This window comes from Dermacentor andersoni, chromosome 11 (genome assembly GCF_023375885.2).
Source record: "Dermacentor andersoni chromosome 11, qqDerAnde1_hic_scaffold, whole genome shotgun sequence".
Taxonomy (NCBI): domain Eukaryota; kingdom Metazoa; phylum Arthropoda; class Arachnida; order Ixodida; family Ixodidae; genus Dermacentor; species Dermacentor andersoni.
The window spans coordinates 18,557,763-18,629,851 of NC_092824.1; the positions used below are offsets into that span (position 1 = coordinate 18,557,763).

The window sequence follows — 72,089 nt, forward strand, 5'->3', positions numbered from 1 at the left end:
AAATACACGGGACCGGACTTGGCAACCACTGTGCCAAATTTGATGGTTTATTGCACTGAAAAGAAGTTAAAGTTTAGTGACTGTTGAAAGCAAACGTTTGATTTCAGCCATTGATTTCTTTAATAAAGATTGTTGAAAATCGGAAAATTTCTAGGGGTGGGCAAATACCGTATTTACCCGCGTATAACCCGCCCCTGCGTATAACCCGCACCCCTAATTTTGAACTCGGCGGAAAAAAAAAAAAAAAAACTCGCGTATAACCCGCACGTTTACCTGAAAAAAAAAATGAGCGCTAGAAAGATGCAACTGAAAGATGCAACTCACACTCAGTGATCATTTCGTTTTCAGAACATTTATTCAAACGACCGCCACCACGTCACTGGTTATCCGATTCTTAATCGTCGCCGCTCTCACTACTGCCATCCGAGGCTTCATCGCCACTCTCAAAGACGTAGTCGTCCTCGGAACCATCCAAACTATTACTGATCGCACATTTTTTAAAGCTTTTGCGCACCAAATCGGCCGGTATCGCTTTCCACGCATCCACGATCCACTGGCACAGCAATGGAATATCAGGCCTTCGCACGCGTCCCGTCGGTGTGAGGGTGTAAATGCCGTCGGCCATCCACTGGGCATACAGCCGCTTCACGTGTGCCTTGAACGGCTTGTTCAGGCACACGTCGAGTGGCTGTAGCATGGACGTCATGCCGCCAGGTATTATGACGAGGTCGGTGCTGGTCTCGGCAAGGCGAGCCTTCACCGCATCAGTGCAGTGGCCTCTGAAGGAATCTAGTACGAGCATCGACCGGCGTGCCAGCAAGGCACCTGGTCTTCGCTCCCGGATTACTCGAAGCCAGTCACCGACTAGGCCACTGTTCATCCACGAATTTTCTTCCGCACGCACAACGATTCCTGGGGGCAGTGGAATGCTAGGTAGCGTCTTGCGTTTGAAAATGACATACGGGCGCAGTTTCGTGCCGTCAGCCAAAGCGCATAGCATGACTGTGCAGCGCAGCTTGGCATTTCCGCCGGTCAGCACGCTGACTGATTTGGAGCCCTTTTTTTCCATGGTCGTGTCCATCGGCATCTCAAAGTACACAGGTGTTTGGTCAGCATTTCCCACCTGAGACAGCAAATAGCTGTGCTCCTTCCGAAGTGCGATCACATATCGTTGAAAGTTCAACAACTTTTCCTCGTAGGCTTCAGGAAGCCGCTGGCACATGGTTGTTCGCCGCCGCATAGAAAATCCATGTCTTCGCATGAAGCGCTGAAGCCATCCACGGCTTGCACGAAACTCACGTGGAATGTTCAATTCCCGGGCCAACTTCAGGGCTTCCATTTGCGCCATCTCAGTCGAAACAGCGTGGCCACGACTTCTCTGCTCCTCAATGAACTTCGCAAGCTGCGTCTCGAGGTGGGGGTACGCGCCAGTCTTCGGACCCCGAAACGCTCGCCTGTCCCGGTTCGTTGCTTCGAGACTCTCTTTTTTCTTCCTCCAGTCGCGAATGCACGACTCGTCGACGTCATGCTGTCTTGCAGCAGCTCTGTTGCCGATTTCTTCGGCAGCGGCTATAATCTTTAGCTTCTCTTTCGCTGTGAAACACTGCCGTCGAGTCGCACTCATGATGCCAAAACAAAGCAGGCAAACAGTGCAAACTGGGGTAAGTACACTAAACAGCGCCTAACGCGAGGCTCAACAATGCTGGCCTTTCGTTGGCCCTTCATAGGCTTGACAAGCGTCGATGACGATGGGGATGGCGGACTACACGGGGAGGCCGCCGCACATTGCGGTGAAGCCGACCCCCCCCCCCCCCCCCCCCCCCTCCCAAGGAAAAAATTCGCAGATAACCCGCACCCCCACTTTTTAAACGCGTTTTTTCACATTTTGGTGCGGGTTATACGCGAATAAATACGGTATGCATACGAATCGAGTATAGCATCCTAACTACACGTATTCATATTTTAAAATAGACTATTCAATATTTTTAAATATTGAAATTAACCAAATAGTTCGCAACAGGTGACTATCAAAGTCTGGTTACTGTTTTCTGTCAGATAAACAAAGTATCACATGTTATCAGAAGTGAGACAACGACAGAAGTTTTTCGAAGCAATGTAGAAACAAAATCAGTGATGCAAGCTTTGTTTTCAATATCACAGTGGAAGCCTACGTGAAAACCTATGACCTTTGCATGTAGCCTCTAATTACGTGTTCCTTGCAGTCTAGTCATGTATCAGTTTAATCTTTAACACTAAAAACAGGAGTGTTTTCTTTGTAACGGGCCCTTTTACATGTTTCGACAGCACACAAGTCCTTCAGCAGCTTTATTTTTCCTTTTCTTTTCATTTATCACATATATTTCTTTTTCAAAACCATTTATTTAGAGTTTTTGGCAAGCTAGTGATGCAGCAGCCATTCAATCTTGGAAAGCTTGTTTGCAACGAATCTTTAAAGATGTTGAGAGGCTATTCGTTCAGTTCTTTTAAAGACAAGTAATGATATTGCATATAAAACTGATTCTTATTGTGCATAGTTTGCAGTCTTGTCTTTTGCTAGCCCATACACGCGTGGTACCTAATAATGCAGAAATAAATATTTCTGCTGTAAATATATGCGTCTGTATTTCACTATTTGATTTGATATTCAATACTTACTAGTTGCATTCGATTTGTATTCAAAAAAGCCTATTTTCGTCTACCTCTGAAAATATCAGGAAATAAAACTATAAAGTTTACAGCTTTTGTAACTCGACTATAAAAAATTATGTTGCAATTCTGTAAACTGCATCTGACAGTACATATAAAGTGGACAAAATTGATGTGCTATACACTGCTCTGAAAAATGCCACTGATTATGCGAGTAGGACTTCCGCAAAACCTTTGTAAACATTGTAACAAGTTCATGTAGCATATAAAGTAATATATCAAATTTGTCAGACCTAGATGGGCTAAAACACGTAGTTTACAGAACTGCAACATTTGTTTTTGATGCAAAATTATGATTTCATAAGTTTCATGCTTCTATTTCTTGAAAGTTTACTGATCTTTGCCAGTTTTTGTAAAAACATTCAGGGTCTAAATAAAAATTCTGCTTCCTACAGTCACTGGAATTTAACTGTATTTAACAAGTACTTGAATAGGTGGCGTTGGCATTTGCCTCATGCTAAAGCTTCCTTACTTCAGACAAGGAAAAGCCTTTTTAGTGCGCAAAATGTTAAAGAAAAAATTCGCTGATGACTACAATGCTCTCTAATGCAAAATTTTAGTGCGGCTATATACGTATTTTCATTTTGTGATTATTGGCTGGCACAGACAATCTTGACTCATGCGGCATGCTGCAAATAGAGCAGAGTGCGCTGCAACTGCCTCGCTAATCTGGAGATCGCGAGAGCCAGCGCATGGGTGACGCACGGGCACGACGGCACAGACAATGCGCACTACTCTGGCGCCATCTCGTAGCCGTCGTTGCCGCACAACGCTTTTCTTCTCACACTTTTGCCATACTATTAGGCATACCCTCCTCCGCTTTCTGCCTCATGGATCCTCTGCACCCTCCTCTCCACTTTCCTTCTCGTGTATTTCATACCCCACTGCGATCCGCATTCTATTTCATCTTTTGCTGTGCTCGTTCGCTTGGCTACGCCGACACTTGCTGCAGGAACAGGCGCTTACATGATGTGCTCTAAAAAAAAAGAAGGCAATAGGACAGAGCGCACAACTGCGCCAATTCAGTTAAAGTTAAAGCTTCAGCTAAGGCTGCCATGCTATTGTCCTAAATTTTGACCAAAGATGGCCAAATATTTTTACTACGAAATTCCTCGAAAAAACTTTTGACAATAAGCTGCAGGGGTTAAACGGTTGACTGATGAAGGCCAGTGAAGTGTATGAGCGAGGCATCAACACACAGACACATTTAATCTCACCGTTTTTAATTCGTTACTGAACCTAACTTGCACAACAAATTCGCGAACACAACCTTTTCACATTCACGCTCTCACATACCTCTGACACACCCACTCAACACCAAGAGTCCACCACGCATTACCACATATATGTACAAAAGCACGCACGCACACTGTTGCTAGAAAGCCCCTCGGCTGCATGGGTCTGTTCACGTCACAAGCAGTCTTAAAGTTCTCGTGTACCACCAGAGGGTCATTCCAGCGCCCTGTTGACCACAGCTTCTGAAGCCTCTTTGGAAATCTGAAACATATGGGGAAAAAAATGGAAAAAGAAGTTATGGCAGAACTCGTCTCACGATTACTATCAACAGTAATGCAATCAGCATTCAAGCTATCTAGCAATACATCATATATTTGAAGTCATGTTTATTTCACATCTGTAGTGGTCATTCTGGGACTTCCATTGCTTCGGCTAAATGCGACATACTCTGTTATCGTCTCACTATGGTACTCACTTGCCAAGGTCGCCGCCCATGAGAAAGGCGGGATGAGACTCTATGACGCCGATGCAGTGACGACGATAGAATGATGAAGAAAGAATGATGTCGATGGAACGACAAAGGTGGTATAAGGATGACGGCATGATGACAATGAGATGAGTATTCATAAATGACGACGATGGTATAATGATGACAGCTTGACGACAACATTAGGACAATGGGACGACAAGTGTATGATGACGATTACGTGAAGATGATGGTATGACAACAAATGGATGATGACGATGGCAAACCACGACGGCATGACGACGACGATATGAAAACAGGTGCATGATAATGACTGCATTACACAGCTATGACAACATGAGGATGACAATATGACAATGGGTGCATGGTACTGATTGTCTTATGACAATAGCCCAACAATGGCGGCATTATCTTGAATGAGTGATGACAGCTTGGTTACAAAAGAATGGCAAAGAAGAATTGATGTCGGTGGAACTAAGAAGATGGTGTGACGACAATGGTATGATAATGACTGTCACAATGATGGCGTGATGATGGCGACATGATGAGAATCTGATGCCGATGTTAGAATTACAGTCGAGTGTGTTACAAGAAGGCTCAAGAGATGGCACCACCATCCTGCACGTGCTGGCCGTGCGCCCCTTCTGAAACCTCCGCTCCCACCGTTGCAGCAGCCCTCCTCCTCTATGAACTCTGAGCAGACATATCAAGTTGCGTCTGGCTCTCCTGCTCCTCTCCTGCTGGTCGGCCCGCCGCGCCCCGTCTCAAGGCACTCTACTCTCTGTACCTCCATGTAACCACACCCATTCCTGTGTGCTCCATGTTTAATAAACCCAGTTAACCTCCATTAACAAAAGTCCAGTGTTCCATCGTCCACTATACGAGACATAACAAAACACGGTGTCAGAAGTGAACTAGTTCTAACGTCAGCCCATCAGCAATGGAGAAGATTCCTGCACCTGCGAAATTCGACTCCAGAGGAAACGCTGCGGAACAATGGCGAGCCTTCAAGCAGAGCTTCACGCTGTACCTCAAAGCAACTAACACAGCGAGAGCACCATCTGACCGGCAAGTAGCACTTCTTTTGACCGTCGGTGGTTCTTCACTGCTTGATATCTACAACACTTTGGACTTCGGGGAACCGACTGAGGAAAGACCAAACCCAGAATTTAACTACGCATATGTCATCAGCCTCCTCGACGCGCATTTCTTACCGAAGCACAACGAGCTGTACTCGCGATATGTCTTCCAAACTCGCATGCAACGGGAGGAAGAGCAGTTCAACAGCTTCGTAACAGATTTGAAGCTCAAGGCACGCGATTGTGGATTCGGAAACGAAAAAGAAAAAATGATCCGCGACCAGATTGTCTGTGGTATCTATGACGAAAAAGCCCGTGCAGACATTCTCAAGTTAGACGATCCGACCCTAGAGAAGGTTGAAAAGGTGTGTCGAGCACACGAAGCAATGAAAATTCAAATGAAGGCATTTAAAGAGGGTACTCCATCAAGCAGCGAGACAGTGCACGCAGTGAAGAAATTCGTCCATCGCACCAATGCCAACTCAAAAAGCGTGAAAGGAAAACCACAAAACGCTAACGTACCAAAATGCACGTATTGCGGTGGTAGCCACGAACGCAAAAGAGAAACATGCCCAGCTTGGAAGCAAACATGCAGCAAGTGCAAAAAACGAAATCACTTCGCGGCAGTTTGTAAAAGCAGCAATAGATAGCGAGGATGAAAACATACAGCGAGGATGAAAACATAGTTGAAAGCCACAAACTAAGCTCAGTTCACACATTTCTGAGAGTGAATGGAACACAAGTAAAGTTTTAAGTGGACAGCGGCGCAGCTGTTGACGTCATCCCGGCTAGACACGTCAAGCAACAGCAAATACAACCGTGCACAACAACACTGCGAACATGGAATGGAAGCAAAGTTCACTGTTCAGGCAAGGCGCAACTAGATGTTACAACCGCAAACGGACAGAGACATTCTGTGGAATTCATAGTGGTTAAAGATGACTTCACTCCTCTCATCGGAAGATTGAAAGCTGAGAAAATGGGTCTGATAACCATAGACTATAACCTTGTGGCTAGAATCGACGAAATTCCATAACAAAATTTCACTCATCACATAGTGGAAAAATACCCAGATGTTTTTGGTGACACTCTAGGAACACTCCCGGGGAAAGTACACTTGGTGACCAAGCCAGATACGCTTCCGAAAGCGATAACAAGTTGCAGAGTGCCTGTCAGCATTAAACCGCAATTAGAACAAACATTGGCAAGTCTGGAAAAAAGAGGTGTCATTAAAAGTGTAGCAGAGCCAACGCAGTGGGTGAGCAGATTGGTTGTGGCAACCAAGAAAAATGGTGAAATGCGAATATGCATTGACCCACAAGCACTGAACGAGGCTCTCGAACGAGAACGTCACACATTGCCCATCCTCGATGATGTGCTACCCGATCTTGCCAAAGCAAAAATCTTCTCAAAACTAGATGTGCGAGAAGGCTACTGGCAATGTTCTCTCGATAATGAGTCAAGCTTTATGACCACATTTCAAACACCAAAAGGTCGTTATCGATGGCTCCGCCTGCCGTTTGGACTTACGGTAAGCAGCAAAATTTTTCAGAAATGACTTCAAGTGGCACTTGAAAGACTTAGTGGAGTTCTCTGCGTTGCAGATGACATTCTTGTTTATGGAGTGGGCGAAAATGAAAAAGATGCTGTCAAAGATCATGACAAGAAATTAGAGAGTCTACTCCAGAGATGCCGACAAATCCGAATTCGTCTCAACAAAGAAAAAACTCAGCTCAGAGCCTCATCAACTGTCTTCCTGGGTCACCTGCTGACAAAAGAAGGACTAAAAGTTGATCCAAATAAAGTCAAGGCAATTGACCAAATGCCAAAGCCAGTCAACGTCCAAGGAATACAATGCTTCTGCGGAATGATCAACTAACTCTCCAGATTCTTGCCGAAAATTTCGCGTGTATTAGAGCCATTGAGAAAGCTCACTGTCAAGGATACACCATGGCACTGGGGAGAACCGCAAGAAGAAGCATTTCAAAAGGCAAAAGACGCTGTGACAAGAGCTCCAATTCTGGCCTACTTCGACTCACAAAAGCAGTTAGAAATTCAGTGTGATGCAAGCGGTCTTGGACATGGAGCAGCTCTTCTTCAAGGTGGACAGCCAATATCGTTCGCCAGCAGAGTACTTATGCCGACGGAAATCCTATATGCACAAATTGAAAAGGAAATGTTGGCTATCGTCTTCGCACTAAACAAGTTCCACCAGTACACATTCGGAAGAGAAACAAAGATCATCAGCGATCACAAGCCATTGCAAGCGATCCTGAAGAAACGATTGGATCAAGTTTCAAGACGACTACAAGGCATGATTCTTCAGACGCAAAGATAGGACATTGTCATCGAGCACAGACTAGGCAAAGAATTACTTTTGGCTGATGTGATGTGGTTGCTGATGATGATGGCTGAAGCAATGAACAAGAACTTGAAAACATCAACGTCTTGCACTACCTTCCTGTGAGAAAAGAAACCCTGGAAAAGATTTGGTCTGCGACTGAGAGAGATGACTCACTTCAAAGGTTGAAAGCCATCATCTTGTCAGGTTCGCCACAAGATAAGCGTCAACTACCCCAAGACACGCGCATGTACTTCACATACAGAGATGAGCTTACAGTTGAAGACAACTTCATTTTCAAGGGATTACGTCTAATCGTACCAATTTCTCTGAGAGGTGAGATCAAAGCAACGCTTCACTCATCACATCTTGGGATTGAGAGCTGTCTAAGACGCGCTCGTGAATGTCTCTTTTGGCCAGGAATGAGTGCAGAATTAAAAGACCTCATCGCAGGGTGCGAAGTGTGTCAAAAGTACGCACACTCCCAGCAACGAGAAACTCTCTCTCCTCACCCAGAACCAAGCTATCCATGGGAGCAAGTTGAATGCGACATTTTCGAATTGAACAGAAATAACTTTTTGATAACAGTGGATTACTACAGCAACTTTTGGGAAGTGGACCAACTGAAATCAATGACCTCCACTCAAGTAATACTCAAACTAAAGTCTCACTTTGCAAGACATGGAATGCCAAGAATCCTGATAAGCGACAACACACCACAATTCACCAGCGAGGAATTCGACAACTTTTTGAAAAGCTGGAACTTCGAACATAAAACGTCAAGCCCAGGATACCCACATTCCAATGGAATGGCTGAATCAGCCGTAAAGACGGCAAAAATGCTGCTCAAGAAAGCAGAAGACAGCCACTCAGATCCACAAATGGCGTTTCTCCGCTACACACCGCTGCAAGGACTCAATGCTAGTCCAGTGCAATTACTCATGAGTCGCTGCACTAGAATGACTTTGCCAACACCATCGGAGCTACTGCAACCTAAAGCAGTCGACGTGAGCGAGAAAAGAAAGGCAAAAAGGCAAAAAGCAACGCTGTACTACAACAGACAAGCCAAGGATTTGCCGAGCCTAAGCGAAGGTCAAAGTGTCACAGTTCGACCACTGAAAGGCAGGACATGGGTCAAAGGGACAATAACTAGAAGAATTGACGAAAGGCCGTATGAAGTTCAACTTGGTGAAAGCGTGCTGCGAAGGAACCGAGTATTTATCAGACCAAGACCTTCCGCGACTGCCGACAAAAGCCAACACGAACAGCCCGACACTACACCGCAACCAGAAAAGGATACCTGCGCGACAAATCAGGCAAACTGCACCACCATCAGACCTCAAAGAAACACAAGACTTCCCAAGAGGTTCGAGGATTTTGTCGTCGGTTGAAAGGTTATCACCAAAAAAGGAAGGATGTTACAAGAAGGCTCAAGAGATGGCGCCACCATCCTGCACGTGCTGGCCGTGCGCCCCTTTTGAAACCTCCGCTCCCACCGTCACGGCAGCCCTCCTCCTCTATGAACTCTGAGCAGACGACATATCAAGTTGCGCCTGGCTCTCCCGCTCCCCTCCTGCTGGTTGGTGGCTGCCTCATCTCAAGACAATCTACTCTCTGTACCTCCATGTAACCACACCCATTTCTGTGTACTCCATGTTTAATAAACCCAGTTAACCTCCGTTAACAAAAGTCCAGTGTTCTATCATCCACTATACGAGACATAACGAAACAGAGTGTCTGCTATTGCATCACAAAAACGGTATGATAACGCATGCATGACGACTATATGATGATGATGACATGACAATGGTATAAGGACAATGAGGTGACAAAGACTGCATAATGAAGCTTTCATGATGACTACGGTGGGACGAAGACGGTATAATGTATGACGAAGATGCCGTGAGCACCATGGCATGACGACAGTCAGATAACAAAGCTGGAATGATGACCATGCAATGACCATGATGGCATCACGACCACGAGCACAAACCTAGCGGCCCATGCTGGCAGACAACTTGGGTCAATGTGCCAGTGTAAGAGGCTAGTAGACAAATACATAGACTCAAAACGCCTGAAGTAGGGAAAGAATGCTATTTGCATGAAAAGAAAAAGATAGACTTCAATGACCACAGTGAAGAGCTAAAATGAGGTATGGTACTGTGATTACAGTTGTGACCAAGTTGCAACCAAGGTGCTGCCTTAGTGCTGGAGAGACACCAACAATGCCAACTGTTACACAGAAACAAAAAGAATTCTGCAGTACTCATCTTAGCAACAACACAATACAGCAACACAATTTATTGTTACCGTCGAAATGACATATGTACGAGGCATGTACTGCAGCGGGACTCCTCTTTTGTGCTTCCCTAAGAATACTCAGCACCCTCTGGTGTCACTGCTGCAAAGCCTGTGCGTGTCCACCGAAGTGAATGGTGTGCCCGTGTGATTGCTTAGAAACGCATCATGCAACAACCAGGCTCCTCTCTCTTGCTTCTTTCTGGGCATGCTGCGCCGTCTAGTGGCACTGTCGAGAAGTGTGCGCTTGGCTTTCGAGACGAGAAGCGTGGTGTGCCAGTGCCTTCGAACGCTGAGAATTGTTCTCTCGCTTGTCGTACAGCCAGTGGTACATACCCGGTGACCCAAGTTGGTGAGAGTTGGTTCGCTAGAAACGGAGCGTTCTGGGTGGCGACCTGGTGACTTTGTCCACAAGAAATGTCACCAACACTGCTGCCATCCCTCCCCCCCTTTTTTTAAGCAGACGGCGACGCACAAAGTGAAATTTTCAGGCCGGACCAACTCTCGGTGGCTTATGAACCAAATGTTGTACAGCAGCGTTTGATGCAGTAGGCCACTAGGAGTTGCTCGGAAATCAAACAGAAGTGCAGCGTTTGATAGTGCTTGCGACAGTTGCTCATGTACACTCGAGACATGCCAGTGGGCATTACGGTGACACCCGGAGAACTGGGAAGGCCTATATGCTTAAACTTGAGCACTCCATCTTTCCTTGGTGCAAAATGTCCAATGGCAGTTACCTTGCTCTTATTTTTGCTGTAACAGCAGGTAAAAACTTGTAGCCATTTCTGCTGTGTTTGTCTGCCTGTATGCCAATACTTTTATTTACAACGGCAATTAAACGGACATTCTAGCTGCACTCGTGGTGCCAGGATAATGTCCCGGTTTCGGTTGATAAAAGAGAATAATAATGATGGCGTTTGAAATGTGCAGTGCTATACTCCCTTAACTTCCTGCAACTCGAAGCCTGCCTCGGGTTATGGCGTCCTTGAACACTGTTTCAAGTGCAGTGTCCCAGAGGGAAGTTGGAGTGCTGGAATGGCAGCTACGCACCTGCTGAGTGTCGCAGCTCAATGCTGGAGGCACCGAGACATAGAAATACGAGCCTGATAAAAGTGAGAACGCCAACAAGATCCAGCATTTTGGGAACTGGAAGTGGATACTCACCATGTCCAGCGGGGGGATGCTGCAGTGCCCGTAAGAGCCTTGCATTGCTCGATATTCTGATAACCTCACTATCGTTGTCAATGCTTTCCATTACACTGTTGTTGTCACGTTGCTGCTGTTGCTGTCGTGTCACTGTCGTTATTGAGCCACCGCTTCATCTTTCACTTCACTTTTAACCCCTTCTGTGCCGTGCTATTATCACAAATGCTGAATAAAATGACCAAATGATTTTACAGACCCCATTTGCCAACATGTTTTATTTTCTCAGATATGACACATTCACATCTGCTTGCGCTGCACCATGAATTGTGTGCTGCCATCTACCAAAAGTATGACAAAAGCACAGAAAAAATTAGGCTCATCAATGGAATTGCTAGAAAATGAAAAGTGCCGTTGATGAGCTGAGCTCGTCTTCGGCTGATTTTACCAGAAACATGTGGACGAATCCAGCTCATCAAAAGCACAGAACGGGTTTAGGCCCAGCCACAAGGAACAACTTTCTGTCGGATTTTTGGCGTTGGCCAACGTCGGCCAGTTTTCATGCTTTGCTAGCCACTTTGGGTATTACCAGTGCGATCTGGCATAGGCAGACTTCAGCTTGTGTCGTGCGAGCGTCACATTGTTCTTGATGATGCTGGCTAAGGTTGCCCGACGCTGACCAGCGCCAATGCTGAAAATCCAATGGAAACTTGTTCCTTGTGGTTGGGGCTCTAATACTACATTGTGGAGGAAAAACTTCGCCCACCACTACTAGGGAACGAACCCATGTCCCCGCAGTAATGTCTAGTTGAAAGCTGGGTGTCCTAATCACTAGCCTATTGTGCAGATTTGGCAACATGAAATTTATGGAAAGCATTGCTTGCCATGCACACTCTTGGTAGTGGTGGTGCCTGCGCACATACTTGTGAGGCCACAGCAATCAATACTGTTGCAAGTGAAGGTAAAGTGCTGCAGTGTTGACAAACAAGGCCTGCAGCTGTGGTGACAGATGTGCTTGTCAGGGCAAGGACAGGGTGCCTTAACCTTCCAACATGGTTATCCCCAAGACTAAGGTGGTTGACTCTCCTTCCACATCGACAATGACAGCCTTCAGTCGGCACAGTAGCCAGTTTTAAGTACTCAAGCCCCTTACTGAGCGTCAGAAGGCCTTTCCCAGCCGACCACGGCTGTCCCTGAGCTGGTGACAAAGTCCATTGGCTCGAGACTTCATGGGGCAAACTTCAAACCTCACCAACAACCAGCCAGCCAACAACACCTATCTATAGTGACCACAAAAAGCTTTTCCGATGTGTGCTCGTGGTGGTGTAAGCACCTTTAAAATGCCTCATACACTGCCAGGAGATCCAACCGCGCCACCAATATTTCAGCCCCTACCAAACATCCAACCGACACACTAACCTGTCAAGGAATAGTTGCTATAACCATATTACCATATTTACTCGCATAATGATCGCACTTTTCTGTAAAAAAAAATTGGCGCAAATTAAGGGGTGCGATCATTACGCAGGAAAGAAAAAAATCGAATTTTGACGACAAAATACAGGGGTGTGATCATTATGCGAGCAAATATGGTATTAAGGCACCAGTAATGGATGCACAAGCAGATGGATCCATCTTTTCCATTTAAAAGAACCACTGGAGAGGCCCATGGACTATGTGATGGTAAGTTGAAGTCTCATTGTAGTACAGTAAAACCTTGTTAAACCGTACCCACTTAAACAGTAGTTTCGTTTTAAAAGTAGTTAAGTCAAATCCCCGACTCAGCTGCCATTGAACATAATGCCTTTTGTATCTGCATAAACCGTACCAGCTTATTGTCATACGTATCGGTTAACACATAGTGTTTCCACTTTTTGTCGCGCAAGTGCGGCGGTACATTGTCATTGCAATCACGACAACGAACCTCGGAGATCAGAACGGCCTCCAAGTGTAAATGCAGAGGGCACTTGGAAGGGTGAGATGACATCAAGATCATTTCGGAGCCGTGCCAGAGAGCATTGTGGCCTGTGTTGTGGCGTCGTGCAAGCTAACACTCGTGTCATGCCGAAGCTCGGACAAAACCGGGTGCTCAGCATAGAAGAAAAATTAGACATCGTTAGTGCTATCGAACATGGCAGGAAGAAGTTGGCGCTGGCATGCAAGAGGGATGTGCCATTGACTATGGTCTGTGTGGCATTTGGAATGCAAAAAAGAAGTTGCTTGTGAGTGCTGCTGCAACTGCGAAAAGATATTGGCTACGACGTTCGACTTTTCGAGGTTTCACTAGCCCGCCAACGCATTGTGTTGCCTCTGTTGTTGCCGAAGTGTTGCCTAACAACAGTGATGAGGACGACATGGAAAGCGACAGCACAGGTAGTTCAGGCCCAACAGTGGCAGAAGCTGCACGTTACGTCAGCCTCATGCGAGTGTATGCTGAGAAGAGGGGGCTGGCAGAAACGCTGGCTCACAGCTTAAGTGAGCTTGAGGCCGCTGTTGTTACTGCTAGACCGCCGCGGCATCAGACGAAAATAATGGACTTTTGTCGTGCGAAGTGAATAAATATTGCATGTTTTTTGCCCTTTCATTGCATTCTCTCAGAGTGCCCTTTTTCACAGCTAAGTGGGTGATCTCACAATATTTCGGCCAAGCAGTACTACCGTTTAGTACACACTTTTTCCAAGCTCCAATCAACTACGGTTTAACGAGGTTTCACGGTATGTCGTCGACCTGCTCTGTAATAACGCAGTGTTCTGTCGCGGAAACATAGTATGGTCGTTGACACAGGGGTGAGTTAGAGCCACTGTCGATGCAGTGACGATCAATTTGCAGCCAAGGGCAGGCTAAGCAATGTTGAAAGAATTACAGAACTGGCACAGCAGATGGAGAAGCTCGGAGCAATGAAGAGTAGAAAGTCCGTCGGCAATAGATGAATGAAGATATGTTAGCTGACGATGAGAAAGGTTGAGGGCGCTCAGCGCATCGAGGTTGGCTGTCGACAACTGATTATGGATGTTGAATATGTCTGAGAGATCAATGGGTTGCGCGCATCCAACGCAGTCACCTCAGCTCAACGGAAAAAGGAAGGGTATTGGTGACAAAGAGGGTGCTGAAACTTGTCGAAATGGTGAGGATCGCATAAGGCATAAGAAGAGCTTTCCGAGTCAGAAAAAGGTTTGACAGCTCAAAGAATATGACTTTGTTGGAAAGGACACTGCAGAGTATGGGTAGAAGAGCGGACGCGGTTGGACGAATACCCATTTATTCCTTGATGACGAGTTTGCCTAGATTGATGGGTGTTGTTGAAGGGCTTGTCACAAAGCAAAAAGAGGTCAAGATCAGCGTAGGCGCAGTCAATTATAGCGTTGTTATGCGAGAGAAAGTCCGAGCCAAATACAATATTCTGAGAGCAGTATGCAAGGACGATGAAGTCAATGATGTAGGGAATGCGCTCAATAATGACACGGGCAGTACAAGTGGCTAGAGGCTGAACAGGTTCTCTATTTGCTGAGTGCAGGAAAAGTCCACTAAGAGGTGTAACTTTTTGGAGGATACAGCAAAGGCGTGTGGCAATAACGGAAACAGCAGCGACAGTGCCTACAAGAGCATGTGTACAGGCACTTCCCACAAAAACTTCAACGTTCAACGTAAAGGGTGAGCACTTTGGCATTTCAACAGCAGCGCAGTTCTTGCCTCCTGAAATGTGGCAGCCAGTTTCCCTCTTCTCGAGGGGCAGAACAATGATGCAACGGAGACAAAGAGCGGTGACATGGCAAAGGTGAGTGAGAGGACACAGATGGTGGATGGTCACTTAGGGACATACTAGATTGCAGGTCTGAAGAGTCGTAGCGTAAACGAGGCCAGTCAACGAAGTGGGTTGGATGACGAGCGCCCTAAAATGTTTGCATGCGGTGACCGCAGTGTCTGGTGATGTGGCCGGGGCCGCCACATGCAAAACAGATCAGCTGGCTATCATGCATACGCCAAGGATTCGAGGCAATGGGACGATGCCAAGCAACAGGCAGAAAAGGGCTGTTGCAGTGACGAGACCAGGCCAAGCAACAGGTGTAGGTAGGGCTGTTGTAGGCGACGCTTGGTAAAACGACAAGTAGTTTGTAGTCAGTGCCATTTCTCTGCTTCGGCATAACTCAGGGGCACGCCGACAAGCTGTTGCTGGACGGGCACTGATAGGGCCTCAGTGATCTACTTCTGAATTGCGAGATGAAGCGTAGGAGCCAATGAAGTGGGCTGCTGCGGCTGTGGTGGCAGTTCCGAATGCCGAGTAATGATGGACACAAGAGATAGCTGACGAGCCACGTCATCATGCACAAATGTTTTTATTAGTGTGAAAAGCGACGAGTGGTCAGGGACGACTGCCAGCCCTGTGAGTGGCTTATCACGCTGGTAAGGACATCGGACCAAAGCTCACTGCTTCCACAACTCTTCATAATTCTGGCACAGCATTACCACTTCAGGCACATAGAGAGGAGACATTGTGAGAAGTATCTGAAAGACGGCATTCTCGATACCCCTCATTATGTGCTGCATTTTAGCACCCTTTGTCATGGAAGTGTTGACATGCTTGCACAGGTTGACGACGTCCTTGATATAACTCGTGCGATGTTGCGGCCGAGCGTGCAAATGTTAGGTGTGCAACTTCCAGATGGCTGGGTGGCTGAAGACATCTAAGAATGATGCCTTGAAAGTGGACGAGGTCTGAAAGTCCGTTCTGTGGTTTCTACACCACAAGTTTGCCACGTCCAAGAGGTAAAAGATGACGTCACTCAACTTCGTGGTGTCATTTCATCAATTGCGTGTGCTCACCCTCTCGTACCATACAAGCCAGTCCTCAACGTCATGGTTGTCTTTGCCACTGAATACAGCAGGGACTCTTTGGCGAAGCGCGTCAGAGCAAAGGATGGCCGGTTGTGGTGGCATCTGCTGGGACGAGCTGGCTGGCATGGTCGCCTGTAGCATGCAGGATGGCAGTTCTAGGGTGCAGGCGTTGTGGAGACCTCTGCAACTTCACACTTGAAATGAGGTTTATTGGACATGGGCCATGGATCCAGAAAGCTCTGCAGAGAAGGGCACTGGATCAGGTCTAGCACTGTCTCGCACACTGCGTTGGTGATCCTGCTTGTGTCTGGGCTGTCCTCCTCCTGTTCATTACATTATATTGTTACGGTTAACGTTAAACCGGCTTTATTTAAGGGACGAGATTGATGGTGAAGTCAAGATGGTGTCCCGAGGCTGCACCAGCTAACCTCTTCTTCCTCTTCTCCTTGCCCGGCTCATGCCGTAGCAATCCCCGGTTGCCAGACGAAGCCTGCTGGTCAAGTCCAAATCACTCAGAAAGCGTAGGGTGAAACCGCTTAAGACGGGCAACATGTACTAACTGGGTCCGGCTAGACCAATGACCAGCGGAGGTCAAGCGTGCCACCACGTACGTCAAGTCGCTCAAGCGATCTACAATGACGAATGGGCCCGTGTACTGGGGTAAAAACTTTTCACATAAGCCACGTTTACGTTCCGGAGTCCACAACCACACAAAGTCTCCTTTAGTGTACGAGACGGACTGGTGTCGGCTGTCATAGCGCTCTTTCGATCGGTGTTCCGATGCCATAGTACGAAGACGAGCGATACGCCGGGCTTCTTCGGCAAGACAAAGCATCTTGACAACAGAGTACTCGCTGTGAAAGTCAAACGGTAGTATAGTGTCAATGCACTTTAGCGGTGAACGTGCGTAAAGGAGATAAAAAGGACTGTAATCGGTCGTCTCATGCTTTGCAGTATTATAAGCATAGGTGATGAAGGGGAGTACGTCATCCCAGTCCTTGTGATCGGAAGATACGTACATGGCCAGCATGTTCGTTCGAGTTCTGTTCGTACGTTCTACAAGCCCATTTGTCTGAGGGTGATAAGGCGTTGAATGACGGAACTGCGAACTGCAGAGACGAAGCAGTTCTTCTACAGCGTCCGCAACGAACTGACGACCGCGTGTGATGTGTGGTGCGCGACATGGTGCGGTGATCGGGACGATCAGGAGCAGACGACAAGGAGTGCGCGCGCCGAGGCGGATTCCGTGCTGGAAGAAGGAAAACAACGACGCCGAAGAGTGTCCGGCACGAGAACGCGCGGCGCAAGAAAAACAACTAAAAGAAGAAAAGCAAACCAATTAGAAAAGACCACGGGGCGTCAGGCAGCCAATCCGAGAATGCCTAATCGGCCAGAGAGAAGAAAAAGCGTGGTGCGCTGGCAGAAGGGGGAGACGCAAGGGAGACGCCAGGAGAGTTACAGGAAGCGACGCCAGGAGGAAGTCAACCATCGGAGCGGGCGTTGAATACGGGCCGTCAGATTCCGGACCCGAGCCACCAGGACTTCACCCGACCGGGGCCTCCTGCCAACCTGTTCCTGTGCGTTGCCCGTCTACCCGAGCGTGCCGCCAGCTCCTCAAGGCCGGTGAGCTTCTGTGCTCGTGGGTACGACGAGAACAGTCGGGCTACGGGCCCGAGTTCTACGCCAGCTGCCCGGCCAGAACGCCGCCCCCATCTGTCGTGCCGCCTGCTGCCCAAGGCTGGTGTTCGAGCTTCTGTGCCCGTGGGCAGGACAAGAGCAGTCGGGCTACGGGCCCGAGCTCTACACCCAGCTGCCCGGCCAGAACGCCGCCGCAGTCTGCTCGTGCTACCGAGCCGCCTACTTTACTTCTCCGAGACAGAGCTGGCCAGTTCCGGTCGCCCGGTCAACCAACTTAGACCACGACCTTTGGTGAGACCGGCGCCACTCCTTTCACCAGCTTGTCGCCGCGTCGAGACTGTTGTGCGTCCCTGCCGTCGTGGCAAGCCCGGACACGCACACTAGGTAGCTCCATACTAGCCCCAAGTGTGTTTCTTTCTGCGATTATGTCTATTTGAGTGTTTCTTTTATGTTTTCTATTTTCTTCTATTTATTTTAAGCTTTTTGTTTGTTCCATTAAAAGTTTGTGTGTGTGTTCAAACCAACGGCTTTGTCCTCAATTGGGTTCTCGGAGGCTCCGCCTAAGAGAACCGTCAGAACCTTTTGAGTACACGAACCTTTGTCCCCATATTAGGGTCATCACACCGTGATCGCTAATGATGACATGAGGGGGACCATGTCGAAGAATAATGAATCGAAGCAAAAACGTTGCAACGGACGCAGCTGTTGAAAATGGTACGGCCGCCGTTTCCGTGAAACGGGTCAGATGGTCGACACATACGATCACCCATCGGTTGTCGTTAGATGATCGGGGAAATGGGCCCAGAAGATCGATACCCACTTGTTCAAATGGCAGGCGAGGCAGCGGCAGAGGTTGGAGAAGACCTGGCGGAGCGGTCGTAGGGCGCTTGTAACATTGTCATTGTTCGCAACTGGCGACGTAGTGCTTGACTGTGTCCCGCATTCTGGGCCAGTAACAACGCTCCTGTGTCCGGTTCAAAGTTCTTATGAATCCTAGATGGCCAGAGGTTACATCGTTGTGCATGGCTCTCAGTATGTCCGCTCGCAGACTCTGCGGCACCACCAGAAGGAAGCGTGCGCCTTTAGCCGAATAATTGGTCTTGTAAAGCAGGCCGTCACGGATACAAAATCGACCGGTGGCTCCAGGACGCGATGCGGCTACAAATAGAGGTTCCAAACTAATATCATTTTCCTGCTCTGCTTTGAAAGTCATCAAGTCTGGGAATGTAGAAGAAACGGGAGCAAAAAAGTCATCAAAAGTGTCTTTGTCACATTCCGTCGTCGTCAGAGGAAGGCGGGAGAGACAGTCCGCATCTGCGTGGTGACACCCGGACTTGTAGGAAATAACGAAGTCGTACTCCTGCAGTCGAAGAGCCCAACGTGCCAGTCGTCCACTCGGGTCACGGAGATTCACCAACCAGCACAACGCGTGGTGGTCAGTAATGATAGTGAACGGGCGTTCGTAGATACAGTGCAGTCCACTTATAACGATACCACATATAACGATATATCGGTTATAACGATGGGTCGACATGAGAGTGTCATTTTATGCATTAGGTCTATGGGGAAAAAAACATGTATAATGATAGGTTATTCACCGCATATCGGATATAACGATCAAAATTTTGCAGTCTGGACGGCGTTTTCCGTGCCAAATAATCGTAACGTTTGCGTTGCTTAGTTCCCTGAATCGAACAATGTCGAGACAAGGCGATGTTTACCTCCGTAAGTTCGTATCTGCCGCCATTACCGCGCAGCGCGTCTCGCCCCGCCCGCGCACGAGTAGGCGCAGCCAACGTTGGCGCAGCGCGCCACAAGATGGCGCTAGCTGCTTCATGTGCGTCGGCCACAGTCACAAGTATGGTATATTCTTACACCGTGGCCACAGTCGCTCCGAAAGAGAGAGAAAGAAAAAAAGAAGCGACAAGCAAAGCGGCGCGGTGGCGCCCGTCCCGCGTCTCTCTCCGATAGCAGGCTGACGCCACCGAAGCAGCGTGCAACCAACGGTTCAACCCAGTTCGAAGATGGCGCCGACAAAGCGCAAAGCTGTGTCGCTTGACACGAAGATGGATATTTTGCAGGACTCTCGATGCGGCTTCAAGGTGAGCGCCCTCGTGAAGAAGTATGAGCTCGTCCAGTTAACGATATCAACCATCTTGAAAACCGGGGGCATCGCGATTGTGAAGGCAGGAGCTATCAGCGGCCATTCCGATCAGCGGAAAAGGGGTTAGAGACCCTTTGTACGCCAATGTTGAAGAGGCACTTTACCAGTGGTTCATCACCAATTGCTTCAAGAAGGCGGGCTTTGTGCGTAAGGACGAACTTCCCCAACCCGCTGAGACCGACCCGGTGGAAGTCGCTGACATAACCGAGCTCTGGGAGCTCGTTCCTACTGGTGACACAGGTGGTGTGTCGAAGGAGGAGTTTTTGACTGCAGACAGTGCTGCCTCGTTCTGCGATGAGGTCACCGACGAGGCGATCGCCGAAGATGTGCTGTCTCAACAGACGCAAAGTTGTGCGATGGTGGCAACGGCATCAGCGACAGTGACAACGAGATCGACAGTGGCTCCTTGACCCCGACCACGATGTCCACACAAAGTGCACTGTTGTCAATCGACTCCTTAATTGATTTTATGCATGCTAAAGGATTGCCGCCAGTGTTCGCGCAGCAGCTGGAATCCATGCACACCGCGGTTGTGAAGCTGAAGCTGCCGCAAAAGCAAGTGCAGATTTCGGACTATTTCGGCGCGCCTAATCCTTGACACGGTCATTGGCGCTAGAAATAAAGTTTGTTTTTCACGGCCTACTGTATACATCATCTATTCTTTAGAGCAAGTAGCGAATTCGAGTTCAGAGCTGCAAAGTTAAAGAGCGCAAACGCGTTAAAAAAAATTTTTTTTTTTGATAACTGCAGTCTAGATATAGCGATCATCGGTTATAACGATCATATTTTTCGTCCTTCTCGATATCGTTATAAGTGGACTGCACTGTATAAGGCCAAAATTTGTGGACAGCGAAGACAGCTGCCAAGCATTCTTGCTCGGTCACAGTGTAATTGCGTTCCGCCTTGGAAAAAGAGCGACTAGCATAAGCCACAACGTGTTCAGCTCCTTGATGACGTTGCACTAGTACAGCACCGATGCCGATGCCACTGGCATCTGCGTGTACTTCCGTAGGTGCGGATGCATCGAAGTGACGTAATATGGGCCCTGATGTTTGCAGAAATTTTAGCTGGCGGAACGCGTCGTCGCAAGCTGATGTCCAGTTGAAAGGGACGGCTTTTTGGAGAAGACATGTTAGGGGGTACACCACGTCGGGGAATCTTGGGATGAAGCGACGAAAATACGAGCACAGGCCCAAGAAACTCCTTAACTCCCGCACTGACTTCGGTGCTTCGAAGGAGCTGACTGCCTCAATCTTCCGTGAATCTGGCCTCACACCGTTTTTGTCGACCAGATGCCCAATTACTAACATCTCGGTTTCCCCGAAACGACATTTCTTGGAATTTAGGACCAAGCCGGCTTGTTTGACCCAATCCAGAACAAGACTGAGACGGCTGTTATGCTCACTCAATGTGCTGCCAAAAATCACCACATCATCGAGGTAACACAAACAAATTTCCCATTTAAGTCCTCGGAGGATAGTATCTATGAATCGTTCGAATGTTGCTGGTGCGTTACAAAGGCCGAACGGCATAACGTTAAATTCATAAAGACCGTCTGGTGTCACGAAGGCCGTTTTCTCCTTATCGTCTGGGTGCATGGGTATCTGCCAATACCCTGATAGCAAATCCAGTGATGAAAAGTAGGCAGCGGAATGTAGACAATCGATGACATCATCAATTCTAGGAAGCGGATACACATACTTTTTGGTGACCGCATTCAGTTTCTTGTAATCAACGCAAAACCGCCATGATCCATCCTTCTTCTTTACTAAGATTACTGGTGCTGCCCACGGATTAGAGGACTCTTGAACAACACTTTTCCGCAGCATGTCTTTCACCTGTTCAGCAATAACTGTCCTCTCTGTTGAAGAAACGCGGTAAGGCTTTTGCCGAATGGGGTGCGCAGATCCGGTGTCAATTCTGTGGCGAGCACGAGAACGCGGGAGTGAAGCCTGCTTGTCGCCTTGTGTAAAATCGAACACAGAAAGGTGTGCCCACAAAACTTGTGCGAGAGTGTGACGCTCATGTGTGGGTAGCGCCTTGTTGATCATCCGTAGGATCTGTTCTTCAGAAGTGCTTCGGTGGGGATCGCTAGTATGAGACTGCTCCTCCTCGCTTAGAACTGTAATGGGGCTGTAAGTAATCTCGTCGAATTCAAGAACAATTGAAAGCCCACAAATTTGAGGCGCCATTCACTACTCTCACGACAGAGCGTGGTACAAGTACATCTTGCTTTGCGCAGCTCGACGTAAGTGGCTGGACTTGCGCATAAAACGATGAAAGGTCGGCAGCAGCTAAATTGACCGGGATACGTGACAGCGACCAAGGCGGTAGCAGCAAATCGTTCGAAACAACACAATAGTTTTTCACTGGTAAGGATGTGTCGGCAAGGGTGGCAAGAAGCGCGCTATTCAAAGTAATTTCGCCTGTGCCACAGTTAACGGATGCACCACAATCCTGAAGAAAGTCAATCCCGAGAATCACATCATGAGTGCATCGCGGTAGTATGAGAAATTCTGTTTTAAGATCTTCTCCACCGAATAAAACACTTGCAGCACAAATACCAAGGGGGACTAGGCACTCTCCACTGACACCACGAAACGTCACACCATCATTCCACGGGAACATAACTTTCCGACCCAGCCTCTCTTTGAATGTCACACTCATGACAGAAACGGTAGCACCAGTATCCACTAATGCTGTTGCAGGTATACTATCAATTAACACACGCACTTTGTTCTTCACCATCATAATAGGCAGAGGAGTATTTCGCAGGGACACAGACTGTCCGGCGACCTTACCTCCATCGGCCGTGCCGGCTAGTTTCCCGACGGCGGTGGAGATGTAGCACGTCACCGTGGTGAGGGTGAACGGCATTGGCGACTGGTTGGGGGCGTCAGGCTGCAGTCTGAAGCTGGCGAGCCACTCCTTCTACTATATTGAGGGAAGGTATTCCAGGGTGGCGCGCCTGTGGTGTTGGCAGTATCAGGGTCTGTCGACCAACGGTCGTCATAACTGTCACGTTCAAAATTAGGCCAAGTTGGGGGTGGGCCATATGTTGTTGTCTGTCGGCGCCGGCGACAAAAACGAGCAATGTGTCCTGAGGCGCCAGAGCTGTAACAAACAGGCGATGCGCGACCGACGTTGTAAGCCTGGGGGTCAACCCTGGGACGCTTTGAATAATAAACGCGATCTTCCGAATTCCGATTCGTGGTGGTAGCTCGACGAGTTCGTTGATCGTGCGTCATGTCGTTGGAAAAGGTACGTTGGTGCTGTCACAGCTGATCGACTCGACAGTCTGCAACGCCTGGTGTGGCAGACAATGCGGACACAGCAGATGCATGTTCTTGTGGTTGGTTGGAAGCGCAACCAAGCTGTTCGACATCCGCCCCTTTGGTGTGTCATTCAAGTTCTTCGCGGACAATTTGCTTTATAGTTGCCGCAAGGTCAAATTGAAAACCGTAGTTGTCGCTTTCGTCAACGCTTGCAACCATTGTGACATTTGCTAACCTGCCGAACTTTGGCGTGATACGGCGCAGCTTCAAGGCCTCAAATGTGCGGCAATGCTTGATGAGGTCGGCGACCGAGGCGAGACTCTCCTTCCCGATTAAATAATTATAAACATCCTCGGCTATGCCTTTGAGAAGGTGTCCAACCTTGTCCTCTTCGGACATTCGAAGATTGACCGTTCTGCAAAGCTTCAGGATTGCCTCTATGTACGTAGTACAGGTCTCACCTGGTACTTGAGCGCGCTGAAGCAATGTCTGCTCCGCCCGCTTCCTTTTCGTGGTGGAATTGCCGAAGCACTCTGTGAGGTGAGTAACGAAGCTGTCCCACGTTGTGCAGGTATCTTCATGGTTCTCGAACCACACTAGCGCAGTGTCTGTGAGGAACAGAACCACATTGTCGAGCTGAGCCGTGGAGTTCCAGCCGTTGTACTTGCTCACATGCTTGTAGTGGGTGAGCCATTCCTGCACGTCCTCACCGAATTTTCTTGAGAAATGGCGGGGCTCCATCTGATGCATCCAGGCGCCGGTTGTTCGCACTGGAGCTGCCAGATAGGCTGTTGGTCACCGCTGTGGGACATCGGGATCTCAAGCGGTGTTGGAGGCAGTCGAGCGAGGCGTCGGCTCCGGCATGGCACTTGCTGCAGCAGCTCCGTCGTCTTGGTCGAAGTACGCAGCACCTCCACCACAAAACTGTTACGGTTAACGTTAAACCGGCTTTATTTAAGGGACGAGATTGATGGTGAAGTCAAGATGGCATCCCGAGGCTGCACCAGCTAACCTCTTCTTCCTCTTCTCCTCGCCCAGCTCATGCCGTAGCAATATGTAAATATTTATGCATAATGTAAAAGAGGGAAGCAGACAAGAGGCTGTTCTGCCGAACGCATTGTTTACTTTTCCTTCTCTCTCTCCTCTTTCTTCATTCTTAGCAATGCTTTGTGCATTGCATCACAACAATAGATATGTTTTGCAGTAAGAAATCTTAAGTATACAATATGTATATCTGCCTTGCTTCTGATTTCCTTTTCAACGTAAGGCCACAAAAAATAATTATGCAGGTTTAGTGGCATTACTATTAGCCACAGTGATGCCCCTGCTATGTGGGACACCTGTGGCTCTGGAAAAGTGAGAACAGGCATGCAAAAGGTGTGTTGCTTTTGACCCCTGCTCCAAGTGCCTGGCTCATTTCCTTCTGTACTCTTTAGGCTCTTGAAGCAATGGTAACAGAACGGGAACACAACAGGTGGGCCCACAATACTCCACCTAGTAAGTGTCACCGTGTTGCACAGTTCAAATTTGATTTTGTACGTTTATGCAGACGCCACTATACATAGTATGCACGTGACGTCACATCTGCTGCTGTCGTCTGCTTCCGCCATCTTGGGGTACCTTACCAACAGGCGTGCGCATAGGCCTATAGGTTCTCCAAGATAGCGCTGCCGTAAACCAGAAGTCGTGGAGTATCATTGAATGACGTACGTGCATACTATGTATTTCCAATTTTGGCACCTACGATGTGCCAAATGTTAGCCAAACGCAGCTGTCCTCAGCGAGCTGTAGTGCTAGCAGTGCACTCAGACAGTGGACGCATTGCCGCACCCCACGGTGGCTGTGGTATCCGTACGCTGTCTTGCAGACTGCAGCTACATGCAATTGCAGTGCGTGTGTGCAGCATTTGCTTTTTGCACGACGGGGCTTGAGCGCCCGCTCGCGCTCATATGCTCCAGTCTGGCTGTGCTACTTGGTGCGGACTGGCTTTGTCCTGCACAAGCTTGGCCAGCGGATAGTAGCCACATTGAAGCATTTTGGAGCACTATCCACATGTAGCGAAGTCTGCGAAGGCGTCCAACCAGGAGCGGCCTGGAGTGAGTGTGCGCTGCCAAATGCGCGTGTGGTGTGACCTTAAGTTTCGTGTGGTTATAGGCTAGTTGAGTGTTCTAAACTAGTCGAAATTAGCGAGACCCGACAACTACGACACCGATAAGCAGGGTGGCCAAAGTATAATCCCTACGCAGGCAACTGCAGCCCATTGTGAGCAGACGATAGCCGGCTTCTTCCGGAAGTACAAAATCATTATCGAAATTCGAAAGCACATTTTTGCTTACTCCAGCGTGTTTATTAAACTTTGTCAATACATATACACACTAGCTGTAGGATGAAGTGCACTGATCCAAACACCCTGCTTGATTGACGTCAGCTATTGGCCAATGGCAGCTGCGTATGGGCACCTGCTATATTATGAAATAAAGCGTCCAGGAAAGAGTGAGGGGCAGGCTTCTGCTGCAAAGAGCGCTTGAGAGAAAGGTGACGTCGCACTCCGCTTGTGAGCTCAACACGATGCGCACGACTGCAAAACCTGGCTGAGATGTTCACAGCAGCGTACGTTATCCACAGACTGTGTTTTTTCACCAAGCCCCAGTCTTCCTTTCATCTGGTGCATGGCATTTCTCTCGAAAGAGTTCTGACGAAAATGTTTGACAGTGTGTCAAAAATGTGTCGATCCAACTGATCGAGTTCCTATGGCCAGGTAAGCAATTCAGTGGTTAGCATGCTCGACTTCCATTGCAATGCACATTGCTTGGCTCGGGAGAGTTCAAATCCCAGAGGAGGAGGTAGTTGAGGAGAAGCTTAATTTTTCTTTTGCACTGTGGCAATGGCGAAGCTGGAAAATGGTGAGGTGACCTAACAATGACAACAATGGTAGTCATCAGCGTAATGGAATGGATGGACAGAATGACCAGGCAACCACAATTTTCTCGGTATTCTCGCAGCATTCTCAGTCAATGCTTTCCGAGATATCACTTTTGTCAGATTTTGCATGACTTGGCACCGGACGCAGCACAACAGCGCTTAATGCATGCAGCGGCATTTCTCCAGCGTATGCTGTCGCATGCATCCAATGCTGAGCATGAAAGTGATTGTATGTCATATACCCGAAGGCAATCGGATCAAGATTATGGCACCCTTCCAAAAATACATATCCAGCACCGAAACTGCACCCAATGCCTGTCGTGTGGCACCAAAACCAGCGTTCCTGAAGCAAGGGATGCGTATTCCCGGACGATTCCTCAGTCACTGCCCAATGTGCTGTGCTGTGACTACCATCACAAGTGCCATAAACAATTCCATGTCGATGGGATGTGGATTTACTTGTTCTTGCAGCATTTTTCTTGCCGAGGCGCACATTACGCACTACACTAGGTGTGCAAAAACCGTCGTCACAAGTCGGTAGCAACATACGTGCTGCTTCAAATGGGCGATCAACAAACAAGATGGTGGCCATGATGTGTTTCCAGTGCACACAATCGCTTCTGCCGCTTGGTTGTTTTTGTAAACAAAAATGGCGGCGCCAAAGCAAGTGTAATGTAGTGGTATTTTACACAATTTTAGTGCAACGCAATCGCATTTGAGCACATTTTGGAGCCTGCTAGCCTTGCACGAGTAGATAATATGCAGGCTTACATTCCCATAAATTTTATTGTCGAGAGGTACAAAATGCATGGAATCCTAAGGGCATTCACCGGGGATATGAAAATATTTTGTCGTCGGGAGAATTTCGTTGTTGCCAGTTTCGAGTGTATTTGGTATTCACCCAGCCCTAATACAAGGTCATTCAAGAAGAGTACTTGTGACTGAAGTGCCACGTAGAAGGCTAAAGAGACTGCACTGTTTCAAAAAGGCAGAAATTAAGAAAACATGCTAAATAAAAGACGTGCAAAAAAAAAAAAAACCCGCAAGGGGATTTCGGACTCAAGTGAGCCATACAGCACAAATATAAAACCTCGAAGTGTAGTAGCTGTGAATATGCCCAAAGTTTCTGATTTACAAACAATTCCAGACGCCAAATTATAGGATTTCACAGTATATAAAGGAGCACTACATAGCATTTCATAACAAAAGTAATATAAATAGCATCACACGGACAAAGACACAGCACCTCATAACAGAACATAGCAAAGGAAGGCATGCAGACAATCCATGGCATAATAATAAGCACTGCAACTTATTGTGAACCAAATTAGAAGGCTTTTGTACACTGTTTTTGGGCACATAACTAAACAATTCAATTAAATCAAGAATGTACATTTTTTTTGACAAAATCCATGTGCTTTTATGCACTGTGTCAGTGTCACTTTTGATGCAAATTGGAAGGCTATTCTATACTTTGTTTGACAAATCAGCAGCTTGCATTGGCCTCAGGGGCTCTGGACCCTGTGCCCGGAATGCTTCCACCGTTCGACCATGACCAGCGTCCCACAGCTGAGCCTGTGGCTTAACAAGGCATGCACCTCCTGAATGCAACAGAGAGCAACTCAAAACCATGTTGCTCAATGCTTTGGCCATTGTAGTAATGACTGTGCGCAAGTGACGCTTGGTTAGTACCAAGGATGGCATTCGCTCATCAGCACCTCCTGCTGCTGAATTGAGACCACCAGCCTCTGCAACAGTACTTAGGGAAAATAAAGCTTGCACGTATTTGCCAAGATTGTACAGCATACAAACATGCAACTGCTGTGCCAGTGCAGTCACATTTGTCACGAAAACACCTTTGCTATATCTGATGTTCATTACATGCTCATATTTGAGGACAGAAATTTTAGATTTACTTCAAGATATCTGACAACTGTCTGGAACTATTCTCATTCATAAAGACAGCTTATAGTTCTTAAGGACACCAATGTAGCACCTCAATGCTGTCTACGCAATATGTTGCACACATACAATTTTACATTTTTTTGGCATAAACAGGTGCTTATGTGTGAGTGGCGTACAATTATCAGATACCTTGAGAATATATAGCACAACGTTTTCAAAATTTTTTTATTTACAGCTCTCTTTTGGTGACGACATCTGTCTGTTTTCTAAATAATGCATAGCTTCTGAATTCGCTGAAAAGCTGTATTGAGTCATATACTACTGTGTATGCTACTAATTGAAAGGATTGTGAGGTTTGCCAAGCAGTTCTACAACACAGCTTTTCTCTTGCCATCCTCAGTTTGCGTACAAGCTGGAAATAAACTTGATTCCTTTACTAAGACAGCTTCTCTGTGTTCACTGGCCTACTGCTTGTGTGTCTGAAAATCTCCGCCCACACAGCCCTTTCCCATCACACTGGCCTTGAGGAAAGGAAGCTTTCAGAGTTTGGCCCCTGGGGTTGCTCTGGCCCCTTTGCCCTGTCACGTGTGCACACATGTGTCTGTTGAAAGAAAGCACAGAGCTCCTCACCTTGCTCAAAAGTGTAAGTACATCGGCCGTGACGGTAGCACTGAGCAGGGCTGCTCTCAGGGACATGAGCAGGAGAGCCGCCACGTCGGGCAGGATTTTGGTCGAGCCGCCGATCACCTTGTCCCATATCCTGCAACACAACCATCGTAGCTGTGTCACAGCAGTCGTCCAGTGTTCAAAGCGGGGTCATTTGTTGGCTGGTTGACCCTCATGCAACATTGTACTTTGGCAACTCATCCTGTATGTTTATCCATGCGTCTTTCCTACTCCCAAAACAATGACCACTAGCTCATTTACTGGCTAAATGATTGATTAACCCTTTCGCTGTCGGACCTTTCTGGCCGTGACGCACCCCCAGTGTCGGCTTGGTTTTAGGGAACGAGCATAACAGGGAATGAACATAGCAATTTATTTTTGATTATGATTGGTATACAAATAACGTAGTCAATGCTATATGCACATTTCAGTGTTCTGCAGCTGTTGTTAGTAAACATCATCATCATCATCAGCCTGACTATAAAATCCGTTCAACATCCGAATCTGACGATGCGGAACCCTCTTCCTCGCATGCGACTCTGTCCGAGTCCGAATCCGAGCTCGGCTCGTATTCTAAATCGGAATTGAGCCACCGCACCAATGAGCAGACGAAGGTCCTGCGCGCTCAGCCATCCGAAAGTAACCGCGCGCTGGGAGGATGCGCTTTCAGTCACCCGCACAACGGAGAGAAATGGGACATTGCGTGATCAAGAAGACAGAGGGAGATGGAAAAAGGCTAAAACAAAGTTCGAAGGTTTACGTTTACTGCTGCAAGTCGGAAGCGAGGGTTCGGCGAGAGAGCGAAAGCAGCAATCGAGTCACTCTTTTCGGAGAGGCAACGGCACGTGCGCCTGAACTTGACGCGGCGTAGCAGACACAATAACAGAAGAAAAATAAAAACCTTCAAACCAGCGGAGATGGCAGAAAAACCCTTGAACCCATAACCACACGCACGCAACGCATGATCCAGCGAACGCGGAGCCACCGCGCCACCCAGCAAAGAGAAAGTGGGGAGTGGCAGTCGCACCGTACTCTTCAATACATGGGTTAACACAGGTCGGGGAGAATATACGAACTTGTAGAAAGAGTCAACAGATGGCGTGGCCAATTCAGGAGCGCCAGCTTTGCGCTCAGGCGCGAAATTTTGAATGCGCGATAGAGAACGTACCGGTACGTCAGTGACACCGTGGGGGGGAAGCGCGATGACGCACCGGTACGTCCGTGACAGCGAAAGGGTTAACACAGGTGTTCACCGGCAGTTGACAGGCATGACAGCAGCAAGAGTTCGAGAAGCAAATCACGTGACATATACGTCACATGGACATCTTTCAATGGCTTAAAAGAAAAAAAAAAGATGGCTTTCAAGTTTTTTTTTAACTTTGCCGAAATCAAAGGAGTCACATCATTTCGACATGGAAAGCCCAACTGCCACTGCACTATCTGACATAAAGCACTTTCAGCATTGCTATAGACAATGACGGTTCTACGTCCCCAAAAGCAATGTGATATTGGAAACTACACCAAGAGAGCAGAAAGGACACACTATCGCGGAATGGTTTTGGTATGCTTACAGAAAAATTACTGTTCAGTTTTTAGTCATGCCGCTACTATAGGATATAAGACTGGACTAGTTGGTGCTACATCTTGTTAAACAGTAAAAAACCAGCCATAGGGCGAAGAAAAGAAAAGGGGGGTTGGGGGAGGGGAGCACGACATAGAGAGCATTTGTCTATGTCTCCCTTCTATTGCGTCCTTTGTCTCGTACCACACTGCTTAACAAGATCGTACTATACTACATTTACACACATTTTTTGCAGATATGGTTATGATTTGTTCAACACTCTGGCAACTGCTGAGGCTGTCAATCTTAGTTCTCATGTTATAGCAAGAACCACACATTTTTGACTCATGTGAGAAAGTTGACGGGATAATGAATCGTCTGCTACTGTTTTGCAGTCTCTTATGCACTGGCTGCAGTGCACCAGCGCAAACACACCGCAAACGCGAATCGGTGCCCTTACCTGTTGAAGGCCCCATTTGTGACTGTGGTAAATTTCTGTGTTACTCCAAACTCACAAGCAACCATCGACTTGATCATCGTTAAACATTTTAAAGCTGCACATTTAGCACCATCCACTAAGCCACTGAACCACTGGACTATCAGTTAGTACTGTAGAATTCTCTGACATTTGCTGCTGCACACTCCCGAGTCGGTCACAAATCCTGCTCAATATTTTCTTCTATATTAATTTTTTAAAATTGCTATGAACATTACAAGTGAGGGCACTGCCCTTTCGATTTCTGACTGTGAAAAATCTGGGGTGCATTAGTACAGGTGGGAGCGCATTGCAATAAAGTAAATAAATAAGGTATTCTCAGTCCGCAGCAGTCTATGAGGGATGCTGTAGTGGAGGTCTGTGGATCAGTTTTGATTACCTGGGAGTCTTAATGTGCACACAAAGCATGATACGCAAATGTTATTTTTGTATTCTGCCCCTATTGTAATGCGGCTGTGTGGAATCTAACCCTCGCATCCAGCACATGAGAACAATACTGTTTCTACATGCTGTACATCCCCCTTCATCTTCGACACCAATCAGAACCTGTTTCCAGCAATTTATGTTCCCACCAGTGAGTAGAGGAGAGCACACGCTGGCAGCTGTCTCACTTTTCCTCTCTCCCTTAATGCAATGAGACAATGTCTACACGAACTGCATGAGTCGACTTACCTTCCTCGCCCTGCCCCCCCTTGTGGTGCATTAATGCAGTTCGCCCGTTCGGCACATTACCGTCATTTACATGGACGCGGTGCACTTGAAAGCCGATGCAATGAGCCACTTGTCACATCGTGTGAACACGAAGCTACTGAGCCGTCGTGGCAAGTTCCTGTCCTTACCTGACTAAGGCGTCCTCGTCGAGAACTTCAGCGAAACAGCGCTGGAACCACGTCTCTAGGGGCAGCACTGGGAACGCCTTGATTTTCAGCAGCTGCTGGAACAGCTCGTGATCTTCCTTTTCCAATGTGTCTTCAACTTGCTTTCCCTGCAGGTGTTAAAAAAAATCCATTATGGCTGTGTGTTGTGAAAAAAAAAAAGCCCACTGATACAGTTCCTGGAGGAATCGGGAAAATACAAGCTTAATCGGTTTTGTGAAAATCTACATCGTAGAGGAAGTTTTGCAAAAGGCAAATGTTATCATCCACTGAACAGCAGCATGAAAGTACAAGCTATGTTACATCCAACCTATGTTATATCTCCGATGGTAGAGCGACTGCCTCAGATACAATGGGTATCGGGTTGAATCCTCCAACCAGGACACATTTTTCTCGAACTGCAAAGCTTTCTTTTTGAGATACCAGAACAGCTTTCCTTTGTAGCTTCATACTACTGTCAGGTGAATGACAATCTATATTTTTGTCTACAGATTACTAAATCCGATTATTGCACCTTTTACCTCAGAAAGATGTTCTTTTGTGGATGTGGGAGGACTTGTTCGGCTAGCTGGTGCTTGTTTAATGATGTATTGTGATGTGAAGATACAATCACATGGGAGGCACAACACAGATGCGCGTCACAGGTGCTATGGTTGTGGATGTGGTTCATCTCTTCTGAAATTTGACATTTTCTTGTTTATTTTCTTGACATGACATTTATGACCTATCATACTTTCTGTTAGTCAAACTCTTTTAAAGTCCACACATTAAAAAAAAGAGTGCAAATGTAAGAGTGTCCTAAACAATTCAGAAAGACCGCCTGTTCGGCTAGTTGGTCTAACATTGTAAATTCCAAATACAGTGCAGAAAATACGCATACACATAAAGAAGACACGAAAGATGCGGACAAGCGCTACTACCAACTGTTTATTCCAATCGACACACCCTCCGATTTTATAAAGTGAGCCACGCACAAGCATCATGACCCTTTTCCCATGAGAAGGTGATAACATAACTAAAAAACTAAAAAAGTGAACAATACTGCTGCCTGCTTTAGACAGCAGAATTCAAGAAGTCCAGTTTGGCACTGTGCAAAAGAATGGATGCTTCGCTTACACAGATAGGTGAATTTTTGTGGATATGGAATACTTCTAAAACCACTCGAGCCGTGTGGTTTGCCGACTTTCCTGAAATAGCAGTCTTAGAACAAAATGCCTCGCAACCATGCGCGATGATATGGGCAACCGAATGTGCATATTTGTCCTCTTTTTTCTTAACACCATACAGTTGACCGATGTAGACTTTTCCACACTTAATTGGAACTAAATATACTAGTCCTGTCGCACAACGCACATGGGGGTGTTCATGTCTTGTTTTGATACCATCCTTCGCGGCCACAAATGGAAGACCTGTTTATGTTACCTTGACGATATCGCTGTCTTCTCAACAGATTTTCTGACACGACTCACCTGCCTGCATGACATTCTGAAATGTTTCGCCTCTGGTGGCCTATAGCTCAACCTCAAAAAGTGCCATTTTGCTAAGAAGCAACCTAACCATCTTGGGTCACGTCTCAAAAGACGGTGTCCTCCCGGACCCAGACAAGCTCCGCGCCGTTGCAGACTTCCCAACGCCCACGTCTGCCAAAACCCTCAGAAGTTTTATTGGCTTATGTTCCTATTTTCATCGCTTCGTACGCAATTTCACATCCATCATGGCACCCTTGACAAATTTACTTTGCGCCAGTAATGGCATAGCAGCGTGGTCACCTGAATGTGACACAGCATTTCAGCAGTTGCGCCACTTGTTGAGCTCACCACCGATTTTTCACCACTACGACTTTGCTGCTCCCACGGAAGTTCATGCAGACGCCAGCAGAGTTGGCTTTGGTGTGGTCTTAGCTCAACGGAAAGCTGGCTATGATGAAAATGTTGTCGCTTATGCAAGCCGTACTCTAAAGAAAGCAGAGTTAAATTACTCAGTCACAGAAAAGGAGCGCCTAGCGATTATCTGGGCACTGAGGAAGTTTCGCCCATACCTTTACAGCCATTCTTTCGCCGTAGTTACTGACCACCATGCCCTTTGTTGGCTTTCTTCCTTGAAAGACCCATCGGGACGCTTGGGACATTGGGCGCTTCACTTGCAACAGTACGACATCCACGTACACTTTTCTGCAACTCAGTTTTCTGTGCAAAACAACATTCTATATCACTGCAACCATATGCCCAACGGTTGGAAATGGCTCCTTGCTATACCTCGTCATATGCGCTCTGACATCTGCGCATCTTTTCAAGCTCATGCTCTAAGCGCTCATGCCGGCGTTCTCGAAATTACACAAGGTTGCATCAGCCCTATTATTGGTGACGAGGCATGTACAACTTTGTGAAAAAGTACATTCAGTCTCGCACCACATGCCAACAAGACAAGACACCTACCCAGCGTTTCACAGGACCGTTGCAGCCGCTACCATGCCCGGCTCGTCTGTTCGACTGCGTCGGCATCGACCTCTATGGCCCAATTCCATGCAGCGGGTGTGGAAATCGGTGGATTATTGTCTGCGTAGATCACCTTACTCGCTACGCTGAGACTGCAGCTCTGCCAGCAGCGACCGCCTGTGACGTTGGTTTTTTTAATCCTTCACAATTTTGTTCTTCACCACAGTGCTCCCCGAGAACTACTGAGGGATAGGGGCCATGTCTTCCTGTCGGAGGGCATTCAAGCCCTCCTCGCTGAGCGCAGGATCCTTCACTGAAAATCGACTGCTTACCATCCCCAAACCAATGGTCTGACCGAGCAGTTCAATCGCACATTTGGCAACATGTTGCAGATGTTATTTCATCCAACCACTCCAATTGGGACACCGTGCTCCCCTTTGTTACGTTCGCATACACCGCGATGCAAGCAACTACTGGCTTTTCCCCCTTTTTCCTTGTGCATGGCCATGAGCCTTCATGCCCTTTGGACACCATACTGCCGTACCAACCTGATGCTACAAAGTATACTCCACTTTCTGAAGTCACCAAATATGCTGAAGATTGCCGTCAGCTGGCACGTGCCCTGACTAGCGAGACTCAAGAACATCAAAAGTGAAGACATGACCGTGCTCATCAACCACCGCACAACATTGCTCCTCGTTTGCTTGTGTGGCTTTGGATACCAGCCCACATTCCTGGCCTCTCTTCCAAACTTCTGGCGCATTCAGTCAGTCAGTGCTTTATTTTCACCAAACAAAAACATCTGTGAAAAAGGGGAGACAGCGAAAAAGCTGCGGATACTGCAGCTTGACTAAGCACCGTCCACCCTGTAGGAGCAATGACAGGGTAAATGTACAAGCAAAAAGCGAATAATTATACAAGCAAAAAGTAAATAAATAAAGTGACAGGGTAAACACAAAAGCGAAAGCAAATAATTATTATACACCAGTACGAAAAATAATAATGGTACATATAGCATCATATTCACACATAATAAAGCAAGAGAAGACAAATGGCATTGTAGTTCTATGCTTAGTGAAAACAAAATGACATAAAGCAATACAATTTAAGGAATGTGCAGTTACAAAAACAAGCTAACTACATTGGTGGGGTTTAATGTTTTGATTTCAGTGTCTTGCTGCTCATGGGCGTTAAGAGTGCTTGGTATTGTGTGGCTAAGCCTTTGCATTCCATAAATAGTGCATGAGAATGGACTTTTCCAGGGGGTTTATACCGATGGAAGTAAATACTTTTAGTATGTTCAAGACTTGCAAGTGTGAGAAAAGTGTAAAGCTTCCCACGATGTGCACAAATGTAGGATTGTAGCAGCCTACATTTGTATATATCGTTCGCCATAACAATTTTATGCTTAACAAAAGATGTCTAGTTATCACGGTCCATACCGTATCATTGATGCCGTTTCACCGGTCAACTACATCGTCGAGCCGCTCACAGTGTCACCAGACCTGCGTCGTCGTGGGCGAGAGACAGTACATGTCAACTGCCTGAAACCGTATTACGGCCCGCTCATCATCTCTGCGCCCTGAGTCACAAGGATGGCTACGCTTTGCTCCTGGGGCATTGTAATGAAGCAGATGCACCCCTTTACATGTGGCAACTGAAGAGGAACATGAAGGACCATGCCGTGATCGGGAGTGAGCCCCGTGCTACGGACAGCCGTTGCACTGCCTTTCTATACCTAGCATTCCAGCAACGTTGTCAACGACAATAAACCTCGTCGCACCAGTAGTATATAAAATATTCACCATGATAATCTCCAATAGAATAAGGGCAACACTGGACTTTAACCAACCAAGGGAACATGCAGGTTTCAGGAAGGGATACTCTACAATGGATCACATCCATATCACCAATCAGGTAATCGAGGAATACGCAGAGTACAATCACCCTCTCTATATGGCTTTCATAGATTACGAAAAGGCATTTGATTCAGTCGAGATACCAGTAGTCATAGAGCCATTACATAATCAAGGAGTACAGGATGCTTGCGTAAATATTTTGGAAAGTATCTACAAAGATTCCACAGCTACCTTAATTCTCCACAAGAAAAGTAGAAAGATACCTATAAAGAAAGGGGGCAGACAAGGAGACACAATCTCTCCAATGTTATTCACTGCGTGCTTGGAAGAAGTGTTCAAACTTTTAAACTGGGAAGGTTTAGGAGTAAGGATCAACTGCAAATATCTCAGCAAGCTTCGATTTGCAGATGACATTGTCCTGTTCAGCAACACTGGGGACGAGTTACAACAAATGATTGAGGACCATAACAGAGAGAGTATAAGAGTGGGGTTGAAGATTAATATGCAGAAGACAAAGACAATGAGCAACAGCTGGGTAAGAGAACAAGAGTTCAGGATCGCCAATCAGCCTCTAGAGTCTGTAAAGGAGCATGTTTACCTGGGTCAATTACTCACAGGGGACTCTGATCATGTGAAGGAAATTTACAGAAGAATAAAAGTGGGTTGGAGCACATTTGGCAGACACAGTCAGATTCTGAGTGGAAGCTTACCGTTATAATTGAAAAGAAAGGTGTATAATCAATGCATTCTACTGGTGCTAACATATGGGGCAGAAACTTGGAGACTGACACAGAAGCTCAAAAACAAGTTAAGGACCTGGCAAAGAGCGATGGAACAAAGAATGTTAGGCATAACGCTACAAGACAGGAAGAGAGCGGTTTGAATCAGAGAGCAAACAGATATATGAGAAAAAAATGGAGGTGGATACCTCATGTAACGCGTAGGTTAGGTTACCGATGGCCCATTAGGGTTACAGAATGGGTGCCAAGAGAAGGGAAGCGCAGTCGAAGATGGCAGAAGACTAGGTGGGGTGATGAAATGTAAGAAAGTCGCAGGCGCTAGTGGAATCAGTTGGCACAGGACAGGGGTAATTGGAAATCGCCTTCGTCCTGCAGTGGACATAAAATAAGTTGATGATGAGCCATGACCGAAAGATGATACCAAAAATGGCTAACGGCACAAGGAGCAAAAGCATGTCAGAAAGTGCTTGGATCGATGTCAAATTTCTCAGGGAAGTTCCTGCAAGCAAAGTAAATTAATGGCTTTGAAAAGAAAATTTCGTACTTTTCGGTCTCGCTTGGAATTGAACTTGGGCCTACGGGGCGTGAGACAAGCACTCTTCCTGGACACCACTGTGACTCCACAATTCTGGCTGACTAAAGGGGTGCCTAGTGCGTGTGTGATCAGACACGTGACAGTGCAGCCCACGGGGAGGCGGTGGCACCCTGTCACGAGTGCAGTATAAAATGAGTGCATATAAAATAAAAGGCTTTCACCAGACGGACTATAACACTTTCGCAAACCCACACATAAGCAGTCTTAAGTGTGTCTGCCGCATTTTTTTTCCTTCTCAATTGAAGGCTAACCACGACGAGATTGCACTGTGGCTGAGTTGATAATAAATTTATTAACATATACTATTTAAGCAACCTTGGCAAAGCTGTTGGGCTGGTAATTGTTCAAATTTCTTTATTAACAATTTAATTAGCACTTCAGAAACCCACGTGTGATGCTGACAGTCAGCGAATATGATGCTATGCCAGACAATGACTTCCTAAATTTCAAGTGTGCTGTGGGTGCCATGCTGGTTCTCAATTCCCAGTACTGCATCATTTATTGTAAGTGATAATGAGGGTTTTCCTTTAGTTTCATTATCAAAAATGCCTATTTTTGTTAGCTTTTAATTACGCACCCACTTGTACTTCACATATATTTTTTTACTAAGGCTGCTCTATGTATGCTCTGTCTGAAACAGTCGAAAATTTTGCTGCTGTTGACTCTTAACGAACGAAGGCTAATGGCACAAATGAGGCCGAAGTCGTTCATGGAGTGGGTTTCGTAAGAACACTGAGGGAAATATCAACAACACCACGTTGGCTCACCATGGCATCCGAGTCGACAGCAAGCTTCTTGAGGTGTTTCCAGAAGTTGCGGGTCAGCCAGTAGGCTTCTTCCTCCTTGCCGCAAATCTTGGTGAAGACTGATGCGATGCTCCTGATGTGCTGGACTTCTTCGTCCGACATCTATCGTGAGAAAACATGGAAAAGTGGCAATTCATAACCTCCTCAAAAAGAAACAGTACAGAGGTGTGGACCAGTTGGTACGTAGTCATAGTAATGCAATGGTGTGAAAAAACAAGAGTATGCAGATACATGTCTGCATGCCACACATTTTGTGCGTACTGATGAGCTCATTTTTTTCACGCCATTGCACCTATCATACTTTTGAAAAGCACTGAGCATGCATAATTTCTCTCAATTACAGGAACCAAATGGTTCGTGGGGTTTAACCCCTTACATGCCTGGCTGAATTGGATTCGTATGCACGTTCCTGGTAAAAACAGCCAAGGACAAGCTGAGCTTGTCGAAGATACTGTTAATTTTTCTTGCAATGTCGTGAGTGAGCTTTCATCTATCCTTTGCCGTACTTCTGGCAAATTACAGCACAGATTACATATGAGCAAGATGGAATGACGATGGTGAACGTAATAAGTGTGGAGCCAAATTGGGTCATTAAATATGGCACCATTGGTCTCATTGTAGAAAAGCTGGCTTCAGCTGTAATTTAAATGAGTCGAAAAATTTAGTGTTTGACTTAAGGTGGCCCATAGTTTCTCCATGTCACCCACTGCAGTATCCTATTGGCTATCGCACTGTGCCACTGACCTAGAGGTCGGTGCTTCAATACTGGTCACGGCGGCCACCTTCCAATGGGGGCAGAGTGCAAAAACACTTGCGTACCATCCAGTGGGTGAATGTTAAGGAATCCCGGGTTGTCAAAATTATTCCAGAGCCCCTCCCCGCCCCTATTGTGTGCCTCATAATGAGATTACAGTTTTGGCATTGTGGAGCCCCTGAATTTAATTTACTCAATTAGTTTCTCGATGCACCCGGCTTGTCGTCAAAGAGCGAAAGTGAAGATGGGAGCAGTGCTTCTGATCACTTTCATGCTGTGAGGTGGTACGATTACAGCGAAGGCCCCAAATAACACAACGGACGAAGGAAGGCGGCACGGGACAACCACGCGTCGCCTTTCTTCGTCCGTTGTGTTATTTGGCACCTTCGCTGTAATCGTGTATAACCAACTCGCCCATGAACACATGCTCAGCGAGGTATGAGCACGATGCAAACAGGGCCACCCGAGGGGGGAGTGGCACACCTACCTCACTTTCTGTTTGTGTCGTGTGCAGTTAACGAAGAAGTGACCCACTTTTCATACAGATAGCTTCACTTTGGAATAAAGGTCCAGATTTCAGATAAACAAATACTTCAACTACTACCTGCATTGTTTTCCATAAAGGATTCCACAGTAAAAAAAAGAAAGGCCACTTGTGGTCAGTACTCAGGATATAGCAAGCATGGAAGGGGTTGTTAGCAAAGCAAGACTCAGGGCATAAGAGACACTGTAGTACAGGGCTCTGGATTAACTTTAAACACCTGGGTCGCTTTAATGCGCACCTAAACAAAAGTACACAAGTGTCTTTTGCATTGTGAACCTATCAAATTCTTGCAGTGAATAAGTTTTGGCATAGGAGGTCCCGTTCAGTCTTTGACCATGGGACCTCCTGCTATGTAGTATACCATATGTGTGAACAGTTTTGTATGTGCAATAAAATGGTTCCGATCGAAACCACGACCTTGTGTTCAGCCGCTAAACGCACTAGCTACTGAGTCTGTATGACAGGTGCAACAACTGTCATTAACCGTGGCACAAAAGTTCTGTCTTTCTATTGCTATAGCAATTATATGGACACTTCAAGTAAATTTTTGCCATCGGTGCCACCGTGAGGTTCTGCATATATTTAGGTATATGTATGCTACATGCCATACCACGCAACACAACACGTGGTATATGCGGGTTGTGTTGCTACACCATTCCATCAATAAAGTGGCTCATACCAGGTTATACATTCCTGACAAAATTATTGCTCAGAATTGTGATAACTGTAGCCCACAAACAAATGTCATGAAACAAATCACCGACAGAACGTGCCTTTTATCTTACGTCTTCTTAAAAATTAAAAGTGCGAAAGAATAACAGAACTCAAACCTGAAAATGATGTAATTTTATTGGCACGGCTGTGCACTACTTCCGGGATCAGCCCAAGAGAGAGGCTCGAAACATACCCGATGTGGAAAGGTGGTGGTAAACTTGCCAAGGAACATGTTGGCTTTAATTAATAACCATAGGTGAAATTATCCGATAGCATGATTCAAACGGAGGACCCCTAGCACAACAGCTCGTTGTATTACTTAGCTTACGTTTACTTCAGTTCATACCGTCACTACAGCTAGGTGTCTTACACTTTGTGTAATAGTATTCTAACATGTTGCTGTATCATTCATTGCTTCGCCCTTATGGTGAAACAGTGATATGCTTGGGTTCTTTACAATTTTCTTACGAAGCGACTTAAATAATGGTGTGTGCGGTAAATGTGATGCAATTTTCTACATCATGATCACGTTTGACTGCTTGAAAGATGTACGTGTATGTTTGCTTCCATGAAATTTCCTTTTCGGTCCCATTATCTTGGGAGTCAACCGTTGATGCCCCTTGTGGGCCACCTCTACTGTTAGGATGCCAATTATGACATAGAGCAGGAAATCCAGCTTTGTGGTAACAATGTAGGCATACACTTGCATTCAATGGTGGCGGTGATGTTGCTGCAAGCAGGGTTAGCCCTGCAGACTTGGCTGGCAATCGGGCCGCTTCGGCGTCTTGCACAGTGTCACGAATACGTGTTGGCCACGAGTGGCTCACAGAAATGCGAGGAGAATGTGCCACAACTCCTTAGGCACTATCCCCATAATCCCCTCCCAGAAAAAAAACTAACTTTTCAGCATGCTCATGAGGAAACCCTCCTTCTTCTCATGCTATCTAGAATTCAAAATCATCATCCAAGTTTTTCCCTGCTACTCTTAGTGCTTTACACATGTTACAAGTGTTGAGGGAACACCTGGGCAATCCCGATGCAGGCACCGGCAGCAACTTAGGTTGCGTCAGGTAGCTAGTTGTGTGGCACAGATAAGTGTATGGACACATAATGAGCTAAAAGATCCTATAACAGCTAACACTGCAAAATGGACATACACTCCTCACTGCAGCTATCTTTTATTTGAAATCGGTCCTGTGAAGATGCGGTACATGCAACTCTCAACCACGCACAAGGTATCGTGGGTGTTCCATGTAGTAAGCAAACTTCAACCCTGTCAAGCACTGTGTGCAAAACTGTGTACACCAAGATCGTGCATCAACAGCAAAAGCATTGATGAAAGTAATGATATGTAAAACGTGTTCCATACATCTTGAAACACTTTTGATTGGAAAATTGCTGCAAGTTTGAATAAGATGTACAGAATAGTTTTAGTAGGACAAGTGGGAAAGTAGACGGTTGAGTATTTTTTGCTCGGTGTCAGTACATAGTATATAGTGAGTTCACTTGTTCCATCGTTTTCCAAATGTATTGCACCAGGCATTATCTTCAAGTGGCAGGATAGCTGCGTTTCAAGACTGCTGGGCATGAAATAGCTGAGGCTCTTATATTTTATGCACCTGTAGAGAATTTTCGCATGGAGTCCACATTCTGTAAACTTGACAAAACTCACTAAAGAACTCAAAATTCTTAATCTATACTGCAGCTCTATGCTTCTTATGATTCTGAAGATGCAAGAAATGTGGTGAAAGTAAGTTTTCAATCAACAGAATTATTTGCCTCTTTAAACGGCTAAAAAAGAAAGTGTTGCATCTTAGGAAAAGATACCAATGGCATACTATTCATAGTCTTCTGGCGTTAGGCTACTTTTTTGAAGTGCAGTCAGTTATAATTGGCTAAGCTCAATTATTCAAATTTTCAAATATTTGTTTTAGTCCATAAGTTTCATTGCAAAAATTGTCGAGCGTGCTGAGGAACACCCAAGTGAGTTCTCTAAACAATATAATCTTTTATGTGGTCATTTTTTATGGGCTCTAAAGAATGCCAGTGAAATACAAAAAAAAAAAAAAGAAGCAGCGGTGCAACCCATCTCATGATGACTGCCAACGGTAATGCATATTCACTTAATAAATATAGCGACACAAGGTATTGCCACTGTCGAAAGGAGTTATGTACGAGGCCTTTACTGCAGCGGGACACCTCTTTTGCACTTCCCTAAGAACACTCGGCGCTATCTAGTGCCGCTGCTGCAAAGCCCGCACGTGACCTCGGAAATGCATGGCACGATAGTGCCTGCGAACGTTGAGAAACGCATCATGCGACAGCTGGGCTCCTCTTTCTCACGCTTCTTTCTGGACACGCTGCGCCATCTGGTGGCGCTGCCGGGAAGTCTGCACGCGGCCTCTGAGACAAGAAGCGTGGCGCACCAGTGCCTGCGGAACACCGAGAATCGTTCCCTCGCTCGGCGCGCACTCGGTGGCACATACTCAGTGACCAAAGTTGGCGAGTCGTTCACTAAAAAGCAGCGCATACCCAGTGCATTTATGGTGCAGCTTGCAAATGGCAAATCGGCTCTGTGGAATTCCACGAGGTAGAGGAAGGTTCACTAAAGGGCAACTCCGGTCTTTATTTTTTAACCATATTAGGATATCGTCGTTTTCACATTGCATTGACAGTCCTTTCACCGGCAGGGTGGTTCCATTTGCTTAGAAAGTCGTCAATAATTGCAAATGACCAATAAACGAGATATCGAAACCAACATGGGTAGCTGCTTCGTGTGACATCACAATGAGTAAATGACGTCAGATCCTACTTTACCATAATGTAAACAGGCAGAATGCATGCTAAACACGCAGTACACATGGCACTAATGCCAAGGAAGCGAAGCTGATGATGTCTCCTGACGACACAGGGAGCTTTTACGGAGTTTTGAACTAGACAGCAGTGTTTTAAGTGACGATTTTAGCGACAATTGCGGTGTAGTCTCTGACGTCGCGAACACAGGGTGGCCAGTAGAAAGTCATGAGTCTGGAACGCAACTAATCTTTAAAATTTATTTTCAGGAAAACTAAATGACTTGCAGCCATATAGTTTGGCACAGATAATCAGAGTGCAAAAGAGAATGTATATTCAAAGATCAGTGGACATTGAAAAATCACCGGGGTTGGCCTTTAAACTACAAATTGACAACTCTGAAGCTTTGTTTCTTAGCAACCTGTGTGGGTTTCCTTTGTAGCTTGGTGCTACACATGAGTGGATGTCAATATTTCCTTTCGTGAACCTTCCTCCACCTTGCGGAATTCCGCAGAACTGATTTGCCGTATTCACTGTACTTGTGGTTCGAGTTGTTGATTAACTCGCCTCGCGTTGTGATCTGCTAGCCTCCCGGTTAGCTCAGGTAGCAGAGTGACTGCCCAGGAAAGACATTGGTCCCAGGTTTGAATCCCGGAACAGGAAGAATTTTTCTTCAACTATGAAACTCTGTTTCTGAGAAACCCGTGTAGGTTTCCTTTGTAGCGCCGAGCCTGCAAATGCATAGGGTTGCTGTCAAATCCGGATACTGACCACATAAACAAAGGTTTAAAGGAAACAAAGCAGGTTTTGGCTCCCAGCCTTGTTCACAATCTCATCTGATTAATTGTTGGCCATATGCCCAGCAAAGTTGAATGAAATATAAGGTATGCAAAATTATTTAATGAATTAATTCTGGGGTTTTACGTGCAGAAACCTTAATCTGATTACGAGGCACTCCGTAGTGCCTCCGGATCAATTGTGACCACCTGGGGTTCTTTAATGTGCACTCAATGCACGGCACACGCCATTTTTTTGCTTATGCATTTTGCCCCCATTGAAATTGGCCACCATGGCCGGAATTTGATCCCATGACCTTGTGATTAGCAGCGCAACACCATAGCTGCTAAGCCACCAAGGCGTGTAAGGTATGAACAAAACTCGTCTGGTTTGGCATGACCATGGCACAGTTGTATTTTGTTTATTTTAAACATTTATTTCTATGATTGGTGCAGGAGTTTCTTACACAGCTATGCTAAAGCAACGTTTTTGCTTGGGAAAGTTTGAAGATATTCACAAAAAAAACGGAGGCAGGCTATTGGCACAACTTTCCCTACAATAGAAGGGTATGATCCCTGCGTTTCTTATGCTGCCATCATCAAATCTCTGCCTTCTTTGTTTATTGTGAGTACAGATGGCCCACACTTCCACCTGCAGCATTAGTGTGGTGGACTGTGAAGCAAAGATAGCGGTATTTCTGCGTTGGTCGCAGAGACAATATTTACGAGTAGTGGCAGCCATACGAGAGGCACATGGTGTTTGTTTATCCTCCCGTACTGAATCTCAGAGCTGCTGTCCCATGCCGTTGTAGTGTCAACATAAGTCTCAAGCGCTTTCAGCTGTCTTAAGCATTACATTACCTGCTGTTCGATGTCAAGGTGCAGCCTCCCTTCACCCACAAGGTACATGAGGGCGATCGTGTCAGCCTGTGGCGTACCATTTCTAACGACCCTCATCACCTCCAGAGCGCGCCTCAGGTCGTTGTACTGGTCCTCTTCGTCTTTTTCAAAACTCGTAATGTTTTCCTCAAATGTGGGCAAAATTCCTGGAAAGGAAGTTGGAAAAGGTGAGCATAAATTGGGACTGCTTCTGTAGCTTGCTCACCAGCTATAAGTAGGCACCCTGGAAGCAACAAAAACAACTGGCACTATTTGGTTCTTGACTTAATGACCGAGAAGTACTATTGTGGTTAGTTGACTTGAAATTCCAAGACCCCTGGAAGAGTACTTGAAGGGCCGTTGTTAAAGAGGTGGTCGAGCTAGCCTAAGCTCACCAGCAAGAAACACAAGCACCACCTCCTTGCTGTGACTCAAGGGCTCCCAACTTTATCTTCACTGCACTTTTCGGATACATTTGAAGGGCATGACCGTATAGTCACTTGAGTGCAGGGCGTCGGAACGAATTGTTTTTCATTCTGGTTTTAGTTTCGTTCCACAGAAAAACCTTTCATTCCAGTTCTGCTCCGGAATGAAAAAAATAAAATGATCCGTAATGGTTCAAAACAATTTTTGTTCCCATGCACAAAATTTCGAAGCAAGTTAAGTAATGATAAAAACATAGTATTTATTTTTCTCAGTAAGAAAATTATGAATTCTGAGATCATATGCAGTGCCTTGAGTCAAGGTAGTAAGCATGATCTTAGAAGCAACTTGTCATCGAGTGTACTCGCCGAAATGTGAGACTGCTGTTCTGACAAAATGAACTTAAACAAACATAAATGAACCATAAACTTTGTAAGAAAGCATTGATATCCGTAGAAAACAAAGCGATAAGATCTGAAGAGGGTAGGCCCTGGGTTTTCCTACAATGCCAATCTGCTAGTGCAGCGAGTGACAGGCTTAGATTAGTGGAGTGCTCGATTGGCTATCGCTTACACTACCCCTGCTTAAGACATACGTGCTAATACTGACGTTGCCTGAAGTTGGTTGTTTGTGATTGCTGACTTTCCCATTGAACCGAAAACTGATAAAAAATGTTTCAGTTTCACTCTGAAATGAAATAATAAATAACGTTTCGGTTATCATTCCGCACAAAAATATGCTTTTTCTTTTTCATTTCGGTTTTCGCTCCGTTCTGACACACCACTTGGATACGTATGTTTAGCGTCCTCTTCACTATTGACCACTGTTATCCAAGTCGTACAAACTCTACCATGTTCTTCTCGTGCATAAAGGCATAAACTTGGCAAGTGTCGTGGTTGACAGAAACTTACAATGTATAATAATTTTATTCTAAAGTGCCAGATACCACAAAAGCCAGACCTAGCGACATTGCAACTACTGCGATGTCACAACATGCACAGACAAAAGTTTGCTGAAGTTCTGTAGAAGTAAGGCCAGGTATGATGAAGTTGCTCATAGAAACAAATAACCAGAGCTGCACTTGCATGTGGCAGCTGCAGTGACAGCTGTCATAATGTAGCACCCTCCTCGATACCGAAAGTGGCTTGTAGGAACAAGCTTTATGGTAAAGTTTTCAGAACACTCTCACGTTTGTCAGTATACATTCTAGAGTACAGAAGGGTTGGTCCTTCAACTAACGCAAAAGGAGAGACGAGTTGAAAATATTATGTCCTTTCAAGTTTAATGCTTTATAAGCACTTCAGACTTTGGTAACTCGCAGATTTTATTACAAGACTATTATTGCCCCAGTTGGCCAGGCCGCCACAGGACAAAGACATGCGGCTCGGCTTTCCCAAACCTTTTTATTACCTGGGGCCTACACTGCACCAACCTTGAATGACGTATGCCAGTGAAATTTTAACTCTAATCAGCACATCTGGTTTGTTGCCATCACTAACTGTACTGCCCTTTTTCTGGCATCAACTTGCATCAGCTGGACTTTATATCTGAAAAGTTAAAACACATGGCTGTCATGCTGGCACTACATAACAGTGCTGGTGTGCGGGGCCAGGTGACAAACTCTCTCGAAGAAGTCACTCCACAAGTGAACTATGGATAACTCTTACTTAGTCACTCTGTCATATATATGTAAGCAGTTTTTTACTACATCTATCCTCTTTTCACTCCCCAGCCCATCCACCCCAACTGTTGACTGCCTTTCAGGTGTCAGTAGATTGCGCTAGACAGTTACAGTGCAGTCAGCGGTAATTTCCCCTCCCTTAATTCCTTTATTTATTTCAATATATGTCGACAGTCCTTCTGACACCTTAGCAGTGTGAAACAAAGAAAGCCTCAGCCTGCAGCCAACGTTTCGAAAAGTGGAACTGCATTCGTCAAGGTGTTTTGGACAAGTCACTATTTCGATAAGCCCCCTGGTCGAAACGTCGGATGCTCAGAATTGTTTGCCCGCTGCTGATCTTTGCGTCTGTATCTTCCGTGTTTGTTTTTTGTTTGTCTGTGTTCCTTTGTCTTGTGGCAGTTCAAGTATGTGATAACGTAGGGCAAGGTTTACGACAGCTTCGACTAAAACTACCGATTCGTAAACTTTACTGTGAGAGGAGTAAGTAGATATTTCCTCACAGATCTATAACCTACTACACCCAAAACTGCGGATGTGCCAAAGTAAAATTGCTAGTGAGTAGCCGAAATTGATGATAGCGATCGAGTACCCCGTTATGCACATGCTTAGATCATGTTGCTTAGCAATTTCTGCATAGTTTCAAAACGCGATAAATTTAATTTATGGCACGAGCCAAGATGATCAACGATGCATGCGCACAGGTGAGGATCTGGAAATATTTATTAATTAAAAATACAAATACAGATCGCAAACTGCACAATCGGCGATCCACACCTGGCTATCAAAGCAGTGAAACTTCACTACGGTTATCTAGTACGACTTGTCATCCACCGGAGCCAGACGCTAAGAGGCGAACAGATGTGCTTCTGCACGCCGTAGAGGCGTTCGCCGATGACTTGTTTATCTAACAAGTGCGGGCTATTTGCAACACTTGGGAGCTCGTCCACTAAAGCACTCGGCGGCGTAAGGTAGTACGGAAAAGAATTTCAGCGAATTCGGCAACAGCGAGCATGCCAGGAGGACCGAGACAATGGGAAAACTGACACCACAGCATGCGACATGCGAGCAGACGACAAAGCAAGATGGATTCCGCGTCGTCCTTTTTTTTTTTCTTCTCTTGTGCGAGGGCTCACCTAGCAACACTTTCCAGACGGTCAGCCGATGAACCGAGGGCAGACAAAACTTGCGACAGAAATTGGAAAGCTTCTTCAGGTCTATGGGCTTCTCGCTGAGCAATATTTCGAGCGATCTGTTCTCGTTTATTCCACGAAATCCGACTTTGTCATAGTAGTGCGCTCGAAAGTTCATCTCAGCTGCTGCCATGACACCAGCTGGATGAGCGAGTCACGACCATAGCGCCATTTACGAGAGAGCGGCCATATAGGGGCGCGAGACACTTGTGTGACATTTAATCATTAGCAAGCTAGAGCAAGAAATAAATAATTGTGTATTTACACTAATACAAAAGTTCAGCACAATGAACAGTTACGTTTAGTATATCAGAATGCACAAATTAGTTTTCATAACAAAAGCAAGCTGGAAAGCGAAATCAAAATTATGGTGGATATTGATGATGTTTTAAACATGGCAGATCTAACGTATTCTTTTGTCTCTTGCCGATTTCAATGCATGCGCTTTATGGTACAGTGTACTAGAATAGGGGCAGTGTGTTCAGGCTATGGTGTACTGGAATGGGGCAGTGTGTCGTCCATGCAGCAAAACAATGGCAGAACGGGGACGCTTCTGCAATGACGCTACCAGTTGGCGCTGCAATCGACAAGCATGCTTAGCGCGCGAACTTTAAACATGTTGTGCAAAATTTTCTACATTTATGAGCTGAGACAGTTAGTTCAATACAATTGAAATTAACATAATTAACAAAAAATAAACACTACCAACTGTAAGAATATATCAAAGTGGCATCTAAGTTTGCACGTTTCCAACCACAAATCATGCAGCGTAACCTGATTGTCTTCTCAGCGTTTCGGTTGCAGAATACAAACACTCGTCCACTAATTCCATTCGGTAAGCACGCATATGTTTCTAGTATTTCGAATCACACGACGATATGGAGCCCGGAACACACACACACACACACACACACACACACACACACACACACACACACACACACACACACACACGCACACACACACACACACACACACACACACACACACACACACACACACACACGCACGCACGCACGCACGCACGCACGCACACACGCACACACACACACACACACACACACACACACACACACACACACACACACACACACACACACACACACACACACACACACACACACACACACACACACACACACACACAGAGAGAGAGAGAGAGAAAGAGAGAGATATCTAGAAATGCAGCGCTTCCCGTGCACATAAATAATGTACAAACGCGTCAGGGAAAAACCACAACAAGCAATCAGCGAGCTCCGTACGTACATGCATGGCCTCCGCGACCACCATAACTACCAATCCCGGAGGCCCTGTGTTGCACCGTTATTTTCGCTATTGCCAGGAATGCTCCAAGCTGCAGCGACAGGTGGAGCTGCAGCTTGAAACTTTTTTATTAGCGTAAATACACAAGTACTTAATTCTTGCTCTGGCTTGCTGATGCTTAAGCGCTGGGTGCACGCACGTGGCAGCAGACGACCCCAAATGGAGTCCGCTGCTGCCACGCATGATGACGTCACAAAAAAAGTTTAATAGAAAATACATAAAATGCTAACATTAGCTTTTTGTTGTTAAACGCACTATGCCTAAATAAATAAAGCATTTATATTATGCTGCGTTTTAAAATCGAAAATGACTGTCGGCGCCTACACGCGCGTGCACGCAGTGGAAGGACCGTTGTGGTTCCTTGTGGCTGTGTTGTGTACTGTAGTACAGGAGCACTGTGTAATATCTACGAGTAGGAATAACGTTGCCGTTATGAAGCTACAGAAGCTTCGAACGAACTGTACTGCATCCACGAAACAGCACGACATGTCGCCTGATTTGAACTGTCTGTTCCGAAGAGTCGTGGTAACACAGCGCCGGCTGCATATGGTGCCGACACGGATAATGCATATTGCAGGGTGTGTCATATTGTTAGTGTAGCTGGAGCCCAATACTATATACAATTTATTTACAGGGAAGCTAACGGAAGGCCGAAATGGCGACGCTATATCAAGCGGGCCCACGTCGTCTTCTTCCTCCTCACTGCAGCCTCACTGTGGCGGGTGTTCCGTAGCATCACCCCCGGCGGTAGAAGCACCGTCCCGGTGCTTAACCTACACATCCGCGGTGAAAGGTGTCTGGTATGGCTTTAGTCTCGCCACGCGAACGATGTCACTTGCAGCCGACGATGACGCTGACAGGTCGGTGGGGATGACTTCATACGTGACATCGGTCACTTGTCGCACCACACGGTATGGGCCAGTGTAGCGCGACAGCAGCTTTACGGAAAGGCTCACACGTCGAATGGGTGTCCAGAGAAGCACCAGAGAACCCGGAATAAAGTGCACGTCGCGATGGTGGCAATCATAAAGGCGTCTCTGATGCTCCTGTGAGGCCTCGAGACGGGTGCGGGTGAGCTGGCGTGCGTGGTAGGCGTGTGCGATCGCGTCGCGGGCGTATTCAGTGGTTGAACGTGTGGCCGAGGGCAACAAAGTGTCCAAGGGCAACGCGGGTTCTCGGCCATATAGGAGATAGAATGGTGAATAGCTGGCGGTGTCGTGACGCGATGAATTATACGCGAACGTCACATACGGTAAGTGAAGATCCCGGTCGTGGTGGTCGGTCGTAACGTACTTTGAAAGCATGTCGGTGATAGTTCGGTGCGCTCCGTGAGGCCGTTGGTCTGTGTGTGGTAGGACGTGCTGAACTTGTGCTTTGTCGAGCAGGAGCGGAGAATGTCCTCGACGACCACCGACAGAAAGCTGCGGCCACGGTCAGTGAGTAATTGGCGCGGAGCACCATGCTCTAAAATGATGTCATAGAGCAGAAAGTCAGGAACGTCAGTAGCACAACTTGTCGGAAGGGCTCTGGTGATTGCGTACCGCGTAGCATAATCAGTAGCGACGGCGACCCATTTATTTCCGGAGCCCGAGAGAGGAAACGGTCCAAGAAGGTCTAGACCAACACGGAAAAAGGGTTCCGGTGGAATGTCGATTGGCTGGAGACATCCAGCTGGAGGTGTGGAGGGCTTCTTCCGGCGCTGACAGGGCTCACAAGCGGCAACGTAGCGCCGCACGGAGCAGACGAGACCCGGCCAAAAGAATCGACGGCGTACACGGTCGTATGTGCGCGAGACGCCCAAGTGTCCTGCCAAGGGAGCGTCGTGAAGTTGTTGGAGGACAGTCGAACGCAGGTGTGATGGAATTACAAGCAGAAGGTCAAGGCCATGTGGATCGGGATTGCGGCGGTATAATGTCCCCTCCTTAAGGAGAAACATCCGGAGAGAGGCGTCGCCAGGCGTTGACTCCAGATGGTCGATGAGGGCTCGTAATGAAGGATCGCGGCGTTGCTCGTTGCCGATTTCAAGCAACTGGGACACAGAGAAAACGCAAGCGATGGCATCCGCATCAGCCGGTTCGTCGACGGGGTAGCAGGACAAACAATCGGCATCCTGGTGCAAGCGTCCCGTCTTATATACTACGGAGAAGGTATATTCTTGCAGGCGTAACGCCCAGCGAGCGAGTCGTCCCGTGGGGTCCTTGAGTGAGGATAGCCAGCAGAGCGCGTGGTGGTCAGTGATGACACAGAAGGGGTGTCCGTACAAGTATGGACGAAACTTCGCAACAGCCCACACAAGAGCGAGGCACTCGCGCTCTGTGATTGAATAATTGCGCTCAGCGCGTGATAGAAGTCGGCTGGCATAGGCTATAACGCGGTCATGTCCACGCTGGCGTTGTGCTAACACTGCTCCTATGCCGTGACCACTGGCATCAGTTCGAACTTCCGTTGAGGCAGACGGGTCAAACTGGGCCAGAATTGGAGGCGTGGTAAGGAGAGTAGTGAGCTGCGAAAAAGATGCGGCATGGTCAGATCCCCAAGAAAATAGGGCGTCTTTCTTCAAGAGGTCGGTAAGGGGACGTGCGATAGTCGCAAAATCCTTCACAAAGCGTCGGAAATAAGAGCACAGCCCTACGAAACTACGAACGTCCTTGATAGACTTCGGAACAGGAAAGTTCGTAACGGCGAAAATTTTGTCCTGATCAGGTCGCACGCCTCTGGCATCCACGAGGTATCCAAGGACGGTGATTTGGCGGCGAGCGAAGTGACATTTTGACGAGTTCAACTGGAGGCCGGCGCGGCGGAACACGTCAAGAATTGCTGAAAGACAGTCTAGATGCGTGTCAAATGTGGGCGAATAAACGATGACGTCGTCCAGATAGCACAAACAGGTGGACCACTTGAACCTCTGAACCAGAGTCCATCATTCGTTCGAAGGTGGCGGGCGCGTCACAGAGACCGAAAGGCATCACCTTGAACTGATAAAGGCCATCAGGGGTAATAAATGCAGTCTTCTCTCGGTCCATGCCGTCGACGGATATCTGTCAGTAGCCGGACCGTAAGTCGATAGAAGAAAAATAGGTACGTGGCACCGTACAAGCAGTCTAGAGCGTCATCAATACATGGCAAAGGTTACACGTCCTTTTTTTGTGATTTTGTTTAGGTGGCGATAATCTACACAAGAACGCCACGTTCCATCCTTCTTTTTGACAAGTACGAAGGGAGAAGCCGAGGGACTACAGGAAGGCTCGATAATGTCCTTTGCAAGCATGTTTTTGACTTCCTGTTGGATAACAGCTCGTTCGGACGCCGAAACACGATATGGACGTCGGTGAATAGGGTTCGCATCGCCAGTGTTTATGCGATGGGTCATGACGGACGTTTGACCTAAGGGTCGATTGTCAAAATAAAAAAATGTCGCGATAGCCGTTAAGAACGCGGCAAAGGGCTTCAGCTTGAACAGGTGTAAGGTCAGAGCAAAGCATCTTCTCAATGTCGACGTCAGTACCGTGCGATGACGTCACGGTATGGGCTGAGCTGTAACGATCTTCCACTGTGAATGGCTCGATCTCATCATCATGCAAAGCGCTAATTATAGCCAATGAAATCCCCTGAGGCAGAACTTGCGCGGTTAGCGCGAAATTGACAAGGGGAAGGCAGGTGCGGTTGCCAGTAATTGTCAGCACAGTGTGCGGCACGGTAACGCCATGTGTAAGTATAACTGCCGGAATTTGTGCGACCACGTAATTGCCGTCAGGTACAGCTGGTGAGGACAAGTCGACGTGTGTCACAGATTGAGGCGGTAGGCGAATAAAATCCATGCAGCTCAAACGGCTTGGAGGCGGGTCCACAGGGTCGGCAAGAAGAGGCAAGTCAAGACGAAGTGAGCTGGCCGAACAGTCAATGAGGGCCGAATGATTGGCAAGGAAATCCAGACCGAGAATGAGCTCGTGAGGGCAATGCTCGATGACGGTGAAGAGAACGACGGTTTGTCTCTCAGCAATGGTGAGTCGGGCAGAGCACATGTCAACAATAGCGACAGTCCCTCAGTCGGCGACTTGTACAAATCGGTTCGGGGCGGGCGTCAGAAGTTTCTTGAGCCGACGGCGAAGAGCAGCACTCATAATGGACATATGCGCCCCAGTGTCAATCAACGCGCGCACAGGAACATTGTTGACGAGAACGTCCAAAATATTCTTCTTCGTGGGTAAGGTGAAGCGAGGATTTCTTGCCAATGTCGTCCTTGCAGCTTCACCTCCAGAAGCTGCACTGTCTAGTTTTCCGGTCGGAGGTGCAGCGAGTAGGTCGGAGAAGGAGCACGGCGTGACGGGGGCGAGTGAGATTGACAACGGGAGGGAGAAGGCGAGCGGGAGTAGCGGGGTCGTGTCAAAGGTGTCGCAAGGTCAGATGATGGAGCGGGCATAGAAGGGGCGAAGGAAGAGAACGCGCTAGAGGGGCGAGGGTGGTAATCAGGAGAATAGAGCATCGGAGAAGTCCAGCGGCTGCGGCAGTGGCGAGCGACATGTCCAATGCGTCGGCAATTAAAACAGATCGGCTTGTCGTCCACGGTTCGCTATTCGGAGGGGTTGCGCTGTCCGTAAGAGGAGTAAGAAGAGTGCGGTGGGGACGTGCGCGGAGAAAGAGGTTCCGAGCGTATGGAACGAATGGATTGCAGGCCGACGTTGGACAACTCTTGACGGACGACGGCCTGGATCAAGGAGATTGTCACCGGAGAATGATCAGGTGACGGGAATGAAGGGGCCGCCGGTTGTGCCGCTTCGACCTCACGACGAATGATGCGGGTCAAGTTGTCACATCGCGACGGCTGGTGGAAGAGGTCGTCACAGGATGACGTAGCAGCTGTGTTGGGAAGTCGCGTGATGTGGTGGGATACCTGACGGCTTTTAGCATTTCTCAAGACGGCGGCACTCCTTGAGGATCGTATCGATGCTGGTGACGTTCGTAAACACCAGTAAATTGAAAGCATCGTCAGCAATGCCTTTGAGGACGTGATTAACCTTATTGTCGTCAGACATGGTCCGGTCGGCCTTGGCACAAAGGTCCAAGACGTCGAGAATGTACGACACATAGGACTCGGTCGACGTCTGTACACGTGTGGCAAGGGCTTTCTTGGCATTGACTTGGTGACCAAACGGATTGCCAAAAAGGTCGTGGAGCTTCTCTTTGAAGAGATCCCAGCGCGAGATCTCCTCTTCGTGAGTCTGGAACCATGCAAGTGGAGCTCCGTCGAGGTAGAAAAGAACGTTCCCAAGCATAATAGTCGGATCCCACCTGTGACTGGTGCTGACACGTCAGGACTGCCGACACCGTTGAAAACACCAAGATCCGGAGGGGGGAAACGGCGACGTAGGTCGGGGCTGCAGGCGGAGACGGTTGCGTAGAGGAAGTGCCACCAGCAGGAGCCGAAGTTGCACTGTCGCCGTTGCGACCGCTGCGAAGCTCCATGATGGGTACGGGGAACGTCCACCTCCACCAAATTAATGTTACGTGTAGCTGGAGCCCAATACTAATACAATTTATTTACAGGGAAGCTAACGGAAGGCCCAAATGGCGACGCTATAATAATGATGATGATGATGATGTCCTTGATGAGATTGGCGCTTACCCACTCGCTTACCCACCCGCTATATCAAGCGGGCCCACGTCGTCTTCTTCCTCCTCAGTGCAGCTCACTGTGGCGGCTGTTCCGTAGCAATATGTAGTGCTTCTTTAAGTTGTGTTTACGCCTTCTGGTAAAGCCGGATGCCTGTTTGGCCTGGACACCACGTCGACACACTGCTCATGCGCTCGAAAACGCAGTAGTGGTGCGTTTTCTGTAGCACCGGCATTGACGTCGATGTAGGGTGCATACACGTTTCCAAATCGCTTTGGAAAGTAAGAGCGCCTTTTGTCGATGAACAAAGTGCATTCACACATTTCGCGTCACCTTACGCACACAGAAACCTATAGTAACGAAAGCCTGGGCGTGAAACGAGAATCTAATAGAAAGGCCCGTTCCCGCCTAAAGGCAATGTCAGCAAGTGTCCGTGGCAAGTTTCAAGTGACTCACACGAGGCTGGCCGTTGAACAGTGTGTGGAGTGCCGCTGCTTCATTATGACCAGTGCCCAACCCGCTTTCATGAACCATTTGAAATGCCCAGTGTATTAGTCGCTATAGATTGTGGTGCTGTGAGACAGCCATACCATAGCAGCCATGCAAATTACCTGTGAAGTAAGTAATGCGGTAGGTTTTTGTGGTGATTATCATTATGTATCACATGCATGGGAGTGCGATCATTTACACCCCGTGCACGTGTTTAGATAAATGCTTTATCTTCTGAAGATATGGTACAGCACCTGGATCTTGAGTGGATCTTTCACTGTACATGCTATACCAAAACCTCTCTATCTTTGTGTGCTGCATTTTCGCCAACTCTCTTTGCTTTACAAAGAAGGCCTAGTTTCTCTCACTGAATTTCATTCACTAAGGGGACAGGTTTGTGTGACTTAGCTGGACTTGGAGCAATCAACAGTGGTCAAACACATGTGGTAGAGCTTTAGTGGTACAATTTTCAATGGGGGCCATTGTACATGCACCCCTAGGAAATCTTTTCCTTTGGCAAATACTAACGTAGTGGCATTTCTTTTTTAAATTTGTATGCATTATTAATATTGTTAAAATATAGGAGTATGTCTGCAAATTTAAGAAATGTGGAGTCCCTGACGTGATTCCTAATGCATTTCGGTACATTATATTATTCCCAATGGACTCTTCAGTATCGCTGTTATTTCTCAGCATTCTCTCGCAACAGGAATTGTTCTTTCATCTTTGAAACAAATGAGTCCTCCTTCTTTTTAAATATGGTGACTAAGGCATTTGTAGCTATATATAGATTGATCTTCTTAGCACCTTATTCAAGTAAAATGTTAGAATACATAGTTTATAAGCATATTGTTGAATTCATTGAATCACATAATGCCCACATAAGTTCTAAAATGGCTTTCTGCATGGATTTAGTACCGTGTCGCAGTTAACTCACGACGTCATTCATGTTTGTGTTTTCTAGCATTTCTAGCAATGTCAATCGTAAATAATAGTTTGCACTTCATTTGCTTGCCTTTTTTCACATTGCATGGTGTGTGCATATTGTTCTTGTATATATACCTGAATAAAAAATTTAGTTGCAAGTTAGCGCTCCTGTTGCGTTTTCACTGTCCTTCATACTTTGTGCACTGTTTCTAGTCTTTCAAAAATGCACTAACTCGTCCAGCTCTCAGTGTGGAAGTTTAAAGTCGGCTGTTAAAATGAGAATCCAATAAACATGGAAACTGTCAGTAGGGCAATAGCAATGATTTTACTGTTTGCAACATGCAGTTTGTACATGTTGGTACAAGAAGATTTGAAAGAGATATACAGAGTGTTACAGTGTGCAAGGTTGAATGGTCCCGCCTCTGCTATGAATACTGCAATATCATCATAGGTGTGCACAGGTCTTGCACTGCATGCCAGAGACTTGCTCCAGGGCTTTCTTATTCTATTCAGTGTCAGCTGCTTGCATTCATAACGTGGTTGGTAAATTGCTTACCTATTTCCCATATAAGTCCCTGCATTTCATTCTGCTGTATTCACCGAATCATTTTCAGCACCTTTCTTTCAATGACATTAAGGGTTACATTCATTTTTTGTCAAGGTGTTTTCTAATGCACCAAGATTAAAGATTCTGACAAGTTTTCAAAGCTTACGCAATGGCAAAAATAATATCAGCCATAAAGTATGCTCATTGAGACACCAGGCACCTTGTCCCACAAAACATCAATTCTATTTTTAGATTAAAGCACATCAGTTTCTTACTTGCCAAGCTACATCTCTCTACACCAGTAGACGCCACATGGTCTTTCCGAAAGGAAGGTTGCACAAGTATTTAAATACACTCTTTAAAAGTTTACTGTTAAGACCTGTGTTTCCTTCATTTCAGTTGCAATATGCGAAGCAGGTAGCAAGAGTGTGTAGCTTTAGTGCATCTGCTGTTGACAGAGCTAAGCTGACATGAAGGTGAAAGGGCATCCCTACGTATATCAACCCAACGCAAAGGTATGGCTTGATAAAGACATGTTGCGCTGGAAAGGTGAATTAAAGGTCAGGAGGATTCTCTGTTAATGTGGCACGCACAATACAGCTGGGATACAATATGCAGATTACTTTGCAATTACTCATTTGCTTTATTGGTGTTCCATGTCAGGAAAGAAACCTGCAGCATAAGTCTGCATGCTATAGTGTTATTTATCTTCATAACATCATAAAAATGCAATTCATTGCTCCACCAAAGGCACCATGAGCCAGCTAAGCCTTTCTTGACATAAAGCTTCTCAGCCTGGTATCTACCTATGTTAGGTTTGAGAATGTCTTTTCACACAAGCTTGTCACAGGAACTGTAGAAAGGAGGTCAAGAACGCAACATAAATCTTTGGAAACTTATTTGTCGAGCCCAGTATCATTTTATGGTCTTGGCTTTCTTGATGCCAGTTTAGTACTTAAGAAGCTGCAGCTTAGCATGCAAGGTGTCGAATTATATATATTTCAGAGGAGCTAGACATAAAAAGCCATTTTCTTATCCCCCACCATAAAAGTCCAAAAGGCTCTACATGAAAACTATGAGATAAGCTTGCGTATATCCCACGCAATGTGGCAATTGATGTTATGTGAAGCATTTTACAGGTAGTTGGCTATGCCAAGGTGAAGTGTTGCTATCGGTCGTTCCGAAATGAACACTCGTGTGAAACTTGCTTTTGAATCTCAAACAGAGGTGACCAACAATAGGTGGCTGTGCTGCTGCTGAGACACCCAGATCTTTTGATGTAAGCCATCTGGTTCCAACAAAGGTAGCGTGAGAGTTGCATGACAAAGCTGGAATGACGACAATGCAATGAACAAGATGGCATCACAAACGCAACCTCACGTCTAGTGACACAAGCTAATATACAACTTGGGCTACTGGATTGGCATAAAAACATGTAAGAGTAATAACCCCCATTATTGAATTCTTTCAATACAAACTGTAACAGAAATTTAGTGCTTTGTTGCACCTATAAAACTACATTAAAAAATCACATACTAACATAAGCAAATACACAATAAAAAGTCCATTACAGCAAAAGCAATATTGTATTACTTCTGCGACTTTATTTTATTGGTGAGGCCATGAAAGCAGAAATTCCAGGTGATAACATTTTGCCAAAGGTCAAGCAAATGTCTCGTTTAGTCCACTTTCTTTTTGGTGGAGATTAATTTGCTGGTCATTGATGCTTGCACATGTTGACATAGCTCCTGCCAGTCATGGAAAAAGCTGATTTTATTATGATTATGGCATACAGTTTCTCAGCTCCAAGCCCTGCTGCTCTTTTTTTAGCATAGCTTCCTTCAGTTGCAGCAATAATATAAAGTTAATATGTGCTGGGCCAATGTGCAGACATTTCTTTACTTTTGGATGTCCATCCTATCTTTTTACTTCTCCCATTTATGCCCAGAATGATGCAGTTGATTGGATTTCCAAGGTTGCTTTTGCATTGCTTGTAATTAAGCTTGGACGGCAGCATTCTCCACTCTTTTTCTGTCCTTCCTAGATTAAGCAACGAGCGAGAATACTGCTTCAGGTGGCACAGTGGTTGCTTTATTTTGTCCTCCAATGTAATAGCAGTTGCTATGAACTTAGCAAGAACCTGGTCCAGATGCCAGCAGTCCTTTAATTCTTTACCTTCGGCACAGATGTCTGACAATGCAAATTATTGGCAGAAAATTTGCAGATCATGCACTTCAACTTGCTTACCAGCTTCAATGCATGTTGCTATGCAACGCTTGCAGCAGTTTGTCCAGCTAACATGGTCCACTGCCAACAAAACTTGTGTGTCTGTATCATCATCATCAGCAGCAGCCTGGTCACGCCCTCTGCAAGGCAAAGGCCTCTCCCATACTTCTCCAACTGCCCCGGTCATGTACCCACGAAACACGCAAGCAGCTATTTGACGTCTAAAAGATGTCTTGAACGGCTAATTCAAAAGCCTAGTAGCTGTCTTGGTCAAGACATTTTGTAGCCATGGACGTCTAGAAGTACTTCAGTAAGCCCTGCTAACGTTACGTTAAAAGTTGGCTAATGGACAGCTTGACAAGAACAACTGAAGACTTTTATTAGACATTCCCTCAAATTTTTGCGGCAGCTGTTACAGTAACCCGACGTTTGCCCACAGTTAATTTATTTTAAACGAGGCATGGACATCAGAAAAAAAATTATATTGTCGGATAGAGTGATGCACAGGTAGTTTTTCCAGATGTGAACCATGGGAATAGTGTAGTACAGCCTCATTGGTCAATTAGTGCTTTTTAATTAGACCAATAAATTGCATGCCGCCTGTCAGAATTATTTTGCAAATAAAAGATCTGTATTGTATGCTGATATCATTCCAATGTTCGCCCATTGACCTAAACAAGAACATCTCTGCATGAAACATGTCATTATTGACAAAACTACGCCCTGCTGGGTTTCTACCAAATTGAAATAGTTTCTAGCAAAGAAATATTTTGTGAGTGATGCTGCAGTTCCGGCAAAAATTTCATCCTGTTTTCAGCTACAGGGGGCACAATAGCCTTACACCAGTATACGAAACAGAACGCTGTGCTACAATGAGTTAAGAAATAAAGGATAGTACACATCTGGAAAAACACTCTGCGAACCACTCTAACTAGCAATATAAATATATTTTTTTGTGATATCCATGCCTCATTTAAAAGTAAATTGTAACTTACTTTGTGGGTGCCTCTTGTAAGGTAACGCCACATGCTTGCACAGCATCACGCAGAAATAATGGCCAGTTCTTCGGCATATCGTCCATTAGTGAATTTCTTGCACGTTGCACGTTACCAGAACTGAAAGATAAATCATAATATGCTGTTATTTTTTTTTCATAAACTGTACGATGAGCTTTTTATGCATAAAAGATTATTGCATGCTAAAATGCAGCAAGACATCAACTTCACACCACGTCATATACTCATACTTTATTACCTAATAAATGAACAAAGATGCAGAAAGTGTAATTAACAAGAGTGACAAATAGCATCAGAGGTGATCATGGATAAATCTTGAAGATGATTGCCGCCGCTGCCAGAGCAGGCCAGCCTTCGTAGGAGAGCACTTGCTGCCCACAAAAGCTTGCTGTCACAGGCCACGCACGACGGTTCTTGTAGACATTGGCAAGCAATACCTGCACACTATCAATATTCACACTATCAATCAGGTGATAGAGAAATGTGCGGAATATAACCAACCATTATATATAGCTTTCATTGATTACGAGAAAGCGTTTGATTCAGTCGAAACCTCAGCAGTCATGGAGGCATTGCGGAATCAGGGTGTAGACGAGCCGTATGTAAAAATACTGAAAGATATCTATAGCGGTTCCACAGCCACTGTACTCCTCCATAAAGAAAGCAACAAAATCCCAATAAAGAAAGGCGTCAGGCAGGGAGATACGATCTCTCCAATGCTATTCACAGCGTGTTTACAGGAGGTATTCAGAGACCTGGATTGGGAAGAATTGGGGATAAGAGTAAATGGAGAATACCTTAGTAACTTGCGCTTCGCTGATGATATTGCTTTGCTTAGTAACTCAGGGGACCAACTGCAATGCATGCTCACTGATCTGGAGAGGCAGAGCAGAAGGGTGGGACTAAATATGAATCTGCAGAAAACTAAAGTAATGTTTAACAGTCTTGGAAGGGAACAGCAGTTTACGATAGGTAGCGAGGCACTGGAAGTGGTAAGAGAATACATCTACTTAGGACAGTTAGTGACTGCTGATCCAGATCATGAGAGTGAAATAATCAGAAGAATAAGAATGGGCTGGGGTGCGTTTGGCAGGCATTCGCAGATCATGAACAGCAGGTTGCCATTATCCCTCAAGAGAAAAGTGTATAACAGCTGTGTCTTACCAGTACTCACGTACGGGGCAGAAACCTAGAGGCTTACGAAAAGGGTTCTACTTAAATTGAGGACGACGCAACGAGCTATGGAAAGAAGAATGATAGGTGTAACGTTAAGGGATAAGAAAAGAGCAGATTGGGTGAGGGAACAAACGCGCGTTAATGACATCTTAGTTGAAATCAAGAAAAAGAAATGGGCATGGGCAGGACATGTAATGAGGAGGGAAGATAACCGATGGTCATTAAGGGTTACCGACTGGATTCCGAGGGAAGGGAAGCGTAGCAGGGGGCGACAGAAAGTTAGGTGGGCAGATGAGATTAGGAAGTTTGGAGGATCAACATGGCCACAATTAGTACATGACCGGGGTAGTTGGAGGAGTATGGGAGAGGCCTTTGCCCTGCAGTGGGCGTAATCAGGCTGATGATGATGATGATGACCTGCACAGAAGAGGGGGAAAAAATGCGAGGGAGGAAATGGGAGTATTGAAATTGGAACTTCAATTAGCAATATGTGCTAAGTAAGAAGTTTGCCTCACATTAAAAATAAGTTTAACCACTCCTTTCTCTTAAATTACAGTTATCTTAAGGTATGTACGCGATGATGTTTAAAATTACTAGTATATTCCCTGGAATATAGTCATTAAATTGCATAGCAGAGTCAAAGTCAGCCTTTAAGTTAATATATGGTGTCTTGTGGTTAAAAAGCCACTTATCAACCTGTCAAACAAGTCTGAGAAGTTTCCTGCAAAATATAATCGGTTTAAAACAGTAATCCACTCTGCAGGTAAATGATGTACTAGCTTAATTAAAAAGTCAAACAGCGTTTTATGTTGTTGAACTAAAAGCAAGTTTGGCATTTTGCACTGCCTAGCTGTTGCCTTCCTTTCAAACTTAAAGATGATGCAGTACAGAGTAAGCAGGTAGCATGGAAAGGAGGACTGGTGATAAAGTACTGTTCCAAATCAACACTCCTAGCTGGATCAATCACTTTTGTTGATATATTTTCCTGTGACCCTAATTGGCTTAGGGCAATACCTCACACCAACGATGCATCACCTTGGATGATGCGTCATACAATACTGAAAGTATCTCATGATGTGATCAAACCATAACATTGTCCACTGTCTTGGAAGTGTTATTATGCTGTTTGCGCGAGAAAGTGCAAAGTGATTCGTATAGGTAGCAAATTCATCAGTGCATCTATAGCCTGAGGTAATTCTGAGCATCTACGTTGAAACGCAATTGAGAAGCCACTGCACACAAAAAGGTGTATTCAAGTAATGGTCCATGCTGAATAATTGCCCACCTAGTAAAATATCAAATGTGGCAGGCTAATGGGCCAGGGAAAATAAATTGCTAAATTCTGACAACACCTCCAATTATATTATTGAAACAGGTAACAAAAAACAGTACAGGTAAAATTGCAGTTATGACAAAATTTTAAAAGCACCTCTGCAAACTGCTGGAACACTCAGCATCATGCCTGTTCTACACGCACATCTGTTGCAGCACAATCTATATCTCAGACGCAGGCGCCTCCACACATCACTTTGTGATCTCCTCACAATAAGGTTAAGAAACAGTCTGGCACAAGCTACCTGATGCGATTCATTTTGCAAGCGCCAGCCAAGTGCGGACGGTGATAGAGCAAAGTTGAAGTTTGTCCTTGAATGGAAGCCTCAGCCCATGTTTTATCAATTCTAGCGGCAAAGCACACCTTTTACAGCACACATAAATCTTAAATTAGACTGCTTGCTGATGCTGTACAGTAAATTCCTGTAAAAAAACTAAATCACGCAGGAAACATTTCGAATGCCAAACTAACCAAATACTGGCTTGAATACATTTGTGCATTAGGGAAGCAAGGTGTAGTGTACACTGTTGTAGCAAGTTTTTACTCATGTATGGAATACTTGTATGACACAACAGAGTTAAATTGCGAGTTCTTACATAGCACTGACTACCTACAGTTAAATTTTGTAAGGCTTAGGGGGAAACTAATTAATAGTAGAACTGTGTATGTACACTGGCACTGAGAAATTGGTTATAATAAGTGGCAGCTTATAAAGAACCAGTGCAAAAAATGCCCGTTTTGAGACACCAACTAGCTATTTTACCACGAAGCGCTCCCTGGCCTTAACCCATATAAAAAGCACTGGGAGGACCAGAGAGGGTACAGTACATTGGCTTACACTGATCACGATGAGGTCCCGTCATCCAGCTAGCGACAAGGTACAAGAAGGATGTCCAGCCGTCTATAGAGTGAAAGGAACAAAATAAGAGAGCATCAAGTCAGTTGAAAGGCAGATTTGCAATTACAAATAAGGTGACCCAGCCACAGTCATTCATTAATACATGCCAAGCTGTCGTGATTTCACTCCCAGATGAAGCACCTACTAGGTTAAAGGTTTTGCTGCTTATTTAGAACAAAACACAAGTGAAATTTGTACATCAGCAGACGATTTAATTTGGGATTGTATAGATGAAGTAAACATTGCAGTTATATTTTTGTTTTGCTATAAAGCGGGAACGCTACAAACTGCATAGTCACTGACACACGCGCGCACACGCAAGGACAAAAGGACACAAAATAGGGCGAGTTCAGTCTGGTTCAGCATTACAGCCAGCGCGTCGTCTTCGAATGCGCTCCTTCGGTTGGTTCGTGCTACGTTAACCACAAAACACAAGCGAAATTTGTACATCAGCAAACGATTTAATTTGGAATTGTATAGATGAAGTAAACATTGCAGTTATATCTTTGTTTTGCTATAAAGCGGGAACGCTACAAACTGCATAGTCACTGACACACGCGCGCACACGCAAGGACAAAAGGACACAAAATAGGGCGAGTTCAGTCTGGTTCAGCATTACAGCCAGCGCGTCGTCTTCGAATGCGCTCCTTCGGTTGGTTCGTGCTACGTTAACCACAAAACACAAGCGAAATTTGTACATCAGCAAACGATTTAATTTGGAATTGTATAGATGAAGTAAACATTGCAGTTATATCTTTGTTTTGCTATAAAGCGGGAACGCTACAAACTGCATAGTCACTGACACACGCGCGCACACGCAAGGACAAAAGGACACAAAATAGGGCGAGTTCAGTCTGGTTCAGCATTACAGCCAGCGCGTCGTCTTCGAATGCGCTCCTTCGGTTGGTTCGTGCTACGTTAACCACAAAACACAAGCGAAATTTGTACATCAGCAAACGATTTAATTTGGAATTGTATAGATGAAGTAAACATTGCAGTTATATCTTTGTTTTGCTATAAAGCGGGAACACTACAAACTGCATAGTCACTGACACACGCGCGCACACGCAAGGACAAAAGGACACAAAATAGGGCGAGTTCAGTCTGGTTCAGCACTACAGCCAGCGCGTCGTCTTCGAATGCACTCCTTCGGTTGATTCGTGCTACGTTAACCACACAGGGCAAAGCTCTGACTGGTGTTGCGGAAGCCGTGGAGCGCGCTAGTGCTGAACGGCTCAACACAAGCACAACCCTCGTATAAAAGTAAAGATTACGAAAAATCGCAGGGCAGAAGAGCCCATCTATCAAGAATTGTCGCGGGTAACACCTAAAGATATTCACATTGTTGACGAAAAACGAAGTGCAATGTATTTCACTTACCGGAAGAAGTGTTATCCGAACGTGCGACGTACAAAGAAGACACACCGAGACACGAAGGCGGCGAACGCGGATCCCGCCATTGTGGTAGTAAGCCGTCGGCGAAAACAGGCAATACAGTCGATGTGACGAAGCACTGATGCAAAACACACGGCAAACAGTATCAGCACAGCTAAATGACTCCAGTTAATATCCAGTAGAAATGTACAGAACGGCTTAGAATGACGAACAACTGGCATAACGAACCCACGTACGAGACATTGCGGGCGGCAGTGGCCATTTTTTCAAACTTCCTGCCACCCAGTGTCTCCAGCACGGAATGAGATGTCTGACAAATTTGGATTGTGCCCCCGAAGTGATCGCAGCGCGGTGGCTCTGTGACACCGCTGTGCAACGCCGGCGCAGGCCGGCGTTTCACTCCTGCTGCGGTCAGTATGCCTGCTGCGCGAGCATAGAATGGTTTCCAGGCGTCGTGTGCGCGCCCCGTATGGAAAACAATAACACGCCCTTGATTATTGAAGTTCTGGTGTGAAATTATTTAACATTAAAGCCAATTATGTTGCTTCTAACGAGTTCAATTTGTTTGTGGCGTTTTTTATTCGCTAAAGCCGACGGCCGACGGTAACCGCACTTTTAACACGTCGTTTGGCATTTATGCACTTTTAGACAAAACGATCTAGAAAAGTTCTTGAGTTAGACATTCTGAATGTGTTTACCAAAATAGACTCTAGTACATCAGTAGTGGGTTTTGCCGCAGATAGAACATATAGTAGCATATTCCAAGTGCTGAGGTTATGTTTAGAAGAAATTCTATTTTCAGTCTTATCATAGACCAAGACGTCTATAGCCGTTTGTAGCCATTTCAAGAAGTTTTTAAGAGGTTCTGTGTTTCTTGGGTACTAATCGTGGCCATGTTGACCCTCCAAACTTCCTAATCTCATCTGCCCACCTAACTTTCTGTCGCCCCCTGCTACGCTTCCCATCCCTCGGAATCCAGTCCGTAACCCTTAATGACCATCGGTTATCTTCCCTCCTCATTGCATGTCCTGCCCATGCCCATTTCTTTTTCTTAATTTCAACTAAGATGTCATTAACTCGCGTTTGTTTCCTCACGCAATCTGCTCTTTTCTTATCCCTTAACGTTACACCTATCATTCTTCTTTCCATAGCTGGTTGCGCCATCCTCAATATAAGTAGAACTCTTTTCGTAAGCCTCCAGGCTACTGCCCCGTACGTGAGTACTGGTAAGACACAGCTTTTATACAGTTTTCTCTTGAGGGATAATGACAACCTGCTGTTCATGATCTGAGAATGCCTGCCAAACGCACTCCAGCCCATTCTTATTCTTCTGATTATTTCAGTCTCATGATCCGGATCCGCAGTCACTACCTGTCCTAAGTAGATGTATTCCCTTACCACTTCCAGCGCCTCGCTACCTATCGTAAACTGCTGTTCTCTTCCAAGACTGTTAAACATTACTTTAATTTTCTGCAGATTAATTTTTAGACCCACCCTTCTGCTTTGCCTCTCCAGGCCAGTGAGCATGCATTGCAGTTGGTCCCCTGAGTCACTAAGCAAGGCAATATCATCAGCGAATCGCAAGTTGCTAAGCTATTCTCCATTAAATCTTATCCTAAGTTCTTCCCAATCCGGTTCTCTGAATACCTCCTGTAAACAGGCTGTGAATGGCATTGGAGAGATCGTATCTCCCTGCCTGACGCCTTTCTTTATTGGTATTGTGTTGCTTTCTTTATGGAGGACTACGGTGGCTGTGGAGCCGCTATAGATATCTTCCAGTATTATTACATAGGGCTCGTCTACACCCTGATTCCGTAATGCCTCCATGGCTGCTGAGGTTTCGACTGAATCAAACGCTTTCTCGTAATCAATGAAAGCTATATATAAGGGTTGGATATATTCCACACATTTCTCTATCACCTGATTGATAGTTTGAATATGGTCTATTGTTGAGTAGCCTTTACGGAATCCTGCTGGCCATTGGTTGACGGAAGTCTAGGGTGTTCCTGATTCTATTTGCAATTACCTTAGTAAATACTTTGTAGGCAAGGGACAGTAAGCTGATCGGTCTATAATTTTTCAAGTCTTTGGCGTCTCCTTTCTTATGGATTAGGATTATGTTAGCGTTCTTCCAAGATTCCGGCACGCTCGAAGTCATGAGGCATTGCGTATACAGGGTGGCCAGTTTTTGTAGAACAATCTGCCCGCCATCCTTCAACAAATCTGCTGTTACCTGATCCTCCCCAGCTGCCTTCCCCCTTTGCATAGCTCCCAAGGCTTTCTTTACTTCTTCCGGCATTACTTGTGGGATATCAAATTCCTCTAGACTATTCTCTGTTCCATTAGCATCGTGGGTGCCACTCGTACTGCATAAATCTCTATAGAACTCATCAGCCACTTGAACTATCTCATCCATATTAGTAATGATATTGCCGGCGTTGTCTCTTAACGCATACATCTGATTCTTGCCAATTCCTAGTTTCTTCTTCACTGCTTTTAGGCTTCCTCCGTTCCTGAGAGCATAAGCATCACTCTTTTCTCTGGTGTTTGGTCGGATGAAGTTCTGCAAGAGAAGAATCTGGCTAATCATCGCAAGAATTCCTGGGTATACAACAACCAAAAGATTATTTAAATTGGTTTAAGCAATATAGGTAGTTGGACGAGTTGGTTCAGCATTGCAGGCTTGTAAAAGTACATAAGATACAAGGACAAAAGAAAGGACAAGAATCAGTAGTGCATGTGCTACGTGTGTGTTGTCCTATCTTTTGTCCTTGAATTTTATGTGAATTTACACGTCTGAAATGATTTAAGCATGTCGCACTTATTTTCAACCAGTATGGCTCACTAGATTTTGTGTGCTTTTTAGTTTTTCTGCATGGGGGTTTACATCTGAGAGAGAGAGAAAGGAACAAGGAAGGCCGGGTAGGTTAACCAGACGTACATCCATTTGGCTACCCTGCATGGGGGTGAGGGTATGAGGAGTTAAAAGAAAAAAAAAGAAGGCAAGTGGAGACATTTCACTCGCACAAAAGACAGATGGTGTCTATAAGTGTCTTTTCAGGTTCGTTTATCTTAGAAAGTCATTAGAGCATGTATGTATAGCTTTCTTCGTTGATATGGCCAAGTACCCAGGATCCTAGCCTCTGTGAAAGGTCAACTATCCAATAGGGTCAACTATCCAACTATCCAACACTTTAAAGGGGCTGACATTGGACAACAAAGTGGGTTCGCTGACAGGGGAGGTGCTCAATGGTCTTTGCACAGTTACAGTGATCACATTTAACAATGAAGGACAGTGAATTTGTAAAGGCACTTGATCAAGTATGCCTCTAAATACCAGGGTTAGAAAGAAGGCCCAGATGTCATAAACAGTTCTAATAGAGCTTTCTCTCACCATGAAAGGGAGATAGTGATGTTGCAGCAGGTGCCAACATCTTTGAAAGTGAAGGCTAGTGAGTAACAATGGTTCTTGAAAATGTAGCCAGTGAGCTCACCACTTTCAAGCAAACGAGATGGTACTCGAGCAATATGGTGGGATATTGAATATGTGCTCTGAGCACTTTGGTATGCATAGCTATGTAGGCCGAGATTAGGTCTCTCTGCTGATTGCAATTGTAACGATTCAACTGTCAACAATCGTGAGTGTGTTTTACACACAGTAGATTCAAGAAAAGGCTACCTCGACCACGGCTATATCACCAATTTAACCAGTTCAGAGCTAAACTTGCACACATTTCAAAATACTAAAGGTCTCATTAACAGCCATGCGCTCAAGAGGGATTTATTTAGAATTATTTTTCCAGCATGCCATACATGTATCCCCCTGCTGTGTTGACTAGGACAGGGAGCATTGATTTATATTTGCAGATGCTTTGTAACAGTGAGGGCTGTCCTTAGGAATTTCAGTGGTCACACAATACATGATTTGTGGTGCAACTAAAAATAGATCTGAGCTGTGCTCCACGAAGGCAATGAGAAAATCACTTTTGTGGTAGTGCATTTCGCACGCATGTATGTGGAAGTCAGTGTGCTTTTTTCTTTTTTTCTCACTTCCTTTCTTTAGTCTCTGCCATCTAACACGGAGCATCAAGCTTTCCAAGCCTGGGGCTTCTCTAGATGAAACTAAATTTTCTCTGGAAAGAGAAAGAGAGAGAGGAGCTAGATGTTGAAGATTTCACAGCAACTGACAGTCCACCATACACTCTAAAAAAAGTTTACACCCTTTGGGGCTTGTCTTGTCCCACAACGATAATCGTCATCTGCCTTAGTTACTTGCATTTCCTCTCTAGAAAACTCGGCGCTTGCTACTTTCCTGTCGAGAGTGCTGTGTCAAGCTGATTACGCGCAAGCCATTCGTGACTATAGTACCGGCCTCGCTGCATTAAAGAAAGGAAATGCGGGCAAGACAAATGACGACTACATATTGTTTGGGGACAAAATACGACTCAAAAGGTGTAAACGTTTTTTTTAAAGTGTAGTCATAACTCACATAAATCAACACGTGGGCAAGGTCTTGTATGCATCTCATAATGGTCGAAAAATTTGTTTTAGTTAGCTTCCCCGCAATATGGAAATTTTATGGGCTCAATGTACAAAATGCAGTGCAGAGTGTATATATATATATATATATATATATATATATATATATATATATATATATATATATATATATATATATATATCATAAGAAGCCCACAAACACTGACACCAAGGACAACACAGGGGAAATTACTTGTGCTTAATAAATGAAATAAAGAAACGATAAATTAATGGAAATTAAAGTGGATGAAAAAACAACTTGTCGCAGGTGGGAACCGAAGAAACAACCTTCTCATTTCGAGTGCGATGCTCTACCAATTGAACTACCGCGGCGCCGTTTTCCCATCCACTTTCTTGGGTATTTGTGTGTGTGTGTGCAAATTGGCACTTAAAAAAGTGCTGATTTGCAGCTCGAAAACTGACTATATTAGGCCACGTTGTCTCCAAAGAAGGCATTCTTCCTGATCCTGCTAAATTTCGCGGCGTATCCGAATTTCCGAAGCCCACTAACTTGAAAGCACTACGCAGCTTCATTGGCCTATGCTCTTATTTTCGACGTTTCGTTCGCAATTTCGCTACTGTGATCGCACCACTAAACCAACCTCTCCAAGGCGACAATGAACTTTCTGCTTTGTCGGAAGCCTCTGATTATGCCTTTACGACACTTAGTCACCTACTCACAGTCCGCCAATCTTGCGCCATTTTGATCCAAGCGCACCTACAGAACTTCACACTGACGCCAGTGGTGTCGGCCTTGGTGCCGTGCTCGCACAACGCAAGAACACTAATGCCGAATACGTAGTCGCCTATGCCAGTCGTGCCCTCACGAAACCTGAGGCCAATTACTCAGTAACAGAAAAAGAGTGCCTGGCTATCGTATGGGCTCTTCAAAAATTTCGTCCGTATCTCTACGGTCGATGCTTTGACGTGGTGACGGATCATCACGCTCTTTGCTGGTTGTCCAACCTAAAAGACCCGTCGGGCCGCCTCGCTCGGTGGGCCCTCCGAATCCAGGAATATGATATCCGTGTCGTCTATCGCTCTGGACGCAAACACGCTGACGCCGATGCCCTCTCGCGCTCCCCAGTTACTTCAGACAGCAGCACTTCTATCGACAGACATGACATCTCACCACTTGACATCCTGGACATGGCCTCAGAGCAACTTAAAGACCCATGGATCGTCATGATATTCGACTTTTTGTCAAATCCACGGGCAACTTCGGCACCTTGAGCGTTACGCCGACAGGCGCAGCATTTCACAATCCGGGACGGACTTTTATACCGCCGCAACTACCACAATGACGGCCGCAAATGGCTCTTGGTAGTGCCTCGCCACCTACGACAAGAGTTCTGCGTCGCTTTTCATTCCGACCCGCAGTGTGGTCACGGCGGAGTGCCAAAAACTTACACACGGCTTCGCCTACAATATTATTGGCGAGGGATGTACACCTTCGTCCACAAATACGTACGCTCCTGCATTGCCTGCCAGCGACGCAAATGTGTCCTCCAGCCACTTCCCTGCCCAGCTCAGCCATTTGACCGTGTCGACATTGATATATACGGGCCTCTTCCATCTCCTGGCGCTGGCAACCGATGGATTGTTGTCGCCGTAGATCATTTGACATGGTATGCTGAAACCGCCGCCTTGCCTGCCGCATCAGCAAAAGACCTCGCCTCGTTCATTCTAAACAACTTCGTTCTCCGCCATGGCGCACCTCGTGAACTGTTGAGCGATCGGGGCCGCGTATTCCTCTCGGATGTCCTGCAGTCACTTCTATCTGAATGCCAAATTATTCACCGCACTACTACTGCTTATCATCCACAGACCAATGGCTTAACAGAACGATTCAACAGAACTCTTGGTGACATGCTATCAACGTATGTTGCATCTGACCACTCCAACTGGGATCTTGTACTTCCGTTCGTCACTTACGCATCTAACACTGCCTCTCAAGCCACTACCGGATTCTCACCATTCTTTTTGCTTTACGGCTGCCATCCCTCCAGCGCCATTGATACGGTTCTCCCGTACCAGCCGGACCCTGCTGAATGTTCACCTTTTTCTGCGGTTGCTCAGCACGCCGAGAAATGCCGACAACTGGCCCGCTCTTTGACGTCTGCTCAACAGTGCCGCCAAAAAGAACGCCATCACCTCAATCCTCCCCCTCGCCCCTTCCCCGTCGACTCACTCGTGTGGCTTTGGGTCCCGCCTGTTGCTGCTCCTGGCCTTTCGTCCAAGCTATATATATATATATATATATATATATATATATATATATATATATACACACATATATACACACACCTACACGTGGACAAAGGTCTTCTACGTGTTTCTTAAAGGTTGTCGAAAGATTTGCTCTATCTTCACCACAATACATACAAGTTATGTGGTGAGTTATACAAACTGCATTGCCGTGAAGCATATCGAGAATAAAAGGGGGCTCTGTTCAACTCTCACGGGGGACTATAGTAAAGGTCCCTAATTGCACACGCGTGGACACGTCGTCTCCGGTAATAGTATGAGCACTGAACCATCTAATATGTGTACCGACAGGCATTCAGAGGTGTTTCTGGTGTGGTGTTTTAAGCCGTTGTTTTGCCCTCATGATTCCTCTCTGTTCTCGCCCTCTTTACACACCCACTCGCGAACAACAATAAAACCAACTAATAAACCCAGCTATTCGCTGCAATGCATAATTGTTGTCTGCAAATGGGCTTTGCAGCAGGATTAAGTATTATGCAGTGAAGCGCTATCGGAAAAAAATTTAACTCGGGTAATCACGTACATTG

At 46.0% G+C, this 72,089-nt stretch overlaps 1 protein-coding gene across 1 annotated transcript; it reads right to left on the reverse strand.

Moving 5' to 3' along the window:
- Window positions 1–3,908: 3,908 nt before the first annotated feature.
- TBC1d7 (TBC1 domain family member 7) lies at window positions 3,909–47,964 on the reverse strand. Its single transcript, XM_050167293.3, has 6 exons — window positions 47,758–47,964; window positions 44,503–44,687; window positions 38,022–38,162; window positions 31,590–31,735; window positions 28,658–28,787; window positions 3,909–4,203 (listed from the first exon to the last, which is right to left on the reverse strand). Exons 1-6 carry the CDS (start codon window positions 47,945–47,947, stop codon window positions 4,156–4,158), a joined length of 840 nt encoding a protein of 279 aa, XP_050023250.1. The 5' UTR covers window positions 47,948–47,964; the 3' UTR covers window positions 3,909–4,155.
- Window positions 47,965–72,089: the final 24,125 nt, after the last annotated feature.

What these genes read in the sequence shown, in the direction of transcription:
- TBC1d7 (XM_050167293.3), bottom strand. Translation starts at nt 47,947, where the DNA reads ATGGCAGCAGCTGAGATGAACTTTCGAGCGCACTACTATGACAAAGTC. An exon ending in ACCTTGACATCGAACAGCAG is followed by an intron (nt 38,163 to 44,502) that starts GTAATGTAATGC and finishes TTCTCACGATAG; the next exon opens with ATGTCGGACGAAGAAGTCCA. An exon ending in TACTTACACTTTTGAGCAAG is followed by an intron (nt 4,204 to 28,657) that starts GTGAGGAGCTCT and finishes CATATGTTTCAG; the next exon opens with ATTTCCAAAGAGGCTTCAGA.